Below are 60948 nucleotides of genomic sequence, written 5' to 3' on the forward strand. Positions count from 1 at the left end.
GAAAGCGTTCGCATCCCCCAGGATGGTGTTTCCGGATGCACTCTTTCCCGATCCTGTTTTACCGACCAGAAGGAGTCTCAGTTCTTCACGGGTCACAGAGCCTGCGGGGTTGGGGAAATGATAGTAACATTTGAATCATTCTAGAAAAAAAAAACCATAAAACACTACGTTACACTAGGCTATTCTTTTGTTATCTTTGTATTGATGTTGACAGCAAGCAGTTTGTCCACATAAAGCGAGTACCACAAGCAGCACACAACCCTGGGATTGCACTTTACCTTTGTATCGATGTTGACAGCGAGCAGTTTGCCCACATAACGCCAGTAGCACAAGCAGCACACATCCCTGGATCTGGCCTTTGGTCGCCAACATTTTCAGTAAGCTAAGAAAAGAAGAAATAAAAAAGAGGTGAAATTAAGGCACATTCAAGGAAAGTATTTCAGATCAGATTAGCAAGTTAAACCACACTGAAAATACACGTTGAATAAACCATGGCCCCAAACTGGTCGGTTGTCCCATGTGTTTCCCCCGTAGCTGCTCCGGGCGCACACACAATGAGCCCTGGTTTCGCGACGCAGGCGTAGCAACAACCTCCTTCTACTCCTCACTGCCTCCTGTATGTGTGTGTGTGTGTGTGTGTGTGGGAGGTACTGGGTTCCTCACAGACGGTGGTGTTCGCGAAACCCACCCTCCCCAAAGCTAAGGGCTCGCCAGTGAGGCGCGTGAGAGCGAGGAAAATGTTTTAAAAAAGGGAAAGGAAGATGAGGAGACACTGAGGGTCCGAGGTCTAAACGGAAGGCTGTGTTCAGGTAACCCGCCCTCCGCAGACCTAAGCGTACGCTAGCGAGGCTCTTGAGAACGATGTAGAGGGAGCAAGGATGAGGAGGAGGCAAGGAGTGTCTGAAGTCCAAACGGAGGGCGGTGTTCGCGTAATAGGCAGGCCACATAGCTGGTCTTTCACTAGCGAGGCAGATGAGAACGAAGGCGAGGGAGCAAGAAGGATGAGGGGCATGGAGAGCCCCAGGTCCAACTGGAGGGTGGTGTTCACATAATAGGCAGGCCAAGCAGCTTTTCTTTCACTAGCAAGGCGCTTGAGAACGATGTAGAGGGAGTAAGGAGTACGAGGAGCAATGGAGAGCCCGAGGTCCAACTAGAGGGCGGTGTTCGCGAAACCGGCCATCCGCAGACCTAAGCGTACGCTCGCGAAGAGCATAAACGGAGGGCCATGTTCACATAATGGGCAGGCCAAACGGCTGCTCTTTCACTAGCAAGGCACTTGAGAATGATAAGAGGGAGCAAGGAGGATGAGGAGCAACGCAGACCCCGAGGTCCAACTGGAGGGCGGTGTTCGTGTAATAGGCAGGCCAAACAGCTTCTCTTTCACTAGTGAGGCACTTGAGAACGATGTAGAGGGAGCAAGGAGGATGAGGAGCAATGGAGAGCCCAAGGTCCAACTGGAGGGTGGTGTTTGCGTAATAGGTAGGCCAAACAGCTTCTCTTTCACTAGCGAGGAGCATGAGAGCGATGAAGAGGGAGCAAGGAGGACAAGGAGGCATGGAGAGCCCGAGGTCCAACTGGAGGGTGGTGTTCGCGTAATAGGCAGGCCACACAGCTGCTTTTTCACTAGCGAGGCGCATGAAAACGAAGGAAAAGGAGCAAGGAGGACGAGGAGCAACGGAGATCCCGAGGTCCTCACCGAAGGGGGTGTTCACGAAACCGGCCCTCTGCAGACCTAAGCGTACGCTAGCGAGGAGCATAAATGGAGGGCGGTGTTCGCGTAATGGGCAGGGAAAATGGCTGCTCTTTCACTAGCGAGGCACTTGAGAATGATGGAGAGGGAGCAAGGAGTACGAGAAGCAACGCAGAGCCCGAGGTCCAACTGGAGGGCGGTGTTCGCGTAATAGGAAGGCCAAACAGCTTCTCTTTCACTAGTGAGGCGCATGACAACGGTAGAGAAGGAACAAGGAGGACGAGGAGCAATGGAGAGCCCGAGGTCCTCACCGAAGGGGGTGTTCGCGAAACCGGCCCTCCACAGACCTAAGCATACACTAGCGAGGAGCATAAACGGAGGGCGGTGTTCGCGTAATAGGCAGGCCAAGCAGCTGCTCTTTCACTAGCGAGGCACTTGAGAGCAATGTAGAGGGGGCAAGGAAGACAGGGAGCAACGGAGATCCCAAGGTCCTCACCGAAGGGGGTTTTGCGAAACCCGCCCTCCGCAGACCTATGTGTACGCTAGCGAGGAGCATCAGAACGATGTAAAGGGAGCATAGATGAGGAGGAGGCAAGGAGTGTCTGAAGTCCAAACAGAGAGTGGTGTTCGCGTAATAGGCAGGCCAAGCAGCTGCTCTTTCACTAGCGAGGCGCAGGAGAACGATGGAGAAGGAGCAAGGAGGACGAGGAGCAACGGAGAGCTCGATGTCCTCACCGACGGCGGTTTTCGCAAAACCCACCCTCTGCAAACCTAAGCGTACTCTAGCGAGGAGCGTGACAAGGATGTAGAGGGAGCAAGGAGGACGAGGAGGCTCGGAGAGCCTGAGGTCCAACTGGAGGGCGGTGTTCGCGTAATAGGCAGGCCAAGCAGCTGCTCTTTCACTAGCGAGGCGCAGGAGAACGATGGAGAAGGAGCAAGGAAGACGAGGAGCAACGGAGAGCCCGTGGTCCTCACTTAGGCCCATTTACGCGTAACCCAAGGCCCATCCAGCAAAGCGCTCACCTGCGTGGAGCAGGAGAACGGAGCAGAAGGAGGTCGCAGGACGGGGAGGCAGGGAGAGTCCGAAGTCCTCACTTAGGCCGGTTTATGCGAACACTGCCGAGAAGGAGACATTGATGATGATGATGATGATGATCCTAACTGGATCTCTTGGTGGCGCTGTCACTTGGTGTTCGCTCGCTCTGCGGTAGAGTATCACTTCCTGTTCCTGCTCAAACACAGTGGTGTTTCTGAGTAGCTTATTTGCTTAGCAATTTAATTAACAACTTTTAAATACATTCTTCTTTCATAGTATAATCTTCACGTGCTTCATCCGAAGCACACTTTCTGTGTACTCACTACCTAATTTATAGCCAAAGTATTCACTCACTGTCTCTGTACTGTTTCGCTAGCTTAGCTTAGCTCGTAGCCGACTCGTTAGCACCATGGCTACTTCACCTGTCCCTCCTGCACTTTCTTGCTCATTGTGTCAGATGTTTAGTTACTCCTCGGCCTCCTTTAGCAGTAATGATATCTGTAACAAATGTAGCATATTTGCAGCTCTGGAGGCCAGGATTACTGAATTGGAGACTCGGCTTCGCACCCTTCATTCACCCGTAGCTAGCCAGGCCCCTGTAGCTGGTGCAGCCGAAGATAGCGTAGGCCCCGCTAGCTGTTCCCCGGCAGACCCCAAGCAGCTGGGGAAAGAGGGCGGCTGGGTCACGGTGAGGAGGAAGCATAGTCCTAAACAGAAGCCCCAGGTACACCACCAACCCGTTCATGTGTCTAACCGTTTTTCCCCACTCGGTGACACACCCGCCGGGGGTCAAACTCTGGTAATTGGTGATTCTGTTCTCAGACATGTGAAGCTAGAGACACCGGCAACCATAGTCAATTGTCTTCCAGGGGCCAGAGCAGGCGACATTGAAGGAAATTTAAAACTGCTGGCTAAGGGTAAACGTAAATTCAGTAAAATCATAATTCACGTCGGCAGTAATGACACCCGGTTACGCCAATCGGAGGTCACTAAAATCAATATTGAATCGGTGTGCAACTTTGCTAAAACAATGTCGGACTCTGTAGTTTTCTCTGGTCCCCTCCCCAATCAGACCAGGAGTGACATGTTTAGCCGCATGTTCTCCTTAAATTGCTGGCTGTCTGAGTGGTGTCCCAGAAACGATGTGGGCTTCATAGATAATTGGCAAACCTTCTGGAGGAAACCTGGTCTTGTTAGGAGAGACGGCATCCATCCCACTTTGGATGGAGCAGCTCTCATTTCTAGAAATATGGACAAATTTATTAAACCCCCCAAAATATGACTATCCAGAGTTGGGACCAGGAAGCAGAGTTGCAGTCTTACACGCCTCTCTGCAGCTTCTCTCCTCCTGCTACCCCCCCAAAAAACCATCTCCATAGAGACTGTGTCAGCTTCCAAAAAGACAAAAAACAAACTAAAAACCAGCAACAAACAACTTAAACATAAACAATCAAAAAGAAAGAACAATACAGTATCCACATCTGAACCAAAGAGTAAAACAGTGAAATGTGGATTATTAAATATTAGGTCTCTCTCCTCCAAGTCTCTGTTAGTACATGACTTAATAATTGATCAACAAATTGATTTACTCTGCCTTACAGAAACCTGGTTGCAGCAGGATGATTATGTTAGTTTAAATGAATCAACACCCCCGAGTCATTCTAACTACCAGAAACCTCGAAGCACAGGCCGAGGGGGCGGTGTGGCAGCAATTTTTCACACCAGCCTATTAATTAATGAAAGACCAAGACAGACTTTTAATTCATTTGAAAGCCTGATGCTTAACATTGTCCACCCCAGCTGTGAAACTCAGAAACCAGTCTTACTTGTTATCATCTATCGTCCACCTGGGCCTTACACAGAGTTTCTGTCTGATTTCTCAGACTTTATATCTAATTTAGTTCTGAGCTCAAATAAAATAATTATTGTGGGTGATTTTAACATCCATGTAGATGCTAAAAATGACAGCCTCAACATGGCATTTAGTCTGTTATTAGACTCAATTGGCTTCTCTCAAAATGTAAAAGAACCCACCCACCACTTTAATCACACTCTAGATCTTGTTTTAACATATGGCATAGAAACTGAACATTTAACAGTGTTTCCTGAAAACCCTCTCCTGTCTGATCATTTCCTGATAACATTTACATTTACAATAATTGATTACACAGCGGTGGAGAGTAGATTTTATCAAAGTAGATGTCTTTCTGAAAGCGCTGTAACTAAGTTTAAGAATATAATCCACCCACTGTTATCATCTTCAATGGCCTGTACCAACACAGAGCAGAGCAGCTATCTGAACGCTACCCCAACAGAGGTTGATTATCTTGTTAATAATTTCACCTCCTCACTACGTACGACTCTGGATACTGTAGCTCCAGTGAAAACTAAGGTCTCTAATCAGAAGTACCTGACTCCGTGGTATAATTCTCAAACACGTACCCTAAAGCAGATGACTCGTAATCTGGAGAGGAAATGGCGTGTCACAAATTTAGAGGATCATCATTTAGCCTGGAGAAATAGTTTGCTGCTTTATAAGAAAGCCCTCCGCAAAGCCAGAACATCTTACTATTCATCACTGATTGAAGAAAATAAGAACAACCCCAGGTTTCTCTTCAGCACTGTAGCCAGGCTGACAAAGAGTCAGAGCTCTGTTGAGCCAACCATCCCTTTAACGTTAACTAGTAATGACTTCATGAACTTCTTCACAAATAAAATTTTTATCATTAGAGAAAAAATTACCAGTAATCATCCCACAGATGTAATATTATCTACAGCTACTCTTAGTACCATTGATGTTAAGTTAGACTCTTTTTCTCCAATTGATCTTTCTGAGTTAACTTCAATAATTACTTCCTCCAAACCATCAACGTGTCTTTTAGACCCCATTCCTACAAAACTGCTCAAAGAAGTCCTGCCATTGATTAATTCTTCGATCTTAAATATGATCAACCTATCTCTAATGGTCGGCTATGTACCACAGGCCTTCAAGCTGGCTGTGGTTAAACCTTTACTCAAAAAGCCATCTCTAGACCCAGCAGTCTTAGCTAATTATAGGCCAATCTCCAACCTTCCTTTCATATCAAAAATCCTTGAAAGAGTAGTTGTCAAACAGCTAACAGATCATCTGCAGAGGAATGGTTTATTTGAAGAGTTTCAGTCAGGTTTCAGAGCTCATCACAGCACAGAAACAGCTTTAGTGAAGGTTACAAATGATCTTCTTATGGCCTCTGACAGTGGACTCATCTCTGTGCTTGTCCTGCTAGACCTCAGTGCAGCGTTCGATACTGTCGACCATAATATCCTATTAGAGCGATTAGAACATGCTGTAGGTATTACAGGTACTGTGCTGCAGTGGTTTGTATCATATCTATCTAATAGACTCCAATTTGTGCATGTAAATGGAGAGTCCTCTTCACACACTGAGGTTAATTATGGAGTTCCACAGGGTTCAGTGCTAGGACCAATTCTGTTTACATTATACATGCTTCCCTTAGGCAGCATCATTAGAAGACATAGCATACATTTTCACTGCTATGCAGATGACACCCAGCTCTATCTGTCCATGAAGCCAGATAACACACACCAATTAGTTAAACTGCAGGAATGTCTTAAAGACATAAAGACCTGGATGGCCGCTAACTTTCTGCTTCTTAATTCAGATAAAACTGAGGTTATTGTACTCGGCCCTGAAAATCTTAGAAATATGGTATCTAACCAGATTCATACTCTGGATGGCATTACCTTGGCCTCCAGTAACGCTGTGAGGAACCTTGGAGTCATTTTTGACCAGGACATGTCCTTCAACGCACATATTAAACAAATATGTAAGACTGCTTTCTTCCATTTGCGCAACATCTCTAAAATTAGAAATATCCTGTCTCAGAGTGACGCTGAAAAACTAGTTCATGCATTTATTACTTCCAGGCTGGACTACTGTAATTCATTATTATCAGGATGTCCAAAAAACTCACTGAAAAGCCTTCAGCTAATCCAAAATGCTGCAGCAAGAGTACTGACAGGGACTAGAAGGAGAGAGCATATTTCTCCTGTTTTGGCTTCCCTTCATTGGCTTCCTGTTAAATCCAGAATTGAATTCAAAATCCTGCTCCTCACATACGAGGTCTTAAATAATCAGGCCCCATCTTATCTTAATGACCTTGTAGTACCATATCACCCTATTAGAGCACTTCGCTCTCGCTCTGCAGGCCTACTTGTTGTTCCTAGAGTATTTAAAAGTAGAATGGGAGGCAGAGCCTTCAGTTTTCAGGCCCCTCTTCTGTGGAACCAGCTTCCAGTTTGGATTCGGGAGACAGAAACTATCTCTACTTTTAAGATTAGGCTTAAAACTTTCCTTTTTGCTAAAGCATATAGTTAGGGCTGGACCAGGTGACCCTGAATCCTCCCTTAGTTATGCTGCAATAGACGTAGGCTGCCGGGGGATTCCCATGATGCATTGAGTTTTTCCTTTCCAGTCACCTTTCTCACTCACTATGTATTAATAGACCTCTCTGCATTGAATCATATCTGTTATTAACCTCTGTCTCTCTTCCACAGCATGTCTTTTATCCTGTCTTCCTTCTCTCACCCCAACCGGTCGCAGCAGATGGCCGCCCCTCCCTGAGCCTGGTTCTGCCGGAGGTTTCTTCCTGTTAAAAGGGAGTTTTTCCTTCCCACTGTCGCCAAAGTGCTTGCTCATAGGGGGTCATATGATTGTTGGGTTTTTCTCTGTATCTATGAAGCGCCTTGAGGCGACTTTTGTTGTGATTTGGCGCTATATAAATAAAATTGAATTGAATTGAATTGAATTGATGATGAGGTGAAGTTGAGAGTTGTTTGATCCGGCGGTTCGGGGTCCCTCCAGACCCCAGTGTTTGCCATCGTAACTTACGAATTTTCATTGGGGTTGCGAATTACCCCATCGCAATTACAAAGGGGTCACAGTGTACCCACGGAGCAGAGAGCACCCCCGGTCCTCATGAAGGCCGGTTTACGCGTAACCCGGGGCCCATTTGGCTAAGCGCTCGCCTGCGAGGAGCAGGAGAACGGAGCAGAAGGAGCAAGGAGAACTAGGAGGCTGCGAGAGTCCGAGGTCCTCACTTAGGCCGGTTTACGCGTAACCCGGGGCCCGTCCGGCTAAGCCCTCCCCTGCGAGGAGCAGGAGAACGGAGCAGAAGGAGGTCGCAGGACGGGGAGGCAGGGAGTGTCCGAAGTCCTCACTTAGGCCGGTTTACGCGAACACTGCCGAGAAGGAGACATTGATGATGATGATGATGTGAAGTTGAGAGTTGTTTGCTCCGGCGGTTCGGGGTCCCTCCAGACCCCAGTGTTTGCCATCGTAACTTACGAATGTCCATTGGGGTTGCGAAATACCCCATCGTGGGTACACTTTGACCCCATAGTAATCGTGGAGTAGAGAGCATCCCCGGTCCTCGCGAAGGCTGGTTTACGCGTAACCCGAGGCCCATAAGGCTAAGCACTCACCTGAGAGGAGCAGGAGAACGGAGCAGAAGGAGGAAGGAGAACTAGGACGCAGGGAGAGTCCGAGGTCCTCACTTAGGCCCGTTTACGCGAACACTGCCGAGAAGGAGACGATGATGATGATGATGATGATGTGAAGTTGAGAGTTGTTTCCTCCGGCGGTTCGGGGTCTCCCCCATACCCCAGTGTTTGCCATCGTAACTTACGAATGTGCATTGGGGTTGCAAAATACCCCATCGCGATTCCTAAGGGGTCACACAGTACCCACGGAACACAGAGCGCCCGAGGTCCCGAGTTAGGCCTGTTTACGCGTAACTCGGGGCCCATCCGGCAAAGCGCTCACCTGCAAGGCGCAGGAGAACGGAGCAGAAGGAGGAAAGAGGACAGGGAGTCAGAGAGAGTCCGAGGTCCTCGCTTAGGCCGGTTTATGCGTAACCCGGGGCTGATCCGGCAAGGTGCTCGCCTTCGAGGAGCAGGAGAACGGATCAGAAGGAGGAAGGAGGACTAGGAGGCAGGGAGAGTCCGAGGTCCTCACTTAGGCCGGTTTACGCGAACACTGCCAAGAAGGAGACGATGATAATGATGATGATGATGATCTGAAGTTGAGAGTTGTTTCCTCCGACGTTTCGGGGTCCCTCCAGACCCCAGTGTTTGTCATCGTAACTTACGAATGTGCATTGGGGTTGCGAAATACCCCATCGCCATTACTAAGGGGTCACAGTGTACCCACGGAGTAGAGAGCACCCCCAGTCCTCGCGAAGGCCGCTTTACGCGTAACTTGGGGCCCACCCGGCTAAGCGCTTGCCTGCGAGGAGCAGGAGAATGGAGCAGAAGGAGGTAGGAAGGCGGCAGGGAGAGTCTGAGGCCCTCAACGAGGGCGGTTTACGTGAAGACTACCCTCTGTAAAGCTGAGCGTTTGCAAGCGCAGGGTAGAAGGACCAAGGAGAAGGAGGAAGGAGACAATGATGATGATGATTATGTGAAGTTGAGAGATGTTTGCTCCGGTGGTTCGGGGTCCCTCGAGACCCCAGTATTTGCCATCGTAACTTAAGAATGTGGTGTGGGGTGGCGAAATACCCCATCATGATCACTAAGGGGTCACAGAGTACCCACGGTCCCCACTTGGGCCGGTTTACGCGTAACCCGGGGCCCATCCGGCTAAGCGCTCGCCCGCGGGGAGCAGGAGAACGGGGGAGAAGGAGGAAGGAGTTCGAGGAGGAACGGAGAGTCCGAGGTCCTCACTGAGGCCGGTCTACGCGAACACTCTTGAGAAGGAGACGATGATGATGATGTGAAGTTGAGAGTTGTTGCCGTGGCGCTTTGGGGTCCCTCCAGACCCCAAGGTTTGCCATCGTAACTTACACGATCGATGGAGGGTTACAACCAATTAGGTGCCTTTGTCCGACGCTGTGACGAGACCCGCTATAGCCGGGGGCCCGCCTGACCCCCATCTGCCCCCACCGTGAACCGGCGCCCTGTTTCGCGACGAGACCTGGGTCCGCGCTGCCGGGGTCTGCGTGACCTCCCCCCCCCCCTTCTTTTTTTTTTTTGGTCCAGGGCGCACAAGGGTTAAATGGCCAGTAGTTCTAAAGAAGTAAAGTAGGAGGCTTGAGGGAGAGATACAGACGAGCCCGTGTTTATTCACCAACACTGAATGATGTTAACTGGCATCCTTCTACAGGCTGCTACTTCTGCTATTGACCCCCAAGCCATGCCATTGTATCATCAACTATTATGTAATTACTTCGTCACTTGGCCTACAAGCTATATATAAAATAAAAGTCTATCCTGATTCCTCATTCATTTTTTGTAATAAGTATTTTTCTTTCATTCTTAACAGTAGTAGTTTCTTTATTTAAGTTCAGTTCTTAATTTTAATGGAAAATTCTATTTTTGTAGCTTTTAAATAAGTTTATAACTTTATAAAAGAAATCAATCAGTGTGAAAGTTTAGAAGTGAATGGTTTTCTGTTATTAGCAGGGATTCGTGTTAGGTTCATGGGTGATTCAAGATAAGCCAGGTGTGAGTGTGAGCATAAATGGTTGTCTCTTTGTTTTAGCCCTGTTATGGATGGGCTAAAAACACAGAGCCTGTCCAGGGTGGTCATAGGGAGAAGCCTCCATGACCCTGAATTGGTTAAGTAGAAGAAAATAAATATAGGGGCATGCAACAAATACATGAAATAACAAGTGGTGTATAGTTCAATAAAAAAAATACCATAGGTGTTTTTTGTGCATCTATTTACAGAACAATCAGGTGTTGCAATAACATGCAACACAAACAGAGGAGCACATTGCAGGCCTGACAGCAGGAGGTCCATCACTCTGACGAGACATCATTTACATTGCAATCTGCCCTTGCTAGTTTTTTGGCAGTAACTGTGACATTCAGTTCAAAACTACTACACAACAAACTAACTGTACATTCCAAACACACAAATCTCTCATATCTGAAAACCAGGCTGCATCTTGCTGCTATACATCATCGTTCATGTGATCTGGACACCCCAGAGGCTTAAATATTCCCTTAGCAAGTGGCACACAACCAGATGCTTTTAGCAGCCACCAAAAACCTTCTGGTATAAGTCTAGCTGGATATCTGACCACTGTTCCTGAGAGATTTGGCAGAGCTCATTCATAGGACACTGAGAAAAAGTTTACACAGGTTTATTTACAGGTTGCTAAAAGTGCAGAGAAAAAAACTGTCTGAAATGCAGTGGCTTCTAGGCTGCATATAAGTCTGTGTACACACACACACACACACACACACACACAGTCACATTTACTGGAGGTGAGGTCTGCACAGAAACAGAGGTTAGAGCAAACTGACAGGAAGCATTAACAGCAGGGATGGCAAAACAAGGCTTATGAAGCTCTGATCCCTTTTTCTACAGCTGTGTTAAAAACTGGCCAACTACCCCAAGCTTCATTCATTGCACTCATGGTGGACATCTACTGGCAACAGTGGTTGTTGCACAGCCAAATCTCACTTCATTTGATAGGTCTTTGTTGTCTATATCCAGTACTAAAGACATCTGCCTGAGTAATTCCATCTATAAAATAATAACAAAAAACATAAAAAATATAGTGAAATGGGTTTGTCATTGATTGTAAATTACATAACTGACATGGAGGATATTACATAATGCAATGAGGCAGTAGGTTTGACTATGTTGTGATGTGTTTATATACAAACCCTGCACTGATGTCGTCAGTTTATCGTTTTCACCCACATTCCTTTATCTCATTTCCCAATATTCATCTTACCATCTTCCCATATTTATTTCCCAGTGAGTAAGAAAGGCAACTCTTGAATAATATGCCACCATGAGTATATTATATTTGAATTAATATGGAGAATAAACTAATTCTGTAGCACCAACTGTAAATATTCCCACACTTGGGAACGTTTCATCAATGGCTCTATTATTGAAAAGTCCAAAATACACCAAAGCAAAAGCTATTAGTAACGCTCAGTGCGCGTAGCACAAGATGTGAAACAGTGAATCAGTCATCTTAAGTACACCGAGTGTAGCTCTGGCCCACTGCTTCACAATAAACAAATTAAAAGCTCCATGGTGCTGAAGGTCAAAAACTCTACTGGGAACTTTTGATTGGAAAAGGGAGGAAAACTTTCATTGATTTTTATTCACATATTAGACACACAGGCTGTGTGTGCTGACTGCACAGGCTCAGGCTGAAGCAGTGCAGCGCTGGCCCTTTTTCAGGTACCACTAAAGTTACAATGTCACCATTAGATGCCAGTAGATTGCAGTCAACTGAATTCAATTCTCTTAACCCCCCTAACTTCTGTAAATCCTGCATTTGTAACTCTGCATCAGACTTTAAAAGCAGCTCATCTGTGGAAGAGAAACCATTGAGTTCATTCACACCTACATTTTATCTTACGCAAGTTTTGGAGAGTTTGAAGAATTTGATGTAGTTTTAAAAGCTGACAAACTGAGAATAGACTTAAGTAACAATGAGTAATTTTTTATTTCTTTGACAGGTGTTGTTCAACACACCCATTTACAATGTGGCTGTGAAGATCTGCTGGCATCTTCCGGGCTTCAGAGCTCAAGTAAGACCCATATCTGTCCAAACCAAAACTGAGATCAAATATCAGGTGATTTCTGAGGACCGGAGAGTGGTGGTGATTAAATGTCTCATTTTATTTTTAGATTGCAATGAAGATGGAGTTCCTTAGACTTCAGCAGGAAAATCCAATCCCACTGCACATCACTGCTGAAGAGCTGAGGGATGCTTTGGTGGAGAAGAGCAAAGGGACACTCAGAGAGCAGTGAGTTACTGTGACACCTACAGACCATCCACCTCACACCTAAAAACCTGTTTGTGATGAAGTGTAAATACTTTGAGAAAACCTCTCTTTTGCCTTGCTTTGAAGGCTTTGGGAATTTGAATTCCCAAAGGATTTAGAAGAAAAAGAAGCCAAACCTCTTCTGAAACTGGAAATTTATTTTATTCATTATGTTCACATAACCTCTAAATGAAACTGTACCGTAAATATCCTTTCTGTTTCAGGTGTGGGCATTAAACATAATTAATAAAATGAGGGACAGAGTTTCAAGCCTGAATCCTGCTTAAGTTTCCAGAGGCCATACCTCCTAAATTTCAGTGATTTACAATTATTAACAGTCCAGCTACAGTGTTTCAATATTTCTGTGATTCTTTAAATAGGTTTAAAAGATAATTCTTCTAACTTATTTTACCTAAACTCCTCAGCAATGCCAGAAATGACATCCAAACCCTTAAAGAGAAGCAGCAGGAAGCATAAAGCTCCAAACTGCTCACCGCACAGGAAGTGGTGATAGAGGTAGTTCCCCTGTGTCCTTCCAGGTCTTCCTCCTTGCCCCCTCTTGAACATGGCCTCCCAGAACCTGAGCATACTCTCCAGCATTGTCACAAAAGCCACTTTGGCTCGAGTCTCCAAAACCCTCAGAGAAATGGAAAGCCAGGACATCTTCTCCTTTTCCATCAGAGATGATTGGTCCAGACTGTCCTGAGGGAGATCAGAGAGAAATATCCAGAAGAAATTCTACTCAACAAAATAGCAAACTTTGCACCAGAGCTTCTCAGAACAATTGTGGACGTAGCAAAGACCACCATATGCAAGATCTTCAAGCCCCCTTTTGGAAGTCCACCAGTGTCTGATGTTATTCCAAATGAAGAACCTCCTTCTAAAGGTCTGCCAATGTCTAATGTTCTTTACACTGAAGAACCTCCTTTTGAAACTGAGTCAGGATTTTAAGCTTCACTAAATCCTACAAGGACTAAAAACATTTGTTATGCACTGGCTGAGCATTATATGTAGGCTAAAAAATCATGCAAAATATATTCAAATAGTTGAAATCATCTAAACTATCACACCCCGACATATCATATAGCATAAGTGAAAACGTGAAAAGTGAAAAGCAACTATAATTGCTATAGACAATTATAGCTTGGAGTGTATGAAGTTGTAGAATTTTATTTGCAGAGATAGGCATTATTGCTAAAGGTTCAAGGATGCATAAACCATCACAATCAGAAGCACATATTCCATGTTTGTTTTTTGTCCTTTTTACTAATATTCAAAAGAATATTCTTGCTAACTTTGGTTTCCAATTAAATTAAATTTGGTGTAAACAATAAAAAACTAAAAGGGAAAACATGTTTCCAAAAGTTGAAGAGAGCACTGGAAAAAGAATTTTACAAAAAGAAAATCGCCACTGGAAGTGAAGTAAAATCCAGGGATTCTGAGAGTGAAGAAGAAAAACCGAAAGAGAAAACATGTTTCTGGAAGTTTAAGAAAGCAGTGAAAAAACGATTTGACAAAAATAAAATAGCCACTTCAGAGGGACCTGACAATGAGAGTGAAAGGCAATTATATGCCTCTTCGTAGTCAATGCTAACTGACAATGAGGTTGTGCAGGATGTTGCCATTATGAAAGATCAGCTGTCACTACCAGTGATATCAGAGAGCCCCCTTGACACGACAAAGAAAATGTCTAGTCAGAAATTATTGGATGAGAAACTTGAAGACTTGCGAACAGGACACTACGAACATGACGAGATAAAGGCTGGTCATCCGATCACTGATAGCGTGTTGTCAACAAATATCTGTGAGAGAGACACAGAGGATGATGATGATGTGTTAAAATCAACAATCTCTTTATTCCATACGACACTTTGAGCATTACGTCCGGATGGGAGATTTGCACAGGAGGGTGTCCAGCCAATCTCGACGTGTCTGACCGTTTCTCACATTCTTATAGCTTCGGCCCCCTCCAAACTAAGCATGCACATTTTTTCTCTCTCTCAGTGAGGCTAAGTTACGACCTTGGCTGTCTGTGCAGTATGTTTTGTTCTTTCTAATCAGACAAATAAGGCCACGATTCTCTGCAAACAGTATTTCTTATACATCAGCAGTATAATGCATCATAAAACAGTGTATCATCCCATTCCTGTTTTTTTCCTCAAAACAAACAATCAATTAAATCAAACAATAAATCTGCTGGTCCCTCTCTAGTCTAAACAACAGTGTTTTCAGTAGCTTTCCACTAGTAGATGGTCCCCTGTTATCTACTTACTCCCAGGCAAGCGTGAGCGAGAGTCTACAGCAGTCTTCAACTAACTTTAAACATCTGTGAAATAGATAAATGTATTTTCATGAATAACAGGATATTTTTTCCATGTTTTTTTTTTTTTGTAGTTATTAACAAATATGACATGATACAGCTTACCTTTCTCGTTGACTCTTCTGCACCTGACAATGGGAGAGCAGATTGTCACTTGTAACCAGCATGATTTAGACACTACAAAATGAATCTTGGGAGCTGAGTTTGTATACTCATAACTGTTGTTAGCTAAGAGATTCTTGTATAAAGTAAAATTAAAAATACTTAAAACACAACCCTAAACATTTGAAAAACATCAAATTGTAGAATTTCAATCACAAAGCTATTTATAATTGCTAAAGGTTCAAGGATGTATAAGCCATCACAACCAGAAGCATATGTCACACGTTTCTTTTTTGGTGCATTTGTAACAGAGTCAGAAAACAGCTTAATGAATTTCCTCAAAATTGATGGGCTTTGTGAATAGTTGGAGCCACCTGGTGGACAAATACCGTGACTGCAACTGTTAAGGTTGCATGCACAGCACATGCAAAGGAAAATACTCCCAGGCTGGTGGTAGGTGCTTGTGAGCGCTGCTGTTGTCAATTTTGTATGTGTATTGATGAAAACATTCTCATAGTGGTAATTGTCAACAATTGTATTTTGATTGTAAGCAGTACTAGCATGTATCCTGAAAGTTACAGGCATTTTGATGCATGGGTAGTAATTTTATTCACGAGTAGCATCTTTAGTTAGCATGCTAAGCTAATACTCGTTAGCTAGTTGGGTGCTTTTTGACTTGCATTCAGCTCTAATTTTTCTCTATGAGATTGTAATTGTTCTAATTCTTGTTAACAGAACTGAATGTTGCAGTTGCTTTTCACACTGTTGATGACGACTGTGTGCTGTTTTCTTTGTACCGGGTAGGCGCTGTTAAGTACAAGTTTTAGTTGATGCTGTTGTATAGAAAGAAAATGATGAACAATGATGTTTGTTTTATTATAGAAGAGCTGTTTTTATATGTTATTGTTGTTGTTGGTTAGGAAAAAGGAGATATAATGTCTCTCATCTCTCAGTTACCATAGGGAGAGGGGTAGATAAATAATACTGCCACTATATGATCACAGGTTTGGTTTCAGCTAGAACTTTTAAAGAAAGACTTTGGTGATGTTGTGTTGTATAAATATATATTAGTCTTTTGTTAAGTGTTATGTTTCAAAAAAAAAAAGGAAAATACTCCCAAGCTGGTGAACTGAATGTTGCAGTTGCTTTTCACACTGTTGATGACGACTGTGTGCTGTTTTCTTTGTACCAGCTGCCAGAATAAAGAGGGAGCCCAGAGTAAGGGCAAGTCCAGTTTCGCAGTGCCATCCTTTCTACATGGGCATATGACACCACATGCACCATAGACTCACAGAACAGCAACAGTTACACATTTTATTTATAGACAATATATATATTTATATACATATACACATACATATATATAAATTATTGCTGTTAGTGTTTACTAGTATTAACGAGATTAACATTCCTTCTTCCTAGCAGTTCATATCCCGCGATGCAGGGTCCGCTGTTTTGCATGCCTTCCTCCACTTCTTCCTATCCATGGCATCTTCTGGTGTAACATTCGCAGCCTTCATATCATCTTTGATTCGGTCCATCCAGCGCTTTTTTGGTCTTCCTCGTGGCCTGTTGCCACCCAGATCTAATTGCTGGGCTGTCTTTGCGATAGAGTTTTTATCACTACGGGCAACATGGCCGTACCATTGGAGCCTCGCCTCCCGCATCTTGTCTGTGATCGGTGTCACTCCCCATCGTTTCCTGACATCTTTGTTTCTCGCTCGGTCTAGTCGTGTGAGACCCAGAGGCCACCTCAGCATCTTCATCTCCATGGTGTGAAGGGCTTGTTCGTGCTTGGTCATCGCTGGCCAGCACTCTGACTTACAGTTTTGTTTCTCAAGATCCAATTGGTGATTTAAGTGTTCCAGAAATGTTTTGAGCAGTGTGTTTTGCCGATTTCTTTACATTGACACAGAAAGGTGGTAAGGAGAATGGTATTTTGTTAATGTGCTAGATGGAAGTTTGACTGGGAGACTAAGGTTATGGAAGAATCACAGATGTACTGCAGCACATCAACTTCCATGAATTGTTTCTTTATATCTTTAATGTCGATTTCTTCATTCAGACTAATTTTTATCATTCTCTGCAAGTCCTTCTGCCTCTTTCCTATTTGATATCAAAGGGTTTTCAGTAGATTGGTCACTTGCCTTCATCATTCTTTGGTCTTCATGACCAGTGGGCAAGTGTTGAACTATCTGAATCTATCTGAATTGACTCAGATAGATTCAGCAGTCCATCTGCATCTTAAGGACAAAGGACACTCTTTCGAGGATGCCAATGTTCACATTTTGGACAGAGAGGACAGATGGTTTGAAAGAGGAGTGAAAGAAGCCATCTATGTCCACTGTGAGCGACCATCTTTGAACAGAGGTGGTGGCTTACGACACCAACTGTCTGCCATATATAATCCAGTTTTGAGTTCCCTCCCCAGACACCTTAACGCCCACTCACATCCTGGGCCATCTGACCTCAGGAATTCGCATGATAAGGTGGGGCCAGGTTTCACAATGAGCTCACCCGGAACCCTGGCTGATTGGGACCCACACCCAGTTTCACACCTTGGCTCAGGTGATTAGAGGATCATCAGGGGGTCCTTTTGTCCCTCTGCGGGGGGATACTCCCACTAGGTTTAAATCTGGGACTCCCCACCATTTGACCTTAGAAGTGAAGAAGCTTCTCGGATGAGAGGTGAAACGTCTTCAAGCAGCTTAAAGAAGTCCAGACACTTTTCTTTGCAAGCTCCTTTGACAACTATCTGAATCAAGTAATTCTGATTTCATGTTTCCTTCTGCAAGATGTCTGACGGCACTGGCTCTGTGATGGTTGCACCATCATGAATCAGCACTGATTCAGGAGGGGGATCTAATAACCCATCTTCAGGTGCGTCTGAAGCAATGACTGTAGAAACATGGACGACGCAACAGCTCCCCAAAGATGACGCCAAAACGTCTCTATTGTCCCCTGGTGTCTGGCTGCAGTATAGGTCATAAACCCCGCCTTCTCCATGTTAGCAGATGGGACTGGGGTCAGACTAAAATAAATTAATTCTCCTCAGATAAATTTTTTCCAAAGATTCTTTCTTTGTTATCAGTAGTTCTCATTAGGGGTGGGCGATATAAACGATATACGATAGAAACAATATAAATTTGGCCAACAATAGAGATTTTGACTATACCGCGATAGCGCATGTTGATGATGTCATCAAGCTGCGCCTGTTTTGGTTGAAAGCATCGCAGCGGCTACAACCATTATCATCTGCAAATTATGCCGGGTGACAGTCATAGCAAAGAGATGAAGCACTTTTGAAATACGGGGAAAGCCAAAAACTGCACTTCCTCCACTTCCGTAACATTGATTCATTAATGTTGAATTCTCTCGCAGCTGTTCTGTTCCCATGTTGTTGCAGTATATTAATAACTAACCTTGTATTGTGGATGAATAATCTCAGTTGTTCTCCTGACTGAAGTTTGGCCCGTGTATAGCATCTTGCTATGCGATTGCATTTGTCCCTGACCACCAGAATCCCTCACGTTAACTTTTATCGAGTGGAAAAAAAGTTGGCGTTCATCCTCCAGCTTCATTGTGCTAATGTTATGCTAACATAGCTGTGTCGCTAGCAATCACGTAGCACAACATTATATACCAGGTAGTCCAACTTCAGTAACCCTGCAAACGCCACTGCTGTTTAGTTTTCTGTCTTCATTTATGTTGGAAGTTATAGCAGAGCTGTACGTTTGAATTAGTTTCAAAAATCTCTCAGTCAGAACATGGTATGTCATGTTTAGGTGGAAACTAGCGAGCTAACTTCCTGTTAACTTGTAACTCTGTTAAATTTAATAAATTCTGTTTTCATGGATGCCTGGATGTTAAACTTGATTGTTACACCCGATAAAGCAGCAACGCTGATGATTTTATTAAAGATGAAATAATTTAGACCGTTTTTAACTCTCAGTATTCTTTGACTTTGGGACCTGAAGCGGACGGAGTTTTGGACCCAGATTACTCCGCGAAGCTCCTCACCACAGCAGCCGTAATGCTCTGACAATCCATCAAGCAGTGTGGCTTGCCAAAGTTGTACTAAAACATTTTTTAACAGCTTTCTGCACGCCCAAATCGGTTCGAGGTCAGTAAGCACAACCAGAATTCATACATAAGGCACACTCTCGATTTTTGAGAAAACTAAAGGATTTTAAGTGCGCCTTATAGTGTGGAAAATACGTTATACAGAAGAAAAGAATATATCGCGATATATATCATTACCGCACGTGCTTCAAATTATACCGCGATATGGATTTTAGGCCATATCGCCCAGCCCTAGTTCTCATCACACTGATTTGTGTCCAAGGGGTCTCCTTTCCCATAAGTTTGATTCAAATTCTTACCACGGTGATGTTAAATTGGGGTGTAACGTCATCATAGCGGCTTTGACTGGCAGCTGCAGTCACGGAGAAACTTGCGTATCTCTGTTTGGGAATAGCAGTTAGAGCGTAGGCTCTGAGAGGAGGGCCAGCGTTCATGCTACAAAAATACGATCGACTGTTTTAACCTGACAGCCTGAGGTGTTCTTCAGTAAACTGGACTACCCGACAGAAGGACCTGAGGCCCCGCTGCACTTTTTCAGTAAGTTAAACGTGTTTATAAGCTAATCCGTAACTACCGTCCTTAGCTAGGTCCTGAGACCTAGTCACTAATTACCGTTACTGTACTTTTATTACAAGTATTATACTGTAAAAGCAACAGGCTGCACTCTGCTTCAGCTCCTGTGAAGAGCTGATTATTAAATATGTGCAAACAGCAGCATGTTTTCTTTCTCTTGCCACATCTGTAAAGACAGTAACACCAAATTTAAAAAAAGAAGAAGCTTGTACTTCAGTAACTCCTCATTAATCAGTAACGATGGATTAAACAGTGGAACTGAAAAAATGTAAGAGAAGAACTTCAGATCCTGAGTGTGTGGGACAGAGAAGGATCAGCTTTATTTCAGATTTGAGAAATAAATTTTATTTTTCAGTTTGTGATGATTCTGTTCTCTTTGACTTAATTTTGACTTATTAATTCAACATTTTGAGAAAAGTAACTTGAAATTTCGAGTTAACGCTGCCAATCAGTAATCTACGTGAATGATGTCATTTCCTTGTTACCCGGAAGCTGAATTAAGCCCTCAGGTACAAATGCTATAGCTAAGTGATGAAATCACTAAAAGCTAAAATGATTAAATCCTTGTGTTATTAGCTGAATCACATGGCGTTACTATCAACAAACGTACCCGCGAAAGCGCCAATTTGTTGCGATCTGGTTTTGAGTGCACGTTACTTTGGGGTAACAAGAAAGTGACTTCATTCACGTAATTACTGATTGGCAGAGGTGACTCGAAATTTTGAGAAAGGTAACTCAAATTTCGAGTTATGTTTCTCCAAATTTCAAGTTACGTTTCTTCAAATTTCGAGTTAATAAGTCGAAATTTCATGGAAATAACTTGAAATTTCGAGTTATGGATACTTGTTTTTTTTTTCTTCCATACATGAATGAAATGAAGGAAAGTTATGAACTGTTTCTGAGAGACAAATAACACCAGGATCCTTTTCTACGTAGCTGACAGCTGGTAACTGTGCAGGGGCGGATCTAGCAAAGTTTTGCCAGGGGGGCAGGTAGGGCATTAAGTAACGCGTTAGTGTGACTACGTTATTATTGTCGTAATGAGCACGGTAACTAGTTATTATGCCAAAATCAGGAACGCGTTTATTGTTACTGGGATTTAGATAGGGTCGTTATTCGTTACTTCGTGTGTTGCATTCGACTTACCTCGTAAATCTTAACATGGACCTGGGAATGATGTCACACTCTGGTTAGCCTTGTCAGAGAAGTCTGGATTCCAATATGGCGATGCCCTTGAAAACGGTTGTTTTGCTAGCCCTCTACAAAAACAAATTACTACTAAACACATATGCAGCTCATCTGCAGTCTGGAGTTACCTACATCTTACTACTCGGAAGGCAGAATTTTCCCGAGTCCCGAGTACAATCAAAAGCACCACGACTGCAGTTTCCGTGTTGGACGTAAAAAGCGCACATGACGCTGTGACATATGCTAGAATCATCCAGGCCGGAAATGACGGTCCAGGATTGGGGTTTCTCTCATGGAAATATGCACATTATTTTTCCTTTCTGTTGGTAAAAGACAAGAATATTGTGGTGAACTGTACTCTTTGTGGAGGTTCTACAACTCTTTCAACATCAAAGACCAGCAATTCTAATCTGATGAAACATCTTCAGAAACAGCATGCATCTACCAAGTTAGTTGAAAAAGAACCCAAAGGTAACGTCGGTGACTCTAGCTCTGCTGAGCTATTCCAGCAAAACAACGAAAGCTTGATTTCACACAGCCTGCTGCACAGTCCATCACCCAGCCACAGCTACACAGGCTGATTGGCAGGTATGTTGTGGAAGACATGAAACCCATCTCAACGGTTGAGTCCCATGCTTTCAGACAGCTAATTAGTCATATACCTGGGCGAGGGAGAGCTGGGAAGGCACCATGCAGAAAGACATTTTCCAGTTACCTAGGACCAAGAATATGCCAACACGGAGTCAGAGCTCAAAAATACACGTGACAAGGTAGACTATATCCCCACATCAGCAGACATGTGGACTGTGCATAATACTTTTTTTTCTTGGTGTGACCGCGCATTGGATAAATGCACAAAACATGAAAAGTGAGAAAGCAGCGCTGGCATGCAGGCGATTTATGGGTCGACATAAGTATGACAGTATTGCATCTGAGCTGAACAACATTAATTCATCTCATGGCCTATCATTTAAAATCACATCAACTGTAACGGATAATGGCTCCAATTTTGTCAAGGCTTTTAAAGTGTACCAGCCACCACCTGAGTCGAATGACTCTGAAGATGAGGAGGATGAGGTGTCTTCCGTTTCCATTGGGGATGTGCTGCAGAATGGTGCTGATGGCGCAATTTTTTTACCGCCACATCAGAGATGGATATCACACACAATGAATCTTATCTCTTGCACTGATGTGGAGAAGTGGCTATTGTCTGAAGCTGCAACAAAAACCATCTACAGAAGTGCCACCACAAAATGTGCAGGGCTGTGGAACAAGGCCAGTCGTTCCACAGTGGCTGCTGAGATTGTGGAAGACATTATTGCAAAGAAGCTACTAGTACCTTGCACAACAATGTGGAACTCGTTCTATTATGCTCTGGAGAGAATTTCAAAGATACCTTTGGTGGAGCTGAACACAATCTCATCCACACTACATTTGAAATGTTTCAGTGAGAGGGAGCATCAGTGTATCAGTGAGTACAGTGCAGTCATGAAACCACTTACTGTAGCACTGGACATTCTTCAGGGAGAAGACCGTTGTTTTTATGGCACACTCCTACCCCCACTGAAATTGCTGATGACCAAGGCTCTGGCTATAAAAAATGGTCTGCAAATCCTTGTTGGGCTACCAGATGCAGTTGTCCAGGTAAGAGATGATATTTTCATTTTTGTTTATCTTTAATGAAATGTATTACTCAATTGCTTTTTATATTGTGCTGTCCTGTTGTGTTACATGCAAGTGAATGCTGTTACAGTTTGAGATTCTTAATCCCAATAACTAAATAAATAAAATAAATAAATACAACATAGTAAAATGCACACTATTTACAAATTAAAATACTTGCTGTGTCATTATTACAGGCAGTCAAAACAAGGTTTGCACATGTCCTTGGAAGTGAAGATGCTTTGCTGACTGCTGTGACACTACCAAAATTCAAGCTTCATTGGTTACATGACCAGGCGCGGACGGACCTCACAAAGGCACGTCTGCTGGTAGAGTGTCGAAAATTTTCCCCGAGCAAGATCAGCTACGACCATGTTCCAGTGCCACCAAGACAACACAGCACCCGAGTTCTTCTCCTTTGAAGAGAATTAGGACATATATGCCACTGCTGAAGCTGAGGTAGCAGAGTACCTCAAGTCAGAAGCAACAGGGTTGGACTTTCTGAAGCATTTCCCGATGATAAAGAAACTCTTAAACTTAATGCAGCCACTCCTTCAAGTGCCCCAGTTGAAAGGCTTTTCAGCCTGGGAAGTTGTCTGATCATAAGTTTTTTTGAAGCTTCTCCTCTTGAGGTACAATTGTTGATTTGAAGGAACCAAAGTTGAGTAGTACTGATATGATAATGATGTGTTTCCTTCAATGGTGCTCTACAAGGTCAAACAGTTTAATATTTCCAAGTGAAACTTAAACCACTGAAGCACTTAAAATACCATTATATTTTATTTATCTACATGACCTGGAGGAAATATTATTTTGGTTAAATATTGACTATTTATGAGGCTGAAAATACTTATTATTTTATTTTATTTATATATTATTTATTTTATTTCTCTTTGTCAGGCTGAGGCTGTAGCCCTCTGGGAGGCACTACAGGAGCCTCCAGACTAAGACCACCAGGTACCGGAACAGCTTCTTCCCTACAGCTGTCAGACTCCTGAACTCTGCCTCCTGACATCTGACCCACATTAAACTCATGGACTGAATATACACACACCCACAACCACCTATAACTGAACACACAATGGACAAAAACAAACAAATGGACAACTGTACCTTCATACACACAATAATAACATGGACTGAACCACTGCTCACAACCACTAGCACTTTATACAACCTGATTAGAAATGATCCACATATCTCACTGATCTAAACTGCACCACTGTAGATGCTGTATAGACAATCATTCTGTACAATACGATAATTACAATTCCACAACTGTTTACAACTGTTTATAACTTGCATAGTCAAAGGAGCTTGCAAAGAAAAGCGTCTGGACTTCTTTAAGTTACTTGAAGACGTTTCACCTCTCATCCGAGAAGCTTCTTCAGTTCTAAGGTCAAATGGTGGAGAGTCCCAGATATAAACCTAGTGGGAGTATCCCCCCACAGAGGGACAAAAGGACCCCCTGATGATCCTCTAATCGCCTGAGCCAAGGTGTGAAACTGGGTGTGGGTCCCAATCAGCCAGAGTTTCGGGTGAGTTCATTGTGAAACCTGACCCCACCTTATCATGCGAATTCCTGAGATCAGATGGCCCAGGATGTGAGTGGGCATTAAGGCGTCTGGGGAGGGAACTCAAAACTGGATTATAGATGGCAGAGAGTTGGTGTCGTAAACCACCGCCTCTGTTCAAAGATGGTCGCTCACAGTGGACATAGATGGCTTCTTTCACTCCTCTTTCAAACCATCTGTCCTCTCTGTCCAAAATGTGAACATTGGCATCCTCGAAAGAGTGTCCTTTATCCTTAAGATGCAGATGGACAGCTGAGTCTTGTCCTGTGGAGGTGGCTCTTCTGTGTTGTGCCATGCACTTGTGAAGTGGCTGTTTGGTTTCTCCAATGTAGAGGTCTGGGCATTCCTCGCTGCACTGTACAGCATGCACCACATTGTTAAGTCTGTGTTTTGGCGTTTTGTCTTTCGGGTGAACCAGTTTTTGTCTGAGCATGTTGCTGGGTCTGAAATGCACCGGGATGTCATGCTTGGAGAAAACCCTCCTGAGTTTTTCTGATACACCGGCTACATAGGGGATGACAATGTTGTTGCGTCTGTCCTTCTTATCCTCCCTCGCTGTTGTCTGATCTTCTTTTCTGTGCCTCTTTGCTGACTTTAAGAACGCTCATTTAGGATAGCCGCACGTTTTGAGTGCTTCCTTTACATAAAATCCCTTACCTAAAATCAAGACACAAGAAGTGGAATCCTTCACTGCGCACATTAACGCTGTGGATAAAAACATCAAGTTCACCAGGGAAGACAAAAAGTACAACTGTTTGCCTTTCCTGGACTGCGCTGTGCACATCGAAGAGAATGGCAACCTCAACATCGAAGTTTACCGGAAGCCCACACACACGGACCAGTACCTCCTGTTTGACTCCCATCACCCTCTGGAACACAAACTTGGAGTAATTAGGACCCTACACCACCGGGCAGAACATGTTCCCTCTAAGCCTGAAGGAAAAAAGAAGGAACACACACATGTAAAGGAAGCACTCAAAACGTGCGGCTATCCTAAATGGGCGTTCTTAAAGTCAGCAAAGAGGCACAGAAAAGAAGATCAGACACCAGCGAGGGAGGATAAGAAGGACAGACGCAACAACACTGTCATCCCCTATGTAGCCGGTGTATCAGAAAAACTCAGGAGGGTTTTCTGCAAGCATGACATCCCGGTGCATTTCAGACCCAGCAACACGCTCAGACAAAAACTGGTTCACCCGAAAGACAAAATGCCAAAACACAGACTTAACAATGTGGTGTATGCTGTACAGTGCAGCGAGGAATGCCCAGACCTCTACATTGGAGAGACCAAACAGCCACTTCACAAGCGCATGGCACAACACAGAAGAGCCACCTCCACAGGACAAGACTCAGCTGTCCATCTGCATCTTAAGGATAAAGGACACTCTTTCGAGGATGCCAATGTTCACATTTTGGACAGAGAGGACAGATGATTTGAAAGAGGAGTGAAAGAAGCCATCTATGTCCACTGTGAGCGACCATCTTTGAACAGAGGCGGTGGTTTACGACACCAACTCTCTGCCATCTATAATCCAGTTTTGAGATCCCTTCCCAGACGCCTTAACGCCCACTCACATCCTGGGCCATCTGATCTCAGGAATTCGCATGATAAGGTGGGGCCAGGTTTCACAATGAACTCACCCGAAACTCTGGCTGATTGGGACCCACACCCAGTTTCACACCTTGGCTCAGGCGATTAGAGGATCATCAGGGGGTCCTTTTGTCCCTCTGTGGGGGGATACTCCCACTAGGTTTATATCTGGGACTCTCCTCCATTTGACCTTAGAACTGAAGAAGCTTCTCGGATGAGAGGTGAAACGTCTTCAAGTAACTTAAAGAAGTCCAGATGCTTTTCTTTGCAAGCTCCTTTGACTATGATGACCTGGATGACTGAGAACCTTCACAGACATATAACTTGCATAGTTCATATTTCTGAATAGTTGTCATATTTATATCCTGTTCATAGCTTGTACACTCACTACAGCCTGTACATACTTATAGTTATAGCATATTCATAACATACCTTCATACGTGTACATTGCAACATACCAATAATAAAAAGACCAAGATGGCGGCGCGTGAACAACACGAGGCTCAGTGTCTCTCCAGAATCTGCTACTGCATTTCGTTGCCCTGTACCTGTGCATGTGCAATGACAATAAAGTTGAATTCTATTCTATTCCATTCTAATAGACCCATATTTTGTACCCACATACCTATAACAGACCCATTTCTGTAATATATCTCTATTATGGCTAAAGCACTTTCTAAATGGATGCAAACTGCATTTCGTCACCTTGTATTTGTGACATGTGCAATGACAATAAAATTTAATTCTATTCTGTTCTATTCTATTCTAAAATACTTTAAGTTTACCCGTCATTACTGAACATGAGGTCTCCAGTTGGTGCAGTTCAGCAATTAAGTTTACAAAGAATGGACAAACCTCACTGTGTTTCTGTTGAACCATTTTTGCACTATTCTGATACCTACAGCTCCTAAATGGTCCGAGGCACAGTTTAATGTTGGCACTGCTAAAAGTATACTTTCTACTCATTTCAGTGGCAAAAATAAATATATCTTTCAAAAGTTTCAACACACTGTAAGTCGTCTTTTGTGATCCAATGCTTCTTCCTAGTGATACTACGTACAATGATTAGATTTATAACACTGCTGCACCAGCTCCAAAATGATGTGTTTGCATTTGTAGAGGGTTGAAACAATAGAAATAGATAAAACAGACAGATAAAAAAGTGACACATAAAAAAAACATTGTTAATTTCTAATTTAGTTTCATCATTAACTTGCACTCACACTACGACACTGCCATTTTAACCATTTTCGGTTCAGGCCATTAGGGGGCAGAGTGCACTTGTGGCAGGTTAGTGCTAACATGTAAACAAGCTAGAAGACTGGCATCCTTGCTGGGTATCCAGTTAGGGAAGCAACACATTAATAAGAGAATTATGGGTAAAACCAAAGTTACTTTCCCTAGTAACTAGTTACTTTGAAAGTAACGAGTAACTTGAAGCAACTGAGTTACTTTTGATAGAAGTAACTAGTAATGTAACTAAGTTACTAATTTAAAGTAACTTTCCCAACACTGGTCATAAGGGCAGTTCTTCAGGAGCCATATATTCAATGAGGTGGTAGTTATTGTTAAAAGTTTGAGAACCACTGCTACAGACTATAGTGTACACTGTACACCCTATTTACTGGTTTTTGATCCGTCAGTCTGCATCTTTCAATTGTGTGTTTCCGCAACAGCTCCGCACCACACAGGCGGCAAAAATTTGAGTGCAGTCCAGTCTTAAGAGCACCTAACATACTGCACAGGACCCTCAAGCTTCCAGGCATGTGGTAGACGACCCAAGCTTAAAGGATAAACCGCCCGCAGTGGCGAGAGGAAAAATGACATGTATGATTGTTATTTATGTGTAATGTATCTGTACCCTCATGTCTTTCCTTGACTTTTTCACTTTACAGGTACATGAAAAAATAGTAAATTAAGAGTTATTTGTTTGTGTATGGTTTGTGTGTATTATAATGCCTCATTATAATGTATACATTAAAGCTCTGTATACATAAAATATAAAAATTAAAATTTCTGTAATACTTTAATAGAGTTTTGATTTCCATTTTAATTTTTTTCCCTGTTATTCTCATGTTTGTGTCTAATCATTCTAGTAATGACAAGTCAGTAATGGCATAACAAAGTTTTAGTTGCTGTTTAGCACTTATGAAATTTTGGATCCCTATCATGTTATAGGTGGGTCCATGGTCTTAATTCAACATAAATATATACGTATTGAGCGCCTGTCATCTCCTCTTTCAGCCTGTTCTCACCCCCGAGGCATAACATCCTGATGATTTGTCCTGAGGAACGCGGAAGGCAACCTTCAGCGTTCTTATGGTACGCGCCAGCTTATGGGTGAAATACAGTAGAATGATGGTCTCGCGGTAAAACACGTTCCAGCCATGTATTCCAGCCCTAACACTAACCTTATCCCTAACCAGCACTTCAATTACGTTAAATAGCATTTTCCAAAGTGATTTGAGGAAAATGAACGAACATGTGTGGATTGATTTCAAACGGTTCTCATGCTTCCTCATGTGTCCGATCTCATCATTTAGGAACGTTTTGGGTGCCCGGAAGCGTAACATGTTGACGATTTGTCACCTAGCATAAAACATTACGCCTCGGATGTGAGAATGCGTTGCCTCTCCATCTTGTCTTTCTGCCATTGTCCCCCACTGTTGACCTTGTCTCTGGCTATGTCTACACTAGCACGGATACATTTTAAAACAGCGTATACGCCAGAAAACGCTCTGCGTCCACACTATCATTTTCAGAGTTGTTCATCCACATTGATACGGCCGAAAATGCTTGTGTTCCAGTACTGCACTTGTGTGAAACTCGAGACAATTTGACCTGCGTCATTTCTGCCTGCCGATTATTTACTGTGAAACATCACGGCAGAATTTTGAGGAAAAGCACCAAGTTTTTAAAAACGGACTAACAATGAGGTGGAGTTGTTGCTGCGAGTAACACAAAAGTACAAAGTTGCAGAAGCGAGTGAGAATTAAAGAATTTGAACAAAAGCTATCTGGAGCATGTACAGATAGTAATCTGTAATAGGGCTGTCAAAATTGAGAGCAAACAAAACAACTGCTGTATAATGCCCTTCACTATCTGCATCACATGACAAAATTGTGTCATTGTTTTCGAAAAGCCTCCGGGCTCGCTGTCCACACTGCGACACGAAAACAGCATTTTCAAATGTATCCGCTTTGGAGAGCGTTTTCAAAATGCTGCATTTTCCCTTGACCAAAAACACCATCTCAGTGTAGACGGAAGGCCAAAACGGAGAGAAAAAGATGCTAATACATTTTCAAACGAAAACATTAGTGTGGACATGGCCTCTGTCTTCATGTTTAGTTTCTGTTCACAGTGAACATTCATTTTGTTTTCCTGCAATGAGATTGTAGTGAATGTTCTCACCTGATTACTGTAATTACTTACTTAATACGTCTTTAATATATCTTGCGGTTTTACCATTCTCTACTCAGCCCTAAATGCTATTATCTTCTTCTCAGTCCCCCCACAACACTCTGCATTGGGTTTTTGTCTCTCTGACCCTTGTATTTAAGCTTAACCTTGACTGGATTTCATCGGCATGTCTTGAGTTTGACACATGCTTTATATTGTCATTTTAAAGAAGCAAAAGGCAAATCTCAAAGTGTTAAGCGCTTGTACAGCACCAGATGCTTCTCCACTGCTCTCATCAGCATAGAAACCACACACATATAATGTAATTTCAAAAGTACCCAGTAAATGAGTATAATGTGTTTTATTATGTGGCCCTTTTTCTAAAAGATTGCTCTTTCCTCATAATACAACAACCACATTGTGTAAAAATTACTTTAAATAATACATGGATTTCTAATACCAAAACTTTTCTTTCTAAATATTTATTATATGTAGTATTTCCAGATATTACAACATGTGCCAAGTTTTGGACTTTATCAGCATATGCATACTTTTGTCTTTTGGCATTGCCACCATATGAAAAGTTTGAAATATGACAAAAATAAACAGATTTGCAAGTGCAAAATAAGACTGTAGTCATGTTTCACAGACACTGTATATTACATGTCAAGTAATTTTGAGCTGTCTGACTATGTAACACTTAAAACTTCTACACCAGTGTGGACAAAAATAAGAAAAGATTTAAACATACCATGAGTTCTTTAATCCATTCACATTGATATCTTTAATGTAGGTGCCACACTGGTGAGTTGCTACAAATGTAAATGTCAGTGCAGCTCATGCTATTGGGCTAACATCCATGCTCTTTCTCCTCCAAACTTGAGCTGGAAGTGTGGTGGCTGTCGATGTTGCTGGAGATATCTGGGGACATCGAGGACAGCAGGGGATCACTGGGGGAAATTGGCCCTAGGGTGTTGTCCCTTACCAGCTCCTTCATTTTACACGCACTAGAGCTGCCGTAAGGGCCAGGTTCCCCCGCATCTGCTGGTATATGGTCAAAGGTGATGGTGCCGTTGTTGAGGTCTAATGTGGTTGGAGGGGACATGTCAGGGGCAGAACTATGCTGGTAGAGCTCTGATGGGCAGTCACCAAGGACGGGCTCCTGCTTAATGGCACGAGCCATTAGCTCTGACGTACAGACAGTTGGGGATGACACCACTGTAAGACCATGAGCACGGGCTTGGATTTCCAACTCCTAGATAGAGATAGAAACGGTGGAAATGTTGCAATGTTTTAACACTGGAACAAAAAGTACATCTACGCTAATCAACTTCAAAATCATGTTTTGTGCAAATTTGCTAAGCCAGCATAAGACCTGGAACGTAGAGCAAAGAAGAAAATCCAACTAAAGGCATCTTTTGAAACTCACTAATGGTAGTGCTGCATCTTGTTTGTAAAGTGCAAAATAATTGGTGAAAAGATGAAAAGGGGGAGGATGCAAATACACTGCCTGGCCAAAAAGTCGCCACCTGGACTTAACTAAGCAAATAGGTATGAGCCTCCTATTGGACAATTACTGCATGGGCGATTATCGTTCAGCTGGCAACAAGTTATTTAACCCCAACTGGGCTCAGTGCTCAGGGTAAGAAGAGAGGCAGATGAAGTGATGGAGAGACAGTAACTGGGTGTGTATATGTACGTGTGTAAAAACTTCAAATAGTCAGATTAACAGCAACGGTATTTTGTCTATATCCGCCATTGTAGAAATAATCTCATATAAACAATAAAGTGGCGCACAGCGTCACGTCAAAAAAGGGGCACACCTTTGACGTTGCATCTCCGTTTTCCTCGTCCACACATAAATGCAAAAACTGAGTTTTCAAAAGTCTCCACCCTGGCAGGAATTTTAAAAAATCTTAGTTTTCAGTGATCGAAAACGCCGTTTACGTGTGGATGAAAGGTGCAAATGCATAGAAAAATCTGCGTTTTCAAAAATACCCATGTACATGTGGACGTAGAGTCCAGACCCCATTGAGAATCTGGATGGAAATAAATCTTGTGACATTGCAGAAACACTCCCGTTCTCTGCTGCCTGTTGGAGCGGGGGGGGCTAGGAGGAGGAGTTGGCCGTCCGATTGGGGTCTGGAATGTGGGGCCTGCTGCTGCCGAGTCGGGGCAGTCTGCTTCTCTCCACCCCAGGGAAGAGGGTAACACCACCTGGGTCTGGGTACCTAGACCTGGGGCTTAGAGTACGCTTGGGGAGTGTGATTGTGTGTACAGTGTCTCTTTATGTCTGTCTCCACGTTGGGTGAGTGTTGAGTAATTGCATATGAGAGCATGAGGGTGGCAATTGATGTCTGCATCTGTGTGTGCCTGTATGTCTGTGTCTATATGTCAGGTCGGTTATCAGACGCCACCTCTCTAGGGACATCTCAGGCCCTCCAAGGTATGGAGGCCTATCTCCCCCCACCACTTCCCCTGCCAGTGGCAGACGCCCTCAGACATCGGTGCGTTGGTGGTTCTTTGTGTCTGGGGATGGGCGTCCGGGTACCCACCGGCTCACTCCTGGTGGCTGCTTGTCGGGGCCTGGAGCCTGGGGCTCGCTCGGGCCACTTCGGGGGTGGGGTGCCCTCAGCCTCTCAGCCTGGGGCTCTGTCACTCTGGCGCAGCTGGCTGCCGGCGGAGCTCACGGGCACATCACTGCAACCCCCCCCCCGGCTTCTGCTCCGCGGCTGCTGTGTGACCCCTCATCTGGGGCTCTCCTCAGCTCTTTCTGTGACAGTGGCGCGGCTGCCCCTCTGTTGGTCTTCCTTGGTCTCTTGTGTTCTGGGGGCCTCTGGATGTCTGGAGTCTTGATCTCCTCCATACCTGCTTCATGCCCTGGAGTACGGGGCTGTGGCTCCCCACACCCTCTAGCAGATCATTACATGAAGGAACCTTTTAAAACAAGCGCGCTCATGCTCACAGGTGTACACACGGGTGCTCACACACACAAACTACACCCTTTTTGGCTCCTACCTCAAAGCACACTGTGCGCTGTCGCTCTTACGTGCTGCACAATGATGTTTAATATTTAGTATTTACTGTTATACTCCCATAGATCATCGTGATGTTGTTTATTATGTTGCTCTTTTTTTTCTTCTGCTTGTTCTCTCTTTTTTCTTTCTCAACAGGTGATCCAGGTGATTGATATATGTATTTTTTGTCTGCTTATTTTGTTGGTTTTTGTTGTTTGCCCTTTATTACCTTTCCTCTTCTCCGCTGTTTTTCTTTCCCTCTTTCTTTCTCCGCTTTCTTTTCCCCAGTCAAGTCTGTCCCGTATTTAGCAAAGTGAAAATAAAATAAAATAAACAATAAAAGGTGAATCAAATAGACCATTACGGCAAGGCTGGGATGGTCCATTTGGTAAAGTAAATCCGTTGGGCATCTTTCTTCACCTTTAGACAATAATTCTGATGGCAAAAGAGCCAAACGGACAGGCAAAAAAAAAAAAAAGACATTGCAGAAACGTATCGAAACAATGCCAGAGCGAATGCATGCCGTAAAGGCAGTCCAACAAAATATTAGAGTGTGTGACCTTTTTATTTTGGTGACGACTTTTTTTTTGGTCAGGCAGTGTATGACCCAAATTACTCAAAATTGGCTGAAACATCTGTTGAATAGAACAATTTTTTTCCAGATAAAACATTCTCTGGTTTTGCACACAGGTTCTTTTGCCACCCTTCATGCTATAGCTGCCAAGCTATACTGGCTGCTGGCTGAACAGGATAATTCCCTTATATATTAGAATGTCAAACACAAGTAGCTTTCTACATATTACCTATAATAGATGCATTAAAAGAACAAGGATTTGTTAATTTTGTGTAAAATACTGTACATCTGGGATCAAGTAGATTTTTGCAGATTACTGTACTAATTTTGTGGTTTTACGTTAAAAAAAAAACCATGACCATAATACTTTAAAAAACCTACATAACGTCTGCAAAGCCTTAGAGTGACCCACCTGTATACGCAACATGAGATGCCGATTTGCGTGCTCCAGCTTCCTCTGTCTGCACTCAAGCTCCTTGGCTCTCTGCTGCTCTCGCTGTAATTTCCGAATATAGTCCACCGAGGCTTTCAGAATAGTGCCCTTATTCCAGCGCATGTCTCTGGGGTATACATGAGACAAATATCTACAGTCAGACTCAGCTGACCAGTTCTTTACATCCTGCTGAGCAAAATGGCAATTGCATTTTAAAGAGACTTTGAGACATTAGGATGTTAAAACACGGTTAATGCATGAATCACTACAGTAGGCAGACAAGTAGATGGCTGTGCACATGCATCCATTAGTATAAATACATGCAAAAACACTTACGGATCATTTGACTTGGGTATTAAGGTTCCCAGCTCTTTAATGCGATCATTGATGTTGAATCTCCGTCTTCGTTCAACTAGAATGCAAAGTAAGGACATGAACTGTGAACACGGATTAATATAACTTTACAAAACAACTAGAAGTAGAAAATTAAGTATAAAAATAACAAACTATTTGCTTTTTAGGATGTTTAGGCGCTTGTGTAAACCACTACACAATGAAGCTACTAAAATTAAACATAAAAAATTGAAATTCAGTTATATTTTGATTGCCTTACTTAAGTTGTGGTTGTCCTTCTTCTGTCTCTCTTTTGCTAGAGCACGAACTTCAGCCTCTGTGGAGCAAAAGAAGGCTGAATAGCAGTACTTTAGACAAAAGCATTTGATTACAATGTGATTTAATCCAAAGTAAATGATTTCATTTTATAGGTTTGTATTTCACATGCTTTGAGGTTTGTTTAGCATATTTGAAATCTGTTAATCACAAGCAATACAAAAAATAACAATCTGAAGGCTAGAACTGGAAAAAACCTTAAAGTTTGCATCTCAGTTTTTGCAATATACAGTAGTATGTGTGCAATTTAAAAATACACAAAACACTCAACATACAGTTTCTGAAAGTGAAGTTTTACAGTTTACAAAACATTATGTCTTTTTTTTCTCTTCATTTTGCTTTGCTTACCTACTGGAAAGCTCTCTGGCCTTTGATAGTTTTCATATTGGCCACAGGATCCAGGCTTGTCCAGTACTTGCTTCATGCCAGGAGCTGGAGTAATTATTTGGCACATGATTGACTTAACAGTATTTTGTGCACTTCTAAATTGCACACAATATTGACATCAGCCTAAAGTCATCTATGTATTTAGATGTAAAAGCGTCTGAGTGGACTGGGATTACATCATACAAAACAAGGTTATGCATGTATTTTATCAGCAGTAAATTTTTAGACACAGAAAGGTCACAGAAAAGTGTACTAAACTGAGTGTCCACAAATACCTGTAGTAAAGCCTCATACTTTTTCTAATCCAAACGCTCATAAATTGAGTGTTAGTTTACCAGTGAATTCCCTTTTAATGTTGGGTGGACAATTGTTGATGGTGAGGCCTGGTAGCTGGAGACTTTGGTTGGTGTATACATCCAATAAATTTCCTGACACAGGTAGCTGTTGGTGTTAAAAACCTGTCATTATAGTGTCCTCTTGAAAAGAGCAACTGTCATATATTTTATTTAAACTCAAAGAAGAAGGTGTCAACATTACACACTTTGGTATTTATTGTAGTATTTATTTTATCTTAAAATAAATTACCTGGTTGTTCATTTGGAGTCCCGGATCCATCAATCCAAGAACATCGTCGTTGTAGCTTGACTCCAAGCTAATAATATCATCAATGACATCATCCATCTGTATAACACAAAGGCACATTTCATGAACTCCTCACTCTCTGTCGAGACATCTGCATGTAAGGATACTGAATGTCCTCGAAGTGAGCAGGTGTACCTCTTTCTCACAGTTGGAGCTGAGGGTGAGCAAAGCCATGGGACTATTGGGTGCACTGCTGCCAGGACCGGGTGGCATACTGTGTTCGGGGGGCTGGCTGCCAGCTTTACCACCCAGGGTGGTTGACAGATACTGCCTCACCTGCTGCCGCTGAGCCTGCTGGATGTGGTATTTGGTGGGACTTTCCAGGTGGGTCTGGACCTAAGTGGCAAAGTCGTAAACATTACACACCACATTAGTTTTGGATTTATTCTTTGACTAAGCTTGTGTGATACAGTTAAGGGTAAGGACAAAAATACACTGGCACGTAGAGAAAAAAATAGATTTAAAAATGAATGTTTTCATTATAATAATTCATCTGTCCCGGTGTGGTAAAAGCACAAATTAAAAATGCAAGAACTTAAATGTTCAAATGTTTCCAGCTTCAAAGTGCAACTTACAAATCCAAATTAATCACACTATACTACTCTGTTACATTAAAAGTTCCCCTGAAAACAGCCTTTTAAAAACCAAATAATCTAACGTGCTTGCTTTGCAACATTACGGTGATAAGATGTTGAAATGTCTAAACAACATTTCTTTTACATTTTTTTCTTCAAGCTCTCTTTTTTTCTAAAAGAGCACTATATAACATTTCAGCACCTCCCCAACTCGTGCAGCAATTTAAATACGACTGTGTGTAAAACAGCTTCCCTGTCTTCATTTAACCAAAGACTTGTGAACTGGGTACACATAATGAAGTACTTAGAACTCAACCCTAATCCTCAACCTTAAGCCCTGTTTTCAAGCGCAGCAAAGATATTTTGACTCTTTTGGTGTAAAAATCGCATCTACTCTTTTTTTTTTTTTTTCAAAAAATGTAAAATATGTCAGCCCATCTCACCTGATAGTGGCTGTATTCAAGCATCTCCAGCATGGTTTTTAGGTATTTCAGAAGTTGAAAATAATGCACATACAGTACAATCCCTTTGTCTTGTTAGCTTACACTGTGGTCTACAGATAGCTTGTGCAAATCTGACAGCAGTCACTGGTCCTGCTTAATTTATCAGATATTTAAGGCTCATTAGTTATGCAAGTTAAGAAATGGAGGAGGACACCAAGACTCATCCTCCCACTCCTGTGTTGTTCCAGATTAGCTATGAATTTATGTCTTTATGCAGCCCATTTGACGTCACAACCTGCAGCTCACAAAGGAGTCTTTCTACTGGTTGGCCAGTAGTCTGCGAACCAAAGCTTGCTTAAGGCCAACTAACATTTAATCTTTAGTTCTGCTCATCCAGTATAAAACATTATTTGTTCTGAACACCCAAAACACAATTGACACCATTGTTTCACTACGATCTAGCCATACGAAAACTCAAACGTATGCTGTTTTTCCCTAACCCCATCCATTTAAAATATTTTTTAGAGGTTAATTACATTTGACCATCAACAGGTAAAAGTTAAAGTCACATTGATATCATGTATATATCTAAGGTGAATGTCTTGGTTTAGCAGCAAAATATTTTTTCATTCCTGTTTTTCCCTATCTGGCTACAGTTTTGTGCTGCCTAGGTCAATTCTCTTTGTATTTAGGAGAATTAACTTGGAACTGAGCAAAAGTGAACAGGGATTTGTTGCTTTTCAAATCTTTTATTGAACACGCTTCATTTTTGTGAATTGGTTGTCACCAAGTTCAGTCAATGGTGCACTGCATTGAGCCCAGAGGGTGTGCTGAATGACTTCGAAAAAATGTTTTGGCCAGATATGCATGAAGCGTAACGCTGGTGGAAGTCGAGTTGTTTTCTTTCACCTGAAAAATTTACACAGATGGTCCTGATATGAATAAATCTTTTGAACAAAAAAACGACAAGTTGGCTTGTCTTATATAAAGAACCGAAAAGTAGTGACCCCTTATTGGCCCTTAACAAGCATAAAAGATGGAACATGGAGATAATAATACTGAAAGCTGGGAACCAGTGCTATTTTACCCAGCCTTACCAGAAATGGAACTATCAGGAACCATAGATAAGAAACAAGGATGGGGAAACAGCAGAAAGGCATTACCCAGGGTCGAGAATAGTTGCAATGCTTGTCCAACAGGTGGTATAGAGCCACATGTTATACACATATTGATGACACTATCAGTATTTATTATATGAGTATATTAGGTAAACCGTGCTGTGTTTATCCAAAAGATTGATGCTTAACTTGTGTTACATGTAAAATAATATCTGGAAGCAACAAGGGAACAATGGTGTAAAAAAATAAAACATTGCATTTTTATGCTGGCTGTGCTTTTGTCCTTTAAGCATGAAATACATAAACTGGTTGCTTCAAATAAATATGTCTTGCGGCCAAGCTGCAACCCCTGGAACTGGAAAATGAATTCAATGTGGAAGTGACACAAACTGCAGCTCCTCTAGTGGCCCGTGTGGCTGACTTCATAAGCGAGTCAGCGCGCACAAACGTACATGTTAATTGGCTTTTTAATGCCAGGAACAAAAACAAAATTGCTCTTTATGACTATTTTCCTTTCTCCTTAATAACGGGCATCATTTGACCTTCAATTTGACCTTCTTCTGTCAAGAGCGTCCCACAGTGCTACAATAATTTTTCACAGATTCAACTGGAAAAAATGGAAACAAATTATGTTTGCAGTTTTTTCTTGTGATACAATATTTGAAATTTTAAAACTGTCACGGCTAACAGAGTGAGCCGTGTGGAGAAATAAATGAGGACCCAAGAGCAGGCACTCGCTGAGATGTGAAGGAGGTTTATTGTAAAGTAAAACACAAGGAGAGAATGGCAAAACGGAACTAAAGATAATCTATACTGGGTTAAACTAAACGGCAAACCTGAACACAAAGGAAGGTGGGCGAAGGCACGTGAAGGTAGACAGCAGGGAGAACACACACAGGTGGGGAACACAGCTGGAAGTAATTGACAAGACGAGATAGGGCAAGCAAAACTGAATATACTCACATGAGACAAGGACCTTCACAATAAAACAGGAAACAAGAAACAAGGACGCAGACTTAACCCTGAACTAAACCTACACTAAACACGAGGGCACAAGACACAAAACCTGAGAACAAAACTCTAACCAGAATAAACTGAAACAAAGGATTATAATATTCAAAATGAGATAACTAAAGAATCAGAACATAAACCATAATACAGATAAATACCAAAATACAAGAAACTGAAAATGCTGGACAAATGACCCAAAACCGTGACAAAAACAAACAAACAAACAAACAAAACACTACATTTTTGGAAATATTTGTGGGTGCTTTCTTTTTTGTTTGGTTGGTTTTTTTTGTACTACTTGAACACCAAAGTGGCCGTCACATGAGATGACAGTGCCAGCAGTGGCCCACAGGTCATTTAAGTTATAGATGCTTCCACTAGGCAGTATCATTCGAAGGCAAAGCATAGATTTTCATTGCTATGCAGATGATACCTAGCTTTCATATCAATGAAGCCAGATGACACACGCCCATTAGGAATGTCTTAAAGAAATAAAGATCTTGATGGTCTTCTATTTCCTGCTTCTAAATTCAGATAAAACTGAGGTTATTGTACTACTAGCCTACTAGCCTGATACAATATATTATTAACTCTCCTAAAACCCCCCTGAAAATCATTCAGGGTCGATTCAAAATGCTGTCAGGAAATAGAAAGAGAGAACACAATTCTCCCATATAGGTTTCTTTACATCAGCTCCTTAAACCAAGATTTGGAAATCTCAGCCCAAGGTCTCAAGCCGCATTTTATCATAAAGACCCCATAGTAGCATATCACACCAACAGAGCACCTTGCTTTCAGACTGCTTGTTTACTTTTGGTTCCTAGAATGAATCTGCTTTTAAGATCAGGCTTAAAACATTCCTTTTTGATAAATCAAATGACCCTGAAACCTCCCTTAGTTCCGCTGCAATAGGTCTAGGCTGCTGGGGGATTCCCATGATGCAACATGTATACACCATCTGCATTTAATCATTAGTTATTATTAATCTCTGGCTCTCTTTCACAGTGTGGCGTTTGTTCTGTTTCCTTATCCTCAACGCAAATTATTATTGAACATTTTTAATGTCAATGTTGCCAATGTTGCCAACAGACTAACCATTTTCACTGTACTGCTACTATTTACAGTTTTTGCAGTTTTAATGAGAAACTTCATCACCACATTTATTACATTACATTTTATTTAAGAAGGGCAAATAAAGCCCACGTTCACAGACACCTGTCTTTTCTGTTTGTAATAGTTAGGGTTGAGGACATTTCACTCATGATGACAAGCAACATTAGACTAGCTGTGCATGTTCTTGTACCACCGACATGGTGTCAAATTTTCAGGCCCTACTTCACAGAGGGGTAACATTGATGTCACGCCAAATTATTTTCCATTTTGGGCTCTGCAGATTAACCATTAAATAAAGTTCCACAGTGCTACCAGTAATTAAATCACTCATTTGAAAGCAGATTCAATGTTTTTACTAGGAAAACTGAAGCATCAATTATTTACACTATTTCACATTGCATTTTGTGATTGTCAATAATGTTTTATGTCTGCTTTTACAAGCAGAAAACAACTGCAAAGCAAGAGGTACTCTGCACTGAAAGCTCTTTGTGTGCTTCTTTTTTCATGATGAAAAATAGTACACTATCTCTATAATCTCACATTTATTCAGAGATCCTCTCGATGACGCTTTTTTGACGAGGGAGCTCATTAATGCCTATATGAGCTACTGCATCTCGTGTAACGCTGATAGAACACGGAGCGTCACGCCTTTGTCTGAATTAGTGGAAACTCAGTAAAAGCTTGAGAGGTGAGCACAAACAGAGGAGGAGCCCCCTGGCTCGACAGAGGTTTATACAATAAAACAGAGAAAGCATTCTTTGCAAATTCATAGTAGAACGTTTCTTTGTCTCTTCTTCACAGCTTGGCCTTTTCCTTCAGCAAAACCTTTGGGTCCAGAGGGAACTATTAACAAGGGATGTATTTCATCTATCCCTACAGCAAGACGAGCTCTCACTTTATTCACAGACTCTTTGTGAGACAGAGGTTTATTACCTTCTCAAGGAAAGCACATGGGTTCGTGCTTTAAACTAATGCCTTTAGGACCAATAACATTTCGAGATAGTCGTCACTCTTTGACCCCTGAAAAGAAATACATCCATTCATATCACTCCACCAGCCCCACTCCACTGTTTCTAACTTCCTTGGCAACCAGCCACACTCAAAGCATTCAGTCAAAAGGAAGATGCTAATTGTGTGAGCTAACATTTAAGAATATCGCTACAGTAGCGGTCCTGACTACTTAAGATCTTTCCTATCTTAGGCAATGCGAGTCAGTAGCAGAAGTACAGTAGATGGATTGAAAAGTCAGGCATTAAATCAATTATTTTAGAGTTCATATCTTGAGTTTGAGAGAACAATATTAGTGCAGTAAAATTTTCTCTGATTCAGCCATGTGCTCACTGAATTTGATCATGGTAGCAGCAAATCCGTTTGTGATATTCCACTATCAGCTCTCAGTGATATTATTGCAAAGTGGCAGCATTTAGGAACTACAACAAGTCAGCGACAAAGTGGCAGACCACGTAAAGGCACCAATGCTCTGCAGACTCAGTAACTGCAGAGTCCAGCCTTTCACGGATTTATATGTAAAACTACAGAGCCCCATAGTTTACAATAAACACACGCACACGAAAAAATTTGATTTCTCTGGTCACTAGTCAAGCTAAGCCCGACTGAAAGTAGTATTAGACATATTCAAGACATACACATTTCAGTGCTATCAAAGCACTACACGACTAGTAATGGGGGTCAACAAAACTATATAAAACATAAACAAAAACAGAGGACCACAAAAGTTAAAATGAGGTCCATAAACAACAAAAAGTCATCTGTAAATTCTTTTTTTCTTTTCTTTTCCAAGTAAACCCACAAAAACAGCACTAGTCATGCTTATATTTTGGATCATTTTGACTAATTTTTTATTGTGTTAATTTAAAAGACAAAAATCAATAACGCCTTATAATGAATTTAAAAATACTATACTAGCAAAAAATACTAAAATTTTCTTCTGTGTAATTTTCAGTAGTAGAATAATCGATCTCCAACATAATATCATTTTTGTAAATATAAAGCTTTTGTATTTATGGAAGGAATTCACATAAATACAAACACAAATATGAAAGTTTGTGTTTAAGGTGACAAATTTCCCAAAACATATTTTCTGACAAATGTAAGACATAAGCTGTGAATATCTTTAGTACAGGTATTAGTACCTTGACTTTTTCTGATAATTCAGTAGAGAAAATGTCAGTGCCCATAAATGATGCACTGCAGGATTTTCGCGTGTTCAGTTAACAAACAATTAAATCTGATATATTAATGCATGGTACCATCAAATTTGTTATTATTTTTTCCATGTCCTGTAGCCTGATATTTACACCTTTAGCATGTTCCCTTTTCCTCGGTTTCCCTTTTCCTTCTCTCACAGTGCAAAATTAAATCAAGTTGTGGCCACAGTACTTCAGAGTGTAATTACTGCTCTACAAGGGGAGTACTACAAGCGCAAGGAACATCAGACTACCAGCACAGATCATCTAATCTCTGGACGTTCACAAAGAAAAATCTATTGTGACATACAGAACACATGATGTGACTTATTTGTAGTTGATTCTTCACTTCACTCTGCACTGCTAGACTCAATCTTAGGGTTCCTCCACCTGCCAAAACCTATTTGAACTACTCATAACACCGTGAGACATAAAGAAGCAGACAGAACATATAGGTTAAAAAGGTAACTTTTACCTCAACTTACATTTCCCATTTTTTGTTGGTGAATAACTGTTCTTAGCTTAAATAATAAAGTTACCAAAATGACATGCTGCTAAGCACAACAATGTTTATTTTGATTTAAATTTCAATGTGGCCATTCATATCAATGAAGAAGGTCTAAAAATGACATTTTTATTAGTCATAAAATAACTTTTACACATCTGAACAGACCATAGTAGAATTATTAAGATGGACTTTTCACATTTCTGCCGTGCATAGTTTGTGTGTATTAAATAACTTTTCTAATAATAATAATTCCGCTTATTATTATTAGATAATAAGCGGAATTATAAGTCACTGAGTGGGCATCAATGAGAGACCGAGACAGACCGAGTCTGTGGCATCCTTGTCAAATGAAGCTGAACTCCCCACTCTATCTCTGAGGGAGAGGCCAGCTACCCTTCGGACAAAGCTCATTTTCGCCGCTTGAATCTGCGTTCTCGTACTTTCAGGCACTACCCAAAGCTTGTGATCAGAGGCTCCAGTGCGAGCTGGACGCCACCACTCGATGAAGCCAACAGAACCATATAATCAGCGAAAAGCAGAGATGAAATTCTGAGACCGCCCAAGGTGAAGCCTTCCGCCACTTGGTTATGCCTAGAAATTCTGTCCAAAAAATTATGAACAGACTCGGTGACAAAGGGCAGCCATGGCAGACTCCAACTCCCACTGGGAACAAGTCCAACTTATTGCCGGCTATGCAGATCCACCTCTTGCAATGGTTGTATAAGGATCGAATCGCTTGTAGCAACAGGCCAGACAAATACGTGACCTGGGACATTCATTGCCACAGAGGACAAAATTGGGTTTCTTTCAGTGCTTTTTAATATCAATAAGGACCAAAATCTGTAAGAAACTTCTTGAATAGAGGCTTTTTTATATTCCTCACTTGCCATAGTTCACTCATGTTGACATGATTTATGATACTGGCACACCAAAATACCAACATGGCAACACAAGTAGATCACAAGAATATGACAGAATACACTTTCCTGGAAAATGGGAAGTGCTTTTCCACTTTGCTTTAGCTGTTTATTCATTTGCACTGTGAAGACATTGAGGATTCCAATGAAAGCTTCATTCCTCCACATATTTATGTGTTTAATTTCTCATGAGACAGCAAGCTTCCATCTGACAATGAGCCATCTCATTCAGTTGTCCTGTTACTTTTGAAACTATGTATGATGGTAATAAATGAACATTTAATGTAATGCTTTTGTTAAACCCCTTGAATTAACGCTGACAATCAGCCCTTTAATCAGATTTTACCCTGGGTTAAATTCAAATGGTGCTTTAATCAGGAGAAATTAAGGAAAAACAAAACTATTAAAAAAAACGCTGTATTTGTCTTTGAAGTTCACACAAAGATATAGCATTTAACAAGACAAAGCAGTCACATATTTTTACACAACCGCGACCACTGTTATTCCAGAAAACCCCGAACACAGAACACAATCTGCTTTCTACCGAAGAAATGGCCCCCATTAAAACTTTTAATGTTTTAGTATAGGTCGCCTCCGCCTCCCCCATAGCTGCCCACCCTCAAGGGCTCCTCTTTTTTACAAGTACCAATTTAGCCTTTGTTCAGACGTTTTGTTCGTTTGATGTAGATATAGTTATGAAATCCTTTGCGTACGTTGTAACAGAATACATAATAAACATAATAAACAAAATGTTACTGCGAAGCCTCTTTTTGAGAAAATTGTTTATTTTTCAAGAAGGCAGCAAAAACTCTCATATCCAAAGTGATCGTAAGAAGGATTTTGAGTTGAACAACCACACTATGTTGTTTTGACATGGCCTGAAGGAGTCAGTTTGCTCTCTTGCCCAATGCCCTCACTAACACTTCTCTTTAGCAAAGGCAGCTACAGCAGAGACAGGCCAATTCATTAGGAGGAGCAGCTTGGGACAAAGACGTGTTCTTTTTTCTTTCCCTAAGGCTAACGGGTAACATTAGAAAGAATGTAACATCCTCTTCCAAGAATGAGACACACAGTCCAGTCAGTGTGGGATTAGAAACATGCACTTGCTTAAGTTACAAACAACAGTGCTTAATTTAGCAGCTACATAAACACGCTGTCTGGCTGTCATGTCTGATGTGGGAGCTTTGCACTAGACTAAGCTTTGAGTTTTAAAATTGAAATTTTAACCAAGCAGCGTACATTTCCATCTTGCCATAATTAGAAGGGTCACGCACTTACTCAGTGTCAGCATTTACAGATGAAATGCAGTATTAAAAATATACAAATGCTATATTTTGGGTTTGAAAATTCTTGCCATGGATTTTGAGACTTGTTGAGACATGTCCTACTCTTGGTAAACGTTATCTCGAAGGATCGACTGGCTCTTTGAAATTGAGAACAGAGCTTTAGGTATACTCTGAGAAATGCAACAAACAAAAGACTCTCTCTTAGGTCGTTTACAGCTCAGTCTGAGCCACACCCAAAAATCAAATAGTACAAAGATCTCGCATTATTCAGCTTATGTGCCTGAAGTTTGAGGAAAAGGTCACTGTAAACCACAAAGGGCTGCACGTGGACTTGAATCTGATGGGTTTTTTATTTAGGGCTACGCAGTGCCATCAAATGACTTTGGAAAATCTTTGATGGCACTGTTGAATAAATTCAATTTTTATGCATGAAGATTTATGAATTTTTAAATTAGTTTACATGTTATTTTAAAAATCTAATATAAAACAGATCAAATAAAATAATCTTTTGCAAATAAAAGCATACTACCAGTAAACATCCTACTAGAAATAAGAATCATGAAAACATAAATACAAGCTCAGAGTTTAGCACTGAACATTATATTATATAAGCAAAAAAGGTAATAACTGCCACAGGAAAACATGAAAAATTTGACTAAAAATAAAGTTAATACAATGGACAATGTACACTCGCCTGACAGTTTATTAGGAACAACTGGTATAGCATTGGACTCCCTTTTGTGTACAGAATTGTTATTCTTAATTCTTTGTGGTATAGGTTCCATCACTCCCTAAAGGTGCTCTGTTGGACTGATATCTGGTAACTGTGGATGGCATTTGAGTAAAGTGAACTTATGGTTATGTTCAAGAAACAAGTTTGAGATCGTTGGAGATTTGTGGCATGGCCGGCAACAATACTCCTGTAGGATGGGAATGATGTGCATTCAGAGATGCTGCAGAGATGCTATTCTGCATGCCTTGATTATGGTTATTGTTGCTTTCCAATTGGCTTGAAGCAGTCTGCAATTATAGCATCAATAAGGGATTTTCACCTGGAGATATTTTCTATTTGTTAGACCATTGTCTAAACCCTAGACATCGTTGTGTGGGAAAATCCCAGTAGACTAACCTGTGGGCTTCAACAACCATTCCACATGCACTGAGTTTGTCCCACATGATTGGTTTAGATATTTGCATTAACAAACAGTTAAGCCAGGGAAACCAAACAAAGTCAGGTAGTACTGGTCACAGTACCAGGTAGCAAGGAATTGCCAAAAAACTGTAGTTCCTCTAATAGCCTAAACTTAAGAAAAAATTGTGCAGGGGTTACATATTCATACAACTCGCCCATTTAACTTGGCACGTGGCAACTTTGAGTGGTGATTACCATCTCACTCAGAAAGTAATCTCAGCAGTTTCAGGTTAAGACCACTTCCTATTTGTACCAGTGTTCTACAGGAATCTATTCTTGGACCTCTTTTATTCACTTTCTATATAAGCAATATTATCTTTACCCAACCCAATATCACAGTGTAACATGCCAGTCAATCCTAGCTTGTGCCGCTATTGTTTATATACATGCTTCCACATCCACCTTGAAGGCTTGTGTATTACGATTTATCACAGGTGATTTTTTTCTTACTCATCATTGTATCATACATAAAGAAGCGCTATGATGCTCCCCGGGAAACTGAAGAGAGCAGCATTTTATGATATTTGTTTACACGGCTCTGCCGAAAAGATTCCCTGCTTCCCTCAGCTTCTTTATGGAATTAAGCATGCTACTTAGGATGTCACATTACGACCATAGATACTTTTATGCTCATAAATGGACTGAACTACAAAAAATTATGAAGCTGCATTTTCTGATTTCACTGGAACATTTCCAGAGATAATATTTTGTGTGATCATGTATAATGTGTCCTTTTATTATGCAGCTGTCTATCTCAGTTTTCGTATAGCCTTTGTGTACACTGGTCTCACCTGAAATATAGAGCTCAATCTCAAAGAGACTACCTGTTAATAATAACCTTCTTACTCAAAATATGGTCAGTTCGAAATAACTGATCTCTTTTTATGTTCATAGTTTTTATGTTCATTTTTGAATAAAATGACAGAAAACACAAGTCTTATGCATAATGAGCTAGATAAATAAATAAATAAAATTATTATTAATCATTAATCCTTCAAACGATACCATGCAGAATCCTATCACTAACCCAGAAAATAATGGCTTCTGAGCAACTTTGATAGGAGAGAAGCCCGGTGGGACGTCATGTGCGACAGAGCTGTAGAAACAGGTGTAATGCCTTTAAACAAGTTAACTGATACCCTCAGTCCTCTTGCTTCTCATCTTTCTCACACTGTAAGGAATCTCGGAGTGTTTTTAGATAGCTCCTTTAAATTAGAGAAGCAAGTGTCCACAGTTGTGAAAACAAGTTTTTATCAGTCATGTGAAATTGCCAAAGCTAAGCCTTATCTTCCTCCAAGAGACCTAGAAACACTTATTCATGCCTTCATTACCTCTAGACTGGACTACTGCAATTCTCTCTATTTGGGTCTCCAACACTCATCTCTCCATCGCTTGCAGTTAGTCCAAAATGCCGCTGCACGTCTTTTAACAGGTGTTAGATTGTATGAACACTTCTCTCCAGTTTTAGCAAATTTACATTGGCTCCCTGTAAAATATTGTATTGATTTTAAGATTATTTTACTTTACGTTACTTTACAGTTTTTTAAATCGCGTCTTAAAACTCACTTTTTTACTGGCTGTTAATTCGAGTTCAGTATGAGTACCATCAGGCCTGTTTTATGCTTCTATTGTTAATTCACTGTCTTCTTATTTATCTTTATTTGTTTCTCTATTGTTTTCTCTTGTTTTTAACCGATTGTGAAGCACTTTGTTCAACTCTGTTGTTTTTAAATGTGCTATACAAATAAATTTTGAATTGAATTGAATTTGAAATTCCACCTGCACACATAATAAGGGAATTTTATTCAAGCACAGCTGAAGCAAACAAGACAAAGTTTTGAAACTTAGAAGGTGGACTGGCAGGCAAACTTTAAATAGCTGCTGATGGAGCTTTTTCATGTCCGTATGTTGTTCCATGGAAAGTAAAACAGACGTTTTGTAACAGCTCTGATATGATCTTAGAAGCCACAGTGTACACACAGCACAACCCCAGGAGGAACAGTTCCAGCTCATAGGCACAAATTAAGGAAGCTTTCCTATCCGTAGTGCACCATGGAATCAAAAAGCAGTTATTATTGCATACTAAGATGTTAAACTGCAAAAAAATCACCTTTAAAATGTTTCTCTAACAAGTTTTCAAACTGAGTGAGATTTGGTTTTTAGATGACCTAAATATAATTTTATAAGCAGTGCTGCCAGTCTTAAGTAGTCTGAATTTTAGCTGGTTCTTAAAGCTTGAGAGCAGTGTAAATATCCCAAACATGATATAGATCAAGTGTTTCTTATCTTACGTTTTACCAACAAGTCGAAATGATCTAAACCAGGGGTGCCCAATCCTAGTCCTCGAGAGCTACTGTCCTGCAGTTTTTAGATGCATCCCTAATGGTTTGATTACCTCTTCAGCATGCCATCAAGTTTGGCAAAGGCCTGATAACAAGCCATTCATTTGATTCAGGTGTGTCAAAACAAGGATGCATCTAAAACCTGCAGGACGGTAGCTCTCGAGGACTGGGATTGGACACCCCTGATCTAAACTATTAAAGAAACATTTCACTAAACAATCCATCCTGATATGGCATTGCAGGAAGTCTGGTTACTCAAGTAAGACGTTAGAGTTTTGTGTTGCTACAGTTACTTCCCGAGGATAACATAATAAATGGGCTTTAGTTAATTCATCCCACAATTTAGCAAACACTTTTGGTTGAAGCAGTAGCTCAAAAAATGACAACATTTCTGTAGGGTTACGAGTAGAAACAACAACATTATCAATTCCAATAGGGGTCCACAACATGCATCAAAAAAATGAAATGGAAAAAGTTAAGGATGTGGAACTACATTATTCTATTTGTTAAAAATACGTGTAAACATTATCTCAACTCAAGTTATTTTTTATTAATATTATAGTTGGTCTTTTTTCCTATAGGGTCTTTTCTCCAGCCATTAGGTCTGACAAAAAAGAGGCATTTGCATAAATTAAAGTATTTATTTTTTTTAACAACAATATGTCTTCACTTCATGTTTCGGTGTTTTATGACCCAAATTTCTCTGCAGCTCAAAGCTGTCTCCTTGGTTATGAAACTGTCAAGCATCAAACCCATATCGTCATCAATTACCAGCCGTCTGCACCAAAACTTTGGCCATAACTCAGTCAAACCCAAAAATAAAGTCATATGTAGTTCTGTGAAACCCAATTCTTAACACTGCTGAGGGAGTGCCTTTGTCTCAATCCCTGAACTGGTTTTACACTCCATTCTCACAGGGGTCAGAGAAAGCTTGACTAATTAAGGGCCCCCCATCCCCTTTTGGACTTCAACTGAGCTTTATGTTTTCACTTTCATGCTCCAGCAGCTCTGCCTGGTACTTCTAAGCTAATTTTGCACTGAATACATGTCTTAAGGGGGGTCTCTCTGATAATCCAGACAGACAAGGTTCAAACTGTCAGGAAGTGTTTGCCCACATGGCATTTCTGTCTGGGTTGTGTGAAAGTTATGAAGTATAAGAAAAAGATCCTCCAAAAGAATTCCATAAATAATCTGCTTTATTACAGTAATGTTGTGTTTTTCCATGTACCAAGTAACATTATGGCAGGTTTACACACAATGATATATCAAAGGTGCAACACATCAGCAAAAAGACTGTGAGCAGCAGGAATGAACCCAGTGAAACAGAGCGATGGTAAAGTCATTTTACTTTAACTCAGATACACATCAAATCTATAGAGCCAATCCACCAGCTACACACCAACTATAGTCAAAATTTTCTTTAACAGCCCCTTACACACTTAAAATGCAGAATGTAAATACTCATACTTTCTCTTCATCTCAAACCTGGAAAAATAACTATATTTGAAGACCTCTTATTTCAGGAAACTAATATTTATAACTAGCGCAGACTGAAAAATGTGTACACTCACACTTTCAGGGTCTATCCGGTCATTCCAGGACTCAGATGAATGAAAATATGTCAGTGTAGTGGAGCAAATAGGATTAAATGAGTTTAATGCCAAATGTCTGGAAACAGGAATTCTGTCAAGAGATAATCCCCTGTATGGAATTAACACAGTCCCCTCTTAAAAAACTGTATTTGTTCATAGTCCATAATCGAGTTGAAATTGTGATTTAAATAAGAACAAAATCCTTAAGCAGTTTTTGGAAACAAGGATCAACTGGAGAATACCCATTACTGATCATCAGTGACTCAAGCAGGTTTTCCAGAGTCTTGGAAGTCTTACCTTCAGGTCCTTTATGGATGACTGGCTCACAGCAGAAGGGCCAGGTGGAGGCGTCAGGTCGTGGACAGACCTGTGTTGGGCGCCGTGGTGAAAAGGGTGACCGGACTTCTTCTTCCTCGCTTCCCCACACTCTCGAACCTGGTAGGGGGAAAACACTGGCATCTCTTGGAGTTGGACCTGTGACATCACGGCCGGCAGAGGGGGGGAATCCTGGCAGCGCTTGTAGAGGCCATGCTGGTCCAGAGGAGCACTGAAAACACTGGCCCACCCAAGGGCAAAAAACGGAGGGAGGAGTTAAATAAGCCAGGCTAAACAAAAAGCTGGTGTGTATGTACTTGGCCAATGGCATTTTTTCCTGAGCCATCCTGAGTCACTGAGCTATATGAGGTATTGTAGTAGAGCACAATGTAAGGATTGAGCAAGAGGGAAGCCAGAGATTCTTTTACTGAGAATATGTTATTGTTCTACGAATGAGGGTGAATGATGCATTTATGCTTCATGGACTGTTATACACTATAAGAGGGTGGGTAATTATCTATACAACCCTAAACACGGATGTAATCTAACTGATTAAGTATCCTAAAATAATATAGAAAGCATTACTGTAATGTCCGTTTTCTTTTGTAACTCTGCTTTTGGTTTGTAAAAATATCAGGATTTGAGAAATAGCACCTAATGAACATCATGGTGTAACTTTTGTGTAGTGCTACACTGGGCTTTGCAGCTATTCAAATAAACAGTGCTATCATTAGTACTATAAAAAAATGTGCCAATGCTAATAAACATTTAGACCAAACTATTAAATTACCAGGCAATAAATGTTCCACAAAGCTAAGGGAATTATTCCTGGTTATGGATTCACAGCATTATCCAACCTCTACCATGTTACTCATAGTAACTGACCAATGGACCAAAGGTCATTCAATGGAAAATCAGTAATTGGTTCCAACTTGACCCCTGAAAATGGGAAACGTTTTTTCATACAGTAACCCTAACATTTTTAATGAATTATATAAATCAATATGTAAGTCAAAACAAAGTTTGTCATGGGTCTGTGGCCCAGCATTTATGTGTTTGGACTCTATTATATAAAGGGTTTCCTTTATGCATACATTTCGATGCCAGGAAAAGTACATTTCTAAGCTGAGCTGCTAAGCTGATCAACTGTAGTTTTTTATTCTGATATTTACCTCACTGTCAATAACAATGGCCAGATAAGATTGGTAATATCATTGGGTCTGCTTGGGTTTCTATCTAAACTCTGCCAAGTCTGAAAATGATTTCAAGGAAATCTAATGCTGACTATGAACCGTCAGACTCCAAATAACCAATCAGCTTTGAGGTGTGAGGCAGTACCTTGGGCCTTTGGAAAACCTTTAATAAACATCGCAGATTTACTCATGTGCAAAAACTCAGTCTGTCCACTGAGAGTTCATCCATTCGAATCCATGTACATATTTCAGCAGACAGCAGCTGCACATCCCAAACTGAACTGGGTCTGGCATTGCACACGCTGTCAGGATGAGGCATTCCCTCAGAAAATGATCCTTTTGATAAAACCACTTCAAATCCTCTCAGCCTGCGCAGCTGTGTGATAATCGCACTAATTAGCCTGGCATGTCAAATCTAGCCTCTGGCCGACAGCTATTGCGTTTACATCACCAGTGAAAGAGCTTCAGAAGAAACTCTTTATTTTTCTTTTTTATGCAACCTATTTCACAGAAATCTACATCTTGTTTCATTAAAAGTGATTCTTTGGGGTCTTGCTTATGAAAAGTAAGTTCCAGTTCATTAAGTCGTTTTATAATGTTCAGCGTTTGTGTGTCGTATATTGATTTTCCACAGAAAAATACCTTCCATTTGGCCTTTTAGAAGACACAGCAGTTTTCATGCACTTGCTATGGTTTAAATCATACTTGTGTTATAACCATATTTTAAAAAGCTGAGTCATGCTTAATTTAGTCTGCAGTTCATTTGTTAAGGTTCAGTGAGACTGGCTGTATTCTCGTTGTTGCCTTGCTGAAAATATCAATAAAAAAATCAATTAAAAATCGAAATAATTTGGATTATTTTTCTAATTTCACAAGAAGCTGAGTTACTGCGAAATAATCCAACTTTGTCCCTAAAACACTGTTAGCTACAGACAAAAAAATTATTTACCCTGTCAGGGTTTAGGACGTATGTACTTATGAGTGGAAAAAAAGCAAACACGCAAAGTAAAATATTTTTATATGCACAGATTTTATATCCATATTATACTCATGAGCTTTTGTTTTAAAGTGTAAAATAGTGAGGTATACATTTAATTTCTTTATATTTTGTTTGGAAAATGGGAAAGTCTTCTTGAAGGACATACAAAGCTCTTCTTTGGATGTTGGCTGCCTTTTGTTCTGGTCGCTATCAAGATGATCCTACACTGCTTCAATAATGTTGGGGTGCAGGCTCTGGGGAGGCAGTTTGATGACTTCATTGCATGTTTTTTATTCACCTATGCTTTGACTTTTTTGGCAGCATGTTTGTGATCATTGTTATCTCTGAAGAACAAAGCCAGTCCCAATCAGACTGTTTCCAGATGGTGTTATATGGTGGATCAAAATGTGACTTTCTGAGCTCATAATTCCATCAATTTTGAAAAATCTCCATCTGTGAAACAGAGCCTCTGCCATGTTTCACAGATGGCTTTAGACACCCACTGTTGTACGTCTTTCCTGGCCTCCTCCGTTGGATTCACCACTCTATAAGACCTCTTGCCAATGACTTTAAATATGTAAATATGGCTACCTTTGTGAGCTGCCCTTCTAGTGAGACCATTTCTGATGAAACTCCTGCTTCAGGAAATGGATGGATCAACTGAACGGCCTGATATATTTGCGTCAGGAATTTGCTGGATTTTTTTTCCATTTTCTGAAGGACCTGATTCTCAGATACTCTTCATCTGCTGTAGATATTTCAAGGCCTCGCCTAGTTTCCTCAAATGTTTTAAGGACACACTTTGGAAGTTTGGAAGTTTTCAGCTTCTTTGGGAATCATCTTGCTGGTGCAAGTACAATTTTATATCTGTCTGTTAAACTGTGTTATCTTTGGCTTTTTCCATAGATACAACAAAAGAAATGAGAAAAAAATCACATGCTTTTGTAATAGACAGTAACAGTAAGTAAGTAAAAGTGGCTAAAGACACAATTTAAAAGTCATCAGTTATGTGTAAATCGACACTGTTTCATCCCTTACGTTCTTTTCTTATATTTGAATGATTAATAAGTCAATTGAGCAGTTAAAAAAAAATTATTTTAAATGTTCAGGTACAAGGATTTTATTTATTTATTTACATTATTAGCCTGCCAATTTTGTCCTCTGCAACTGTCCAGGGAGAAAGTAAGTGTGGAGTAAAGTTAGCCTCCCCGATAAGTTTTAAGTCTAGAATGACCAGATTTCCAACAAAGGACTGTTTTTGTGTGAGGTGATGTGGGGCATGTACTAAGTAGAGATGGACCGATCCGATATTAAGTATCGGTATCGGTCAGATACTGACCTAAATTACTGGATCGAATATCGGAGAGAAATAAAAAATGTAATCCGATCCATTCAATATCACGAAAGCACCTCACAAAACTTGCGACATAGCGTAGCCCAGCTCGTAACCTTAGCAGTATGGGAGCAGTATGTGTGTTGTGATAGAGCGGCTGTGGCGTGTGAGACCTGTTGGGGGTACGGTGTACATTTTAGGACATCGTCAGGTCTCAGGAAAAAAGTCGTCAGGTATCAGGAAAAAAGTCGTCAGGTCTCAGACAAAAAAAATCTCAGGTCTCAGGAAAAAAGTCGTCAGGTCTCAGACAAAAAAATGTCAGGTCTCAGTCTCAGAGAAAAAAAATGCCAGGTCTCAGTTCTCAGGAAAACAGTTGTCAGGTATCAGACAAAAAAACGTCAGGTCTCAGGAAAAAAATGCCAGGTCTCAGTTCTCAGACAAAAAAATGTCAGGTCTCAGTTCTCAGGAAAAAAGTTGTCAGGTATCAGACAAAAAAATGCCAGGTCTCAGTTCTCAGAAAAAAAAGTCGTCAGGTCTCAGACAAAAAAATGTCAGGTCTCAGTCTCAGAGAAAAAAAATGCCAGGTCTCAGTTCTCAGGAAAACAGTTGTCAGGTATCAGACAAAAAAACGTCAGGTCTCAGGAAAAAAATGTCAGGTCTCAGTTCTCAGACAAAAAAATGTCAGGTCTCAGTTCTCAGGAAAAAAGTTGTCAGGTATCAGACAAAAAAATGCCAGGTCTCAGTTCTCAGAAAAAAAAGTCGTCAGGTCTCAGACAAAAAAAATGTCAGGTCTCAGTTCTCAGAAAAAAAAGTCGTCAGGTCTCAGACAAAAAAAAATGTCAGGTCTCAGTTCTCAGGAAAAAAGTCGTCAGGTATCAGGCAAAAAAAATGTCAGGTCTCAGTCTCAGACAAAAAAATGTCAGGTCTCAGTTCTCAGGAAAAAAGTCGTCAGGTATCAGACAAAAAAATGTCAGGTCTCAGTCTCAGACAAAAAAAATGTCAGGTCTCAGTTCTCAGGAAACAGTTCTCCAGTATCAGTCAAAAAAATGTCAGGTCTCAGGAAAAAATATGTCAGGTCTCAGTTCTCAGACAAAAAAATGTCAGGTCTCAGTTCTCAGAAAAAAAAATGTCAGGTCTCAGTTCTCAGGAAAAAGTCGTCAGGTATCAGAACACAAGCTATCAGACAGAGAGAAAATCTTCCTGCAGGTTTCGCTGTTGTCGTGTGCCAGCCGAAATGATTTCCAAATACGTCATCAACGTGTGTGACAGTGGAAGAACGTAAGGTCACTGACCTCACCGGAATTCTACCACAGTTCATGCTCCTAACGACACAATGGCTGTGTCCCAATTAAGAGACCGCATGCTTGGAGTACACATTTTGAGACCTATTACGTCACCGCCATGCGACTACAGTTGGCCCAATTCGAAGTGTACTCCAAATGCGTACTCCAAATGCGTACTCCAAATGCGCTGTCGATTTCCCCAAATATTAAGCGTGGTCCGGTGCACACTTCGTGGTCCCATATATCCCACAATTCATAGCGCGGTGGTGGATGTGGATAATTTTGCCGAGAAATACGGCAGACGGCAGAAGCGGGGCGGCCGAAGAGTAAACTTTCAAAAGTAAGTTCTGAATATTATGTCACTTATTTATGTGCAAATGTTTAATAACAAAGAACATTGAAACATTACTGTTGGCCACATGTCAGCAAAGTTATGTGACATTAGCGATGTTTGTACTAACTTGGTTTTAAAGCCTTTACTGTAAAATATACGCAGTTCAATAGTTGTCCTTAATCTGACAGAGAATGTGATGATTTTATGGATAATTAAAGTCAGTCATATATCCACAAACACAACAAGCTGAAAGTCAGTGAATGCTGCTCGGTTTGCAGTCCTGAATATCACGGCACAAGCAGGATTCACTGCACTGTTAATGTTAGCTATGTTATATTGCTGCCTCTGTCCGGTGGTGTCGAGCCAAACGGACTTTAACGTGTGTTTGAACGAGCTGACGGTTCACTCGTTAAGCTGAAAGAAAGATGCTTTAATCACAGCAGTCACACATGTGTCCACTGTACCATCTGGGAACTCTTCTTGTTTAGCACTCGTAATAACACAAACACTAAATCCTCCTTCTCTTGTGCTGTTTTGTAGCAGTGTATACACCTAAGACTGTCACCTGTCTGTCCTGCACTCTCTCTCTTTTTCTTTCTCTGTGATTGTGTAATAAAAGTATGAACATGTATTTATAAGTTACACTTGTGTTTGTTTGAATCCTGCAGCTTATCACACATTTGATTTCCATGTGTGACAACTGCAGGTGTCCAGAGTGAGGACAGACTGAGGGACCCACTGCTGCACATCATCTGTGAGGCTTTGCAGCCCTGATGATCCACCAGGACAAACTCAGCAGTGTGTGAGGAAGAGGAGGAGTGTAGCAAAAAAAATACACTTCTTTGATATTCAATTCAATTCAATTTTATTTATATAGCGCCAAATCACAACAACAGTCGCCTCAAGGCGCTTTATATTGTAAGGTAGAACCTGCAATAATACAACCAGCCAAAGTCGGATACTCCTTTCATCTTCGTCAGATGACATATTCCAGCAAATCTATAAACAACAACAAAAAACAACATATCGGGATCACAAAATATCTTGACAGTAGCAACAGAAAAATGAGAAATAAAGAAAAACAGCAACAGAAAGGATGCAGGCTCCTCGTAAGCTTTCAGCTTGTCCATTCGCTGAAACGTATATAAAACAATTACTAACCAGTTTAAATTTAGATCACGTTTCAACACCACTGTCGCTAGCTAGAATGAATTAGTCAGACAAAAATAGTGCTGACTTAGTTTATCGTACAAAATTAGCTTTCCTTCTCTGATATGCGTTATGTAACTTTCACAACCTAACCGCAACTTAATATAACACAACTGTCCAACAAGTATGGACAAAAGGGAGAGCAAGTTAAACTTACGTTGTGTCGTTAGGAGTATGAACTGTGGTAGAATTCCGGTGAGGTCAATAGGCCCTGTGCACGAGAAAATGCTAACTTCCTGGTTTGAGACCGGATGTAGGGTTGTACATTTCCTGTAGCTTTACTTTGCGGCCAATCGCTACTGCGAAGATATACTCCAAAATCATGTCCAAAACTCGAAAACGTAAAGATCGAGTTAAGTTAAAAATCTAATGATCAATTTTGACATTTAAAGAGTTTAGATCGATCAGTTGTTTACATCACTCAACACAAGCAGAACTGCATTACAAAATCAGAAGACACATCGTCCACATTCAGAAGCACATCTCTGTATAGTGACTGGTCTTATGATTTAAACAGGCAAATGTTCAGCATTCAAACTACAGGTGAAGAATAGTCAAACCAGATGTTTCCCCGTTATGTCGATATCAGCTAGTCAAGTACACACCTACACAGCATGTTAACAAACCGTGAAAAAAAGCCACACAAAAAATGAATGATTGCTGGTAAGGGTTTCTATACTTTAGTATTTACAAAGGGTATGTTGTGACTTACCTTCAAAATTACAGTGGTCCCTCGCTATAATGCGGTTCTGTCACGGTTTGTGGAGACAGACCGTGCGGAGATGTGTGTGGTGGACCCAGGTGCGAACACAAGTGAGGATACGGGAGTGAACTTAAACAAAAGCGAGCCTTTTATTGTGGCTGATGATCACGAAAGAAACAAACAAGAATGAGGGCAGCACAAGAGCAGTAACTAAACAGAAACCTAAACTGGGAACAAACTATGGTAAGGCGATGGCTGGGGATACAAAAGACTGGGCATGGAAACACGGAGGGTGGAAACACGGAGGGTGGGAACACAGACGACGCGACACAGACTGAATGAAACACAGAGACTAAATACACATAAGGGATGATCAAGGGAAGTGGAAACACATGAGGGGGAACAGCTGATACACATGAACCTAATGACAGGACAGGGAAAGTGAAACTACATACACTGACATTAGACACAGACTTTCAAAGTAAAACAGGAAACATGGGGATTAGACGTGACCTGAACTGAACATAACCACACAGACATGACACATGACAGGTAGACGCACGGACCAGGGAGACTGAATACAGGAGGAGATGACATAAACAACTAAGAAACAAAGGACTAAACAGCAACCTCGAAATTAACTAGATGAACTAAACTAGGGCACAAATGAATACAAAAATATATATAAGAACTCAAACACTGGGTCACAGACCCAGCCCATGACAGGTTCACCTTTCACCTCACTGTTTCACAGATTTTTTAGTGCAAGTTTGCATGCTTTTTTTTTTTTTACATCACATTGTTTTCCTGCGTCCTGATCGCTGCAGACAATCTCCTCCGTGACGTCTCTCCTGTATAGTACAGAATCGCTGCATCCATCGCTAGCAATGTGACTCTGAAGTGCAGTACTGGATGTCGACGAAACGTTTTGCACCGTCAAAAAATAAAATTGGCTACTTGATTTCACCTGTCGCTGGTTATTTTTAGAACATAACACCCGCGATAAACGAGGGACCGCTGTTTACAGATACTGAGAAATATAAAATTTGAATCCCTTTTCTCTTTTGCTCTGAGGCACGGGGGAAAAAATATCGATAAGTCGATGAACATCATTTACAGATATATTGGGTAAATGCCCAAGACATCTATAGAAATGTAAATCGCCGCTTGATTCATTCATTTGCTTAACTTGTTTTGGACCGTAAACAAGGCGCGAATAGGACACCGGAAACAAAGCTCCCCACAGGAGTTTCCACACCGGAAGTAGCATATGCTAACGTGCACATAGTCTATGACCTTACGTTCTTCCACTGTCACACGTTGATGACGTATTTGGAAATCAATTCGGCTGGCACATGACAACAGCGCCACCTGCAGGAAGATTTTCTCTCTGTCTGATAGCTCGTTTTCTGAGACCTGACGACTTTTTTCCTGAGAACTGAGACCTGACATTTTTTTGTCTGATACCTGACGACTTTTTTCCTGATACCTGACGATTTTTTTGCCTGAGACCTGAGACCTGACGACTTTTTTCCTGAGACCTGACGATGTCCTAAAATGTACACCGTACGGGGTCTGGTTGAGCATTTGGAGCCTCGATACGTGCTTCCAAACCAGCACTTAATCTCCGAGAACGTTATCCCAGAGAAGTAAAGCAAGTGTGTAAGTTAATCTCTGAATTTTTGTAAAGCATTCCCAGGCTAAGCTTAACAACCGATATATGGATTGACTGCCTCTCATTCTCTCTCCCCCTCCTGCTGCTACTTCAATCATGAAACTGATCAATGATCAGCGTTTCTGTCACGACTCCCGTCTCTCTTGTTTGTTTATCGCCCACTTTGCGCCAGAAAGAAGAAACCAGCGGATAAACAACAGTAGCACGTTTAAGCTGTTGTTAGAATTTATTTAATATTACTTTCTACACCAGGATCCTTTTCTATGTAGCTGACAGCTGGTAACTGTGCAGGGGGCAGGTCTAGCAAAGTTTTGCCAGGGGGGCAGGTAGGGCATTAACAGGGGAAGGGAGGGCACAAAACCATGCTTTTCTTTCAAATTGTCATGTCTAGCTTTTAATAAATAATTATCTGAATCTTACAACCAAAGTTTTTATCTGATGTAAAATGTATCGAAATCCATTTTTGTATAAGTAACTATTAAGTCAAATTTATAATCTAGTAAGCTATAGTACTTTTTCCTTCGGGAAGATACCATCTGTGCAGTCTGCAGTTCTGTTGAAGAGAGATGTTCAATTATTGTAGAAAAATTATTGATTTCTGTGCATTTTTTTTTTACACGTGCATTAAATTAAAGTCAATTACGTCAATTAAGCATTATGAGGCGGAGGGTGGGTCCCTATTTTTATTTATTTTTTTTGCTGGGAGTTGGCAACCCTATTAGTTAGGTTGCTTAATATTTCCACTACGTACTCTTTAAAATACCAGAATAGGGAGAATGGAGTAGGTTTAAGTTTATTAGATTGATCAGTTTTGCTGAACTATGAAATATTTTGGGTACACTGTATTTTTTGCATACAGGTATACCAGAATAGCTTTAGTTTTGTTTTTTAAACTTGAGTATGGACTTATACAAAATGCAGCAAGATATTTAAAAAAAAAGGTTTTATTGATTATAAAATACTCTATACTGGATATTGGATATTGGATTTATATCAGTATCGGCAGATATCCAAATTTATGATATCAGTATTGGACGTAAAAAAGTGGTATCGTGCCATCTCTAGTACTAAGCGAGAAGTAGTCTGAAATTCTGATACATATAATTGGGGAAAAAAGCATACATACTAGGCAGGTTACAGTATGGTCTTTCCTTAAATGTATTTTTTCCCATTTTAAATGGAAGCTCGAGTTTGTTTTCTCAGGCCTGTGTCCTTACGTTCATTTTTCTGCTGCTATAACAGCTGTTATTCCAGCTGCTGTTCTATGTACTAATCCATCAATGAATACAACTACAACCACAATGTATTTTTTTCAAAGATATGAAAAGCTAAAGGATGAGGACATTAAAACACTGTTTACATTGTTTAAGTGTAGACAGGCCAAAAAAGACTATTGGAAACAAACATGTAGACACACACATTCTCTGCCCAAGTGGATCTTATCAGTCACTCAACATCCTACGTGTTTTGTCATAATTAAGGAAACAACGATCTTCTTCCCATTTACAAAAACATGCGGATGCAGTGTACATGGATAGTCATGTGATGTGCATTCATGTGTCATAGTTTGAGGTTTCTGTTTAGTTCCTAGTTTATTTTGGAATCTCTGATTTTATTGAATGTTGGTTAGTTTGCTTCCGTCTTTTAGCTTTATTCACACTGTTACACCATATACTGTTGGAAAATTGTCTTTCAGTGTTCCACATCAAACTTTTCTAAGTTTTTGTTTCCATTTTCTTGCTCAGGTATGAGTTTTTGCATTTTACTTAGTTTCCTTATGTTCCTAGTTGAGTTTTTTGGACTGTTTTGCTTTGCTTGCCCCTTTGTTACACTGACTGACCTCCTTCTTGGTGCAATTGTTTCAGACTTCACTCTATAGGTGTGTTGTGTTTGGGTTGTTCTCCTTATTGCAGTATGGAACAAGATTACAGAAAAACAGCTAAAATAAATCTCCCTGAAAATGTTTTGTTAAACATGTTTTGGAACAGCAGAGTTTTGATAAAACTTTAAGGACTTTAAGGACACATTTTATACATATTTTCACCAGTCATAATGATCCCAGAAAGTGAATATGGCCACTGTGTAACAATACTTAAGCTTAACTGGTTTAAAAAAAGAGAAACGCCATTAGTCATGTTTTGCTTCTCCATTGTGGTTAGTTCGTTCCTTACATCTCCATGTGTTTGTCACTTTTAAATACAGAACCAACTATCTGTCATAGCTAAACATTTAAAAAAGCTGACTTCTAATTGCATATATGCATAAACATGTCCTAGCAGATTATCATTTATCTTATTGTAATTGCACACCTGTGTTTCCTAAATTGATTGAACACAGTGCCACCGTGGAAATTTGACTAAACAATAATGAACTGATGCATCACAAATATAAATAAATGGATCATGTCTACAACAAAATTAGTCCCACAGAGTTGTTTGTGAAATTAAGATCTCAAAGTCTCCAAAAACCTTTTGCCTTTTGAGTTTGTATAACCACAAGCCATTTCTCTACAATTGGCATTTAAGAAAAAGATTTACATGCATGTGCAGCACAGACACACAGCTGATGTGTTGCCAGTTGTTGGTATGAAGTTCCAATTTAGTTAATGATAAACAAGCTTCAGTTAAATGTAGAAAAAGGGCACGTGAAACATAATATTAAGGGAAACATAGCTGAATTTTATTCTAAACCCAAGAGGCGCATCGACCCAAAATAAAAGAAGATATATTTACAGAGAATCAAGGAGGCTTCTTACCTTTTTATTTTCATGACAGTGACTCCAGGATTCACCCTTTACCACTGCTTCAGATTGAGGATTTAGATCCTTTCCTTTTTTTTTTCTTTTTTTAAAGAGCTCTAAAATGTCAGAAGTGACACAACGC

At 41.0% G+C, this 60948-nt stretch overlaps 1 protein-coding gene and 1 pseudogene across 3 annotated transcripts; one reads left to right on the plus strand and one right to left on the minus strand.

Annotated features, from left to right (window-relative positions):
* The first annotated feature begins 20823 nt into the window (after nt 1-20823).
* LOC146386482 (uncharacterized) lies at nt 20824-22874 on the plus strand (annotated as a pseudogene).
* A 6562-nt stretch (nt 22875-29436) lies between these two features.
* Nucleotides 29437-49585, minus strand: mitfa (melanocyte inducing transcription factor a). Of its 3 annotated transcripts, none has more exons than XM_084927208.1 (9): nt 49340-49585; nt 34874-35074; nt 34682-34777; nt 34432-34537; nt 34058-34141; nt 33654-33710; nt 33377-33452; nt 33020-33167; nt 29437-30271 (listed from the first exon to the last, which is right to left on the minus strand). In XM_084927208.1, the coding sequence occupies exons 1-9, from the start codon at nt 49523-49525 to the stop codon at nt 29867-29869; spliced, it is 1359 nt and encodes a 452-aa protein (XP_084783334.1). In that variant the 5' UTR covers nt 49526-49585; the 3' UTR covers nt 29437-29866. The 3 variants fall into 3 exon arrangements, with proteins under 3 accessions (XP_084783334.1, XP_084783333.1, XP_084783332.1); XM_084927207.1 differs by lacking the exon at nt 49340-49585 and adding an exon at nt 35757-35789 and having other exon boundaries at nt 34874-35068; XM_084927206.1 differs by lacking the exon at nt 49340-49585 and adding an exon at nt 35757-35789.
* Between the last annotated feature and the right edge of the window lie 11363 nt (nt 49586-60948).

The sequence above is a fragment of the Perissodus microlepis genome, chromosome 5, assembly GCF_051167445.1.
Source record: "Perissodus microlepis isolate ML-2025 ecotype Zambia chromosome 5, ASM5116744v1, whole genome shotgun sequence".
Classification (NCBI taxonomy): Eukaryota; Metazoa; Chordata; class Actinopteri; order Cichliformes; family Cichlidae; genus Perissodus; species Perissodus microlepis.

Coding starts and splice junctions, on each gene's coding strand:
- mitfa (XM_084927208.1), bottom strand. CDS start 49,525: ATGTCACAGGTCCAACTCCAAGAGATGCCAGTGTTTTCCCCCTACCAG. Junction 33,453..33,653: donor GAAGGACAACCACAACTTAA/GTAAGGCAATCA, acceptor TTTGCATTCTAG/TTGAACGAAGACGGAGATTC. Junction 30,272..33,019: donor ATCTCATGTTGCGTATACAG/GTGGGTCACTCT, acceptor ATCTCTATCTAG/GAGTTGGAAATCCAAGCCCG.